At 39.5% G+C, this 68708-nt stretch overlaps 1 protein-coding gene across 1 annotated transcript; it reads right to left on the reverse strand.

Annotated features, from left to right (window-relative positions):
• Positions 1-1816: 1816 nt before the first annotated feature.
• Positions 1817-31587, reverse strand: MAP7D3 (MAP7 domain containing 3). Its single transcript, XM_054578093.1, has 19 exons — positions 31454-31587; positions 25764-25862; positions 25588-25671; positions 24348-24511; positions 21019-21133; positions 20360-20464; positions 17355-17447; positions 16166-16291; positions 12563-13209; positions 11896-11996; positions 11425-11633; positions 10112-10241; positions 8582-8717; positions 7548-7652; positions 6476-6529; positions 5132-5237; positions 3798-3996; positions 2594-2868; positions 1817-1986 (listed from the first exon to the last, which is right to left on the reverse strand). Exons 1-19 carry the CDS (start codon positions 31512-31514, stop codon positions 1979-1981), a joined length of 2817 nt encoding a protein of 938 aa, XP_054434068.1. The 5' UTR covers positions 31515-31587; the 3' UTR covers positions 1817-1978.
• Between the last annotated feature and the right edge of the window lie 37121 nt (positions 31588-68708).

The following is a 68708-nucleotide window of genomic DNA, read 5'->3' on the forward strand; positions in this document are numbered from 1 at the left end:
TAAGCAGGTCAGAACACTGATTGTGCCATGCACAGTGATTTCATGAAGAGCTAGGTATATAACAGTCCAATCACTGCCTGAGCACAACACTCAAACTTTAAAAGGCAAATGTGTTTTCCTCATCCATGGCAAGCACCAAAAATGAGGTTTGAAAGGGCGAGGGGAGGAGGACTGGGGAATGACTGTGGGTCTGGGGTTTCTTTGTAGGGTAATGAAAGTGTCCTGGAGCTAGATAGTGCTGATAGCTGCACAACACTCTGAATGTACTAAATGTCACTAAGTGGCGACTTATGTGAATTTCATCACAACAAAAAGAAAGGCACTTTAATCATTGGCCTCAAGTGTAAACCAGAACCATCACAGGGAAGAGTATCAAGCGTTGAAACAAGTGCAGGAAGATCAGAGTTTTAAAATTTGCATCTTAAAGTCCCACAAGCAGAACTCTGCCGAATCACCAACTAGCTATAGAGGAGGAGCACGAGAGGATTTGATTACTACTTATTGAACTTGCCCATTGCTTGGGTTCATGGTTTGGTTAACAACTGCTGTCACCAGTACATTTGGTGTTACTATAATGAAAACAAAACTTGGCTTTATATGCAAAGTTTATTTCACAGAGCACACATTTATATGGAGGTATAACAGTGTTTTAAGATGTGATACGCAGAAAAATAATCAGAAATAACGTTTTAGGATGATTGTCTCTGCCTTCTACGTAACAGGACTAGTGTATAAAAATACTTTTTAAATCTAAGGCACCAAGCTCTAATCTGTAACAAAGGTATAGTACTCTGAATACCAAAGAACTGAAGAATAAGAAGAATAATTACTTCCTTTTACTAATCCAAGACTGGTGACTGAAAAGGAACATGGGCCTGCTTTGAACTATTTGTGACTCACCAGAAAACTCACTAGCATTAGGACAACTAGTTTGCATTTAAGTTTTAGTCAATGGTTTCAGTCAGGATTCCATGCATTTTGAGAAACATATCCTGTACGTATGCATGCATGTGTGTGTACAAGTATGTGTGTGTGTGTGCCGAACTATCACAATGATTGAATACATGGCCCCTTGTACTCACTTGCAGCCAATGGCTAGAGAAAGGCAAGTGAATTTTGGTTCCATATCCCAAGCAAGAGTGTATACTGAAGGGCAGGACTGGAGGGCACAAACAGAAAAAGATTATACACAGTAAACATTAAGAGGAATTAAACAAACCCCACCAGACAACAACCAAATACTGCCTTATGTACACAATAAAAATAATATGTTTCTGTAGATAAAACTCAATATGTACTTCCAAAAAAAAATACTGACAAGAGCATAGAATATGCTTATTTTTCTAAGATCTTGCTGCCTAGGACTCCCAGCATCAGTGCTTGTGTGCTTAGCTGGCATAGTTATAAATACACATACATAAAGGTAAAATATGCTTTACTCTATTTCGCAACCTTTGGTGTTGGTATATTGGAATTAATCCAACAAAGCTCTTGTGAGCAATCTTGAGTCCCTCACATAACCCATTATGTTCACTACAAGATCAAACAGGAGTTTTTCACTGCTCAATTACTATAACTGTTAAACAGAATAAACATTATTTTAGGATTTCGAATATGTACTGACAGAAAATTATTCTTTCAGTAGAGATCCTTTTAGAAGTTCAAGAACAACTATTTATAAAAACACCTTTGATGTACACTCAAACATGTGTTAACAGGAAAATGCAAAACAGGAGACACAACGGAGACAAAACACTATTTACTCAGAACCCTTTCTTGTACTCAAGAGTCAAGATGACATGAGGGAGCATCTTCAGAGATCTGCTAAAATGACCTTTTGGTGTTTTCCTTATTTCCTTATTTGGGATGGTTATTTTCTTTGCCTGGTTCAAGGCAGAAGCGGAGGAATTTTGGGTGACGGGCCTGGAAGTTGAACCCCAGAGTGGAGGATAAATTCTCTCCCAGGCTTGCACGAGGTTTACATATCTGACCAGAGGGAAGAAGAAAAGATTAGAAGATGCTGGTCTCATATCAACTGGGCCGCGGACTTCCTTTGTTAGGGGTGGGCCAAGGACCCTCAACAGCCCCTTGGACATGCCGACACACTGGTGCTTTTAGAAAGGTTCTCCATATCCACAACCCCCAAATGAGCCCATGCTGCCTGTGAATTTCAAAGGGAGTTTCTCAAGGACAGAAAACCAAAGGCCTTCTGGTTTTAGGAACACAGGATGACAGGAAAATTCCACAGACATCACAAACCCTCTGCCCTAAATGATAATCTGCATGCTGTCAGGCACAGCCAGTGGATCAGAGGCTCAGAGGAATCGGAGGGATCTGGGGTGTGAAAGAACCTACTTTGTATTATCTGACAGAAAATGCAGATTATAAAAATTAGAATCAAGCCATTTATTCTCTAAAAACTAACTTGATGGAAACCTCTTTAACATCAGCTTATTAGCTTTTAAACCCACCCCTGCCTTCTCCCTCACCTCCAAAGTTACATGGCGCCAAGATGGCCCTGGAACAGCAGAAAGCAGAACTTTTCACGGTTACCTGCCTTGCAAACAAAAGTGAAGATGAGATAAAGCCTTACCTGATGAAGCAGAATCAGATTTGTTTCCGTTTTTGTCATCCAGAGGTATCTGGGGACTTTGCTGGGATGTTGTGGAACCTTTCAGATGGTGCTTTTGACTATCAGGAAGGGTATCAGACACAAGTGGCTCGGTCTCGCTGGTAATATCGAGTATTTCATCGCGTCTACATTCCTGTGACATTGAATGTAAATTTCTGGGTGGTTCCACAGTTTTGCTGGTTCCCCCAGCCTTTCCAGTTTTTGTTACTTGGTTGGTCATTCTTTTGGTGGATAGCCTGGAAGGAGATATTTTGGTTAGAATCCTAATCATCCCCAAATCAGAGCTCTGTCTTGAAGGAAGCTTCAAACTTAAAGTGACTTTTAAGAAATTAATGCCTTGGAAGTAAATGACCTTTCAGGATAAAATGGTAAGGCTGGAAGGGACCCTGGAGATCACAGAACACACTGGTTTTCAAATTGTGTCCTACAAAGCCCTAGGTTTCATGCATATGCTGAGGGACTCAGAGGAGTTAAGTGTGAAGGCTTCAGGAACCCCGTGCTTACATCAAGCTGACCCAGGACATGGCCAGTAAGGTGTAGTAAAGACTAATGTGGGTTTTCTAGCTCCAGTGCTCTTTCCACACCATCACTATGCCTCTTAGCAAAGTATTTCAATGGACCTTGTAGGTTAATGTCTTTCAGGTAATCACCCAAAGCACCTTTCTTTCTTAGAATCTGCCCCCACTCTTCAGACATAACCTCTGGCCATCAGTTTCCCCATAGGTAAAATGAGGTCATTAATACGGAACTCAGAGGTGCAATGAGAATTAAAATAGGTAATGTAAAATGCCTGGTAAAGTGGTTCCTAACTCATAGCAGTCACTCAATCAATGATGCCCTTCCCTGATTTTATGAGACATTAACCAGTGTGAACAAAAGTACAGTTTGGAGTCAGATATATCTGGGTGTGAATCTGGGCTCTTCCTTAGAAGAGCAGAATGTTGCATAAGTAAGGCCCATAATCTTTCCATGCCTCAGTTTCCTCATCTATAAAGATGGGGATGATAATCCTCACCTAGCAATACTGTTGTGGGTATTAGTTTGTTTCTGTAAGACAAGTGCTTGGTACAAACTAAGAGCTCAATCAATAATCTCATGTATCATTCTAAATATGTCGATCACAATGCCACCAACTTCATTCTGATAAGCTCGCTGAGTAACTCACCTGATACCCTTGGCCTTGGCCTTAGCCAAAGGGCGTTTCACCTTCTGTCTGAAGGTTTTCGTGTCACTTTTTAAAGATGTTTTTATGTTCGGATGGACTTTGTCAGAATTGATGTCTAAAAACAGCAGCCTGGGTGTGTTCTTCACATTTCTAAAATTTGCCTTGAGTTTTGTGGCCAAACTCAGGCCACTTACACAGGCTAGAAAGAAAGGAATAAGATCAAAACTGGAGCTTCAGCAACAAAGACAAGAAGAATGAAGGCTGTGATGCTGATGGGCTGGGAAGGGACGTCTCTGATGGCAGGAAGTGTCCTGGGCAGTACTCTGGAGAGGCAGGCCCAGCAGCCCCTGAGCTTCTCTACTTTCCATAACCATGGTCTACCTGTTTTCCGAAACACCTGTCCACCCTGCCCTCACAGCACAAAGGGGCCACCTTTAAGGAACTTTCCCTCTCTCCCTTGGCAGGAAAGAATGGCATGCCAGAGGACAGGACTGCACCAGATTTCTTACCCCTTCTCTTGATTACCCACCTAGCCAAGTTCTGTCTCTTATTTCAGTCTCACCTCCAGTGCTACCTCCTACCCCTTCCAGTGCCCTAAGGCAGACACTACACCTCTACCCTACTCCTACTGTTATGTTATTGCATTTTGGCGAAACTTCTTTTAATGTATCTACCTTGTGGCAGTTTCACTGCTTATGTGTCTTGCCTCCTTGCTGGCCATGGTTCCTCAAGGATGAGGGCCCTTTCTTCATCTCTGTATCCCTATACCTAGTAGAGGACCTGACTTTGGGATAAAGGGTAGACCAAGAGTGTTTTCTCAGATATCAATTATTGCTGCCATAAAGTGGTTCCTAACTCATATGCAAATCAATGATACATTTTACAGGGCACTCGTAATCACATGACTTTATTTTTTTTCAATGACGTAGAAAGTAGCATTCCACCTGTGGTCAATCATGGATAGGTCAGAAGGCCCTGAGCTATGAAATGCTAGTAAGCCTCACATTCAACTAAGAAAGAGCTGCCATCTACAGTCTTTCACAGCACAGCCTATAAAATATTAACAGTTGCAGAAGCAGCACCTAATAATGATTGAGAGTTCACTATGTGTCAGGCACTATTCTCTTACCATTACACAGATTACCTCACTGAAATCTCATGGCCACCCTAGGAGGACAATAGCTTCCCCTTTTTTCACACTGGAACACTGAGCACACACACAGACTAAGTAACTTGCCCACAGTCATATACACAGGTCAGAAGTTGAGGAGTCCCTGGATGAACCTGGGCAGTCTAGCTCTTAGTGACTAACAAAACTCAAAAGGCCTGCAAACCTGGTGGATGGAAGTCATCAAAATAATCCACATCATCACTTTCGGACTCATCCTCATCATCCGCCTCATGCTCCTCGTACATGTCACTGCGGGATGTTTGTGCAACCTATGATGAAAAAAGGAAATCAAGGTGACATCTAAATATTCAATCATCCTGACTTAGTTACTTCAAAGACGACAGATTTCAATTGGAAGGTTTTGTAAAATCTACTCTTTGGCCCCAAGAGTCTACAGGAAACAGGACAGATGGCTCTAGTTGTGTCTTTCAGCTAGGGAATGACACCCAAGAATGAAAGACTTCCCTGAGTGGCAGCCAAGGGACAAGAGCTTTGGGTTGGCATGCACTCTCTTCCCACTGAGTCCGAACTAAGGCAAGGTAGGGCCAATTCGTGAATTAAAAAAAAAGTTCTTGGCTTCTGCTTAAGGTAAACTTCTCAGGCCAATAAGCTAAATGATCTTTGAGATGGTGTCTCCCAGAATTTTTCAGAAGTGGTATTTCTATTCTAAATTTTCATGGTATGAATAATCATAACTGGGCAATTATAAACACGCACAAGATCAGTTTTGTAGCACAGAAGGTAAAGGGCAAATATTCTGGAGAAAAAAGGCCTTGAATGCATGTGATCCATCAAAAGATAGGAGGACACTGCGGCAAATACTTATGAGACAGACCCCCTAAAGCAGTAAGCATACAGGAAGAATCTCCTGAATTTAAGTTCATTCAAATGAATTTCTGTTCATCACAGGACATTATGAGAGGGTTAGGCAAACTAAAGCATACGGGCTGATACCTGCAATACATATATACAAAGGGTTCAAAACCAAAGCAGGTAAAAACTCCTACTGATCAGTCAAAAAGGCAGGCAACCCAATAGAAACACGGGCCAAGGACTTGAAAAGGCATTTCACAAAACCAGTCAATAAGAATATGAAAAGGCTGCCAATTCTGTTAGTCATCAAAAATATTGATAAATTCAACAATGTGAAAATGAAGACAGAGTTAAAGAAAGACAAAGCCATAAACTGAGAGAAGCTATCTGCAACACATATAATCAAGGAAGTAGTATAATCTAGAACATTTAACAGAACTTCAAATTAGTAAAAAAGAAAAAAAAAGATAAATCAGCTCCAAGTTCTGGGTAAAATACCTAAATAAGCATTTCAACACAAGAAAAAAAAAACATGAAAACTAACTAAAGATCTGAAAAACATGCTCAGCCTTTTTAATAATCAGGGAAATACAACGTGATACTTTGTTTTATTACCACCAGATTGGCAAAACTTAAAAAGAACATGAAGCAACAGGAAATTTTATACACTGCTGGTAGGAGCACGGAGAGTTACCTTTGAGGCATTGGAATTTGTCTTTCTCGTCCGCTTTATAATTTCCTCAATTCTCTAAAGAAAAACAAAATTTCAAACACGAAAACATTAAATACAAAACAGTGGTCCTGAAGTTGATTATTTCCATTTCCCAGAACTGGATCGTATCAGCAACTGCTCCAAAGCCACAGACTTAACAGACACAAGACCTTGGGCAGCAGTTGAGTTCCTTCTTCCAGTCTAGGTTTCAGTCATCTAGAAAATACCTTGAGCAGTGATTAACTGTACTTGTTATGGTTAACACAGAAACCCAAATGATTCCTCACTCTTTAATTTTTCAGACTTTGAAATTCATTACTTAATCATATTGTTGCGAAACAATTAGAATTTTTAAACATAATTTTAGTCTGAACAGACCATGTCTGAGGCTGATGTTAATGAAAAGAATGTACCTCAATGATGCAAAATGGTCAGAGCTTTTGTTACTAGAAAGAGCACACACATAGGAAAGATAAGCATTCTTTTCCCAGTGTACATTTCCCTTGTGAGAAATGGAGCTCTCTAGCCTCCTCAGGGTGACGGATCTGACAAGAGGCCTTGCAGCACCTCAGCCAGGACCGGGTCCCTTCCTTGCTCCCAGGTGAGGCACGATGAGTTACACAATGTGAGATCCTACCATACAAATCGCCTGCTCCTTGGCCTCTCAGAGAGATCTGTACTTTCTGCTTCTTCCCACTCAGCTGCTGCAACTTCTGGCCCAGGCTAGAAGAAAACCTAATTTCTACCAACTCCTACCATGACCTGAGTAAATGAGCAAAGGAGCTCTGTTCCCAGAGGTTTGCTATATTGAAGCATCGCTGTAATGGCCACCAATGGTCCTTGAGAGAGAGATATGGTCAATAAAAGGAGACCCTGCTGGGTAGGAGAAGTCGGGTCTTTGGATAAGAAAGAAGAGAGTAGAGTGGTAAAAACAAGCAGGGCCTGGCATATCACTTGTGATTTTCAAAAACATGTTTTGATATCATGTGTGTAACATTGTTTTAAACAAAGAGTCAAACCTCCAAACCAAAAAGAGAAAGAAGAGAATGATTACCTTCTTTCTTTCTAATCTTTCTTGTAAATTCCGTAACATAATTTTTTCCTGCTCCTTCTTGCGTTTGTCGGCCTCCTCCTGAACTTTTGCTTTGGTGTCCTCTTTCTAGGAAATTTGTATAAAAATTTTTTATCTCAACATATCTGAATGACATCAGACAACACTAGTTTTAAATTTTAAACAATAAAATTGTGATCCATCATAACAAGAATGTAATCTTTTGACTGAAAGTGTCCATGACATATATGGATGATCAGTTTTCAAAGGATTAGCTAAAATGTACAAAACTAGGGTACTATTATCTTGAGGATTTAGAAGGCACGTGCTGGTAGCCTCCAGGACCTCCAGGTTATCATTAACAGTTTCAAAGTATAGTGACAGGAGTCAAGTCTCACACTTCTCAAAAGCACCAAGAGGGTTTTTAAAGGTACCTTCTCCAGGAATGCAAATCACACAATCATTTATGTAACGTAACATTTTGATAAATGATACACTGAAGGTGGAATATAAATTAGGCTATTCAAACTGAGCTCAGTTTGGGGGAATTATTTACCTGGTGATCTGAATTTACATGGGTTAGACATTCTTATTGGTGAACCGATGCCTTTAAACTTTTAGAGGTATTTATAATTTCTATCTTTACCTGCTGGGTGGAAGTGGCGTGCAGTTTTGAGTTTCACCACAGAATGCAGGTTTGAGAAAATACACTTAGGATGTGTAATCTGTGTGAGTGGTTTGGACTCCCTGAAACCAAGCTGCAATATTTTTTACATAGTGAAACTAAAAAACTGCTAATCTGTAATTTGTTTTCTGCTTTTGTTTCCCTTGATAAACATTCTAGAATTTTTGCCAAGGGTGGCTGAGAGTGACTGACAGTGATGTAGGGTATTAGCTTGCTAGACTGTAATGTAAAAATGCAGCCACAGAAGGCAGCATCTGCTCATCTTTCTTGAAGAAACATATTTTTGATTTGGGTTTCAAATGAATTTCATAACCTAGTTCTCATCCCCTGATAAAGTACAAAATCAGCAAACCTGTAACAGCACTTTCTGCTTTTCTTGATCCTGACATCCCTTCTTCTTTTTTATTTTCTTTTGTCGTTGCCCACTGCCAAATTTTGAGAACACTTCTTGGCCTTCAACTTCTTTCTTTGCCACATCTATCTTTTTCCTAATGACACAGAATATTTAAATTACTCTTGGTATTTGTCTTGGTCTCTACCATACACAGCTTGCAGTAAGTGCAATTTATGTTTATATCAGATTCCCCACATTTTCTGTGTTGTTATTCCACAAGGTTTGCACAATTTCACCCTTTTTAAATGGGGGAAACTAGCCCTTGGGAGTAGAAGATTTCCACTGAGTGGTGGGCTACTTTGCATCTTAAAACACAAGAGAGACAGAGGAAAGAGAAGAGAGATTATCTCTCCTCCTTAACTGTTTTAGACACATGGGACTCTCTACTTACACATGCTCATACCCAATTATCACATGGGGGTGAGATAGGGGTAATTCAGAGGAAGGTCTGGTGGTGCACAGAAGAAAGCCCAGTCCACAAAGACCAGTATTTAGCGCTTTTAAAATGCTAAATCAGGTCTGTTCACATGAGGCAATGAATAATTGTCTTCAAATTATAGCTCTTTGCTATCCAGAATATCCCCTTCTCCTTTCTCCTGAGGCCAAATAAAGTATATGGGAAGCCTGTGATTATATTTACAAAACACTTAATATTTAAAAGCAACCTCAGGCCCTGGCTGGTGTGACTCAGTGGATTGAGTACCTGCCTGCGAACCAAAGGGTCACAGATTCGATTCCCAGTCAGGGCACATGCCTGCGTTGCGGGCCAGGTCCCCAGGTCCCCAGTAGGGGGCGCGTGAGAGGCAACCACACATTGATGTTTCTCTCCCTCTCTTTCTCCCTCCCATCCCCTCTCTAAAATAAATTTTAAAAAGCCAGCTAGTGGACAGAGGTTTACATTCCAAGGTCCTAACTAGAATGGGCCTCAAGGTGGAGGATCAAGAAAGCTTCATATTGAGTCAGAATGCACACAACTATACATGAGATTTGCTGCCCACAGGGAATCCTTCCAGCAGTGGCTGATGAGATTCAGGTATCCCAAAGGTCACTGGAAAGCACCTTTAGGAAAACACAGAAAAAGTATACTTTCCACGTTTACAAATTCTAAAATTACAAAAGATATTGAAACAAAAGACAGGAGCTGACACCAGTGAATGCCAACAGAAATGGTCTTGTGTGATTACTCAGGTACCACCACTGAGATCCGGGATCCTGCAGGATGTTTAGTTTCTTTATGCATCTCCATGGAACACCTTCAAGGGAAACAATGCATGAGGGTGAAAGGGGCCTGCCTATATCATTCATCTACACACCAGTGTCCTCTCTCTGCTTGACATGCTTCCCACACTTATTTCTGGTTCACATTGAAGAAAAAGTCAATCAGTCTCTTGAGAATTTGTAATACATCTAATTTGAGGGTAAGTTTTGACTTTCTAACTTTAGGCCCAGACAAAAGTGATAGCGTAGAAAAGATAATACTGTGCTGACCTTTGTTCCACTTCTTTTTGTAGTTTTTCTTCTTTTTCTCTCTGTTCACGAGCAAGATTTCGGTTTGCTGTCAAAATGTGTGTTGCCTCCTCAGCACTCAGAATCCCTTGTGTACTTTTGTTATCAGACTCTAGTTTAAATTAACATGAGAAGGGAACTTACTGCCTCTCAATCCAAAAAGTAGTGTAAGACAACCAAAAACATTAAAAACAAATATTAAAAACAAAGTATGTATACATGGTCTAAAATTTATAAAAAGTGATATATATGTAGCTATGTAACAGATTATGTTCAAAATCCCAACTCCCCAACAAAAGAAGTAGCATTTTTTTCTTTTTAATAAGTACTTGTTCTAAAATGAAATGATGTACTCTTCCCTCCTACTTTGGTTTAACTCTTTTAAGATACCTTACTAAATTGACCCTATGGGAAAAAGAGATTTATACTGAATACAGAGGAAAACAAACTAATATTCAGTCTAAATGAAGTGTACAAATCTTAAATACTTGACTAAACAAAAACACATCCAGCACACATTTTAAAATTTGTTCATCACTTTCACTAAATAATTACTGTTGAGCCAACCATTCATAATTGTTCATTACGATATCTGGTTGATCATAAAGTGGGTAACTGCAGATAGCCAAAGAAACCAAAAGTCGCCCTGGCTGGTGTGGCTCAGTGGATTGAATTCCGGCCTGTGAACCAATGGGTCACCGGTTTGATTCCCAGTCAGGGCACATGCCTGGGTTGTAGGCCTCGTCCCCCCAAGTAGAGGGCACATGAGATACAACCGCACATTGATGTTTCTCTCTCTTTCTCCCTCCCTTCCCCTCTCTCTGAAAAATAAATTTTTAAAAAAAATAAAATTAAGCAATATCCCTGCATATTAACACATGTGACAGGCAAAATATCAATATGATACTTTCAGGAACCCACATACTGCCCGTATGTGTTACAACTTAGGTAAAGCCACTGACCTATAGGTCTTGATGGAAACCTGTTCAGCCATTCCTAAAACCATGCTTTATCAGAGCTGGAAGGGACTGCAAGGATCACCTAGACAATGTGTTCATCCAACCAGTACTGTAAACATCAGTTCCAAAAACTGATTTTTCAAAAACAAATCACGGGTTAAGGGTAAACAAAGTCTGACAAGAAAAAGTAAGCAATGTGCCAGCGACTGGTTGAATTCTCTTTATCTAAAAGAAAGCAGGCTCCCTAAGTTGCCTGAATTGGAAAATAAAGTTGACCTTCCCCATATTTTAACATTTTCTACAATGCCAAAATATAAACTCAGTGAAAGAACTTACCTTCATAGGTCATGTGCTTTTGGCTCACAGCCTCAGAGCTGTCAGTGGTCTTAGACACTGCTTCTTTTTTCCTTCTGATGGTACCTAATACCTTTGGTGCATGTATGTCATGCTGAACAGGAATGGCTTTACAGGAAAGAGCAGGTTGTGCTGATTGCTTTGACACGACTGGTGAAAATGATGGTGGCTGATTCTTTTGGATTTGTCTACTGAGAAAAAATAGTTAATGGGGAAAATCTGATATGCTTTTGTAATTTATATGTGCCAATTAATTCTCACTGTATTATTTCATAAAATACGTTATGAGATCATAGTATTTTATAATAGACAAAGGAAACCCTTTGTCTATTAGAGGGTTTTTTCTTTATATTTACCTTACCATATATACTATATTATTTCAATTATGAAACATTGATGTAAAATTTATCCTGGTAAAACACTATCAGGAAAAACTGCGCATACGCTACTTACTTAGCACTGAAGGGATAGGGCGAACACCATTCGCTTGCAGAAGATGGCCATCTAGAAAATGGCGCCTGTGTCAATGCGCTCTTCCTGTTGGAGTTTGATTTCTGAAGAGATGAATACAATTAGATAAGAAATTATTAGCAATAACTTAATACAGCTGGCTTTTCAAGAGAAAAATATTCTGAATAATACACAATTGTAGCTCCTTAAAACTTCTGATTTTCCTTACATGCATAAGAATTAGCTACAGAGATATGTTATTACAGACTAACAACTCCTACTACACAATTCAAGCAGGCTATAGAAATAATTAATTTAACAGAAATTTTTTACTTGAAAACTTAATTCTATTTCTAAATCCTAAGTAAGGATTTGCAATATTTCTCCAAAAAATTTTCTTCAGAGTTTACAAGCACGGTTCATATAAACTCTTACATCTTCTCCTGTCTATTAAAAATTAGTATTTTAGCTTCGGGGGAAATGGGTACAAGGAATATCAAAAATTTAAATCATTAAAGTGAGTTATCATATTTTATTAATTTTATTGCTGAATGCTATCAATCATAAGTTGTTTATATTGGGAAACCTGACCTATCACATCATCTGTACAATAAAATAAACAGATTTTAATAGAAGATTAGTCTATAAACACCACCTGACAATAACAAACCTGTGGAGTGTCTCTCACTGTCACTTTGGAAGATGATTCCACGCTCACCTCAGGGCGTGACTCAGGGGTTACTTCCACACTTTCCTTGGCGGGCACTTCTATGATCTCCTCCAGGATTGTTTCTAAGCTTTCCTCAGGAATCGTGTCCATGCTAGCCTTGTGAAACACGTCCATGCTTGCCTCAGGTAACGGTTCCATGCTTACCTCCGGAGACGAGTCGAAGCTCACCTCAGAGGACGAATCCATGCTCACTTCAGGGGATGGATCGACGCTCACAAGGGACACATCCTCGCTCCCAACAGGTGATGTTTCTACACTCTCAGAGAGTGTATCCACACTCACTTCTGGGAATGCTTCCACACTCCCCTTGGGGGTTGCTTCCATACTTGCCCTGAATGGCACTTCCACACTTGCCTCAGGGGCCACTTCCACACTTGTCTCCGGAGACACTTCCAAGATCCCCTTTGGGGCTGCTTCCATACTTGCCTCAGGGGATGCTTCGCGGTTCACCTTGAGAGGTGTTTCTTCTTTCTCCTGTGGAGGTATTGCTGCTGTTGACTTGCAAAGCACTGCGGTATTCTTCAATTCGTCACTGCTAAGGCTAAGCAAGGGCATGTGTGTATACCGCATTACAGGGTTGTGGACACCTATGGGTGAATGAGGAGAAAGAATAAAATTTCAGTTAGAAATTTCACAACACAGAAATACAGCATGAAACAGTATAAGAATGGGAATAGAGAAGAGAGAGACTGTGTTTAGAAGAAAATGACAAGGGGTGCACACATCACTGAGGTGTTTAGCCAAATGAATCATATACACAGGACAGAAGCATGGCAAAAGTGGTACATTCATAAGCACCACCACTAACGGAATCAATGTGAAAGCAATAATCCATTACACATGAAAATAAGCTGCTTCTCCAAAGTTGATGTTTGCAATAGCCATTTCTATTTTAATCATGCTATAGTTCAGAATGATTTTCATAGAAAATTGCAAGATATTCTACACTTTCTAAAATTAGTCTTAAACAACTTCACCAGGGCCAGAGTACCTTTACAGGTGAGTATGTCAGACACTCTATACATGACTGTTTTGGAGTAGAATGTTAAAAAGAACATTTTCTTTCCCATACTAAAAATTGAATATATCCAACAACATGGATAGGTCTTGAGAGTATCATGCTAAGCAAAATAAATATGATGGAAAAGGACAAGAACCAGGTGATTTCACTCGTGAGATATAAAACAGAAAGCAATAAATGAACAAACAAGTAAATAAAACATCTCACTGACACAGACAACAGTATGGTAGTTACCAGAGGGGAAAGTGAGTAGGGGGAGGTTGAAGAGGGTAAAGGGAATCAAATATATGGTGATGGGGGAAGGCTAAACTGTGGGTGATGAGGACACAATGCACTGTACAGGTTATGTATTATAGAACTGTACACTTGAAAGTTATTAACCAATGTCATTCCAATAAATTTAATTTTTAAAAATTCTAACAAGATATTAATCAAAATGGTTTGGATCTCCAAGGCCTATTCCAGCTTTAACAATCTAAATATTTTTTGCCTAATAATGAACAAAAGTGATAATACTTGGTACCAATTCTGGGAACCAGGCAACTTCATAAACTGCTGGTGAGAATATGAATTTGCATAAGCTCCCTGGTGGGTTATTTTGGCAATAATATATCAAAAAGCACTTTAGAAAGTACATACTCTTTATTCCAGCAAATTTACTTCTAGGTTTATACTAAGGAAAAAATAAGACAAATAAATGAAAATGTAATTTACAAGGTTCCTGATAGCATTTTTATAATACTGAAATAACTGAAAATATAATGAAACTGTTCAACAAAAAATCTGGACTATACTAAGGCAGTCATTAAGAGTAATAATATGCAGCCCTGGCTGGTGTGGCTCAGTGGATTGAGCACCGGCCTGTAAACAAAAGGGTCGCTGGTTCAATTCTCAGTCAGGGCACATGCCTGGGTTGTCGGTGAGGTCCCCAGTGGGGGGCGCACAAGAGGCAACTGCACACTGATGTTTCTTTCCCTTTCTCCTCTGTTCCCCTAAAATCTTTTCTTTTCTTTTTTTTAAAGAGCAATAATGCATCCCTGGCTAGAGTGGCTCAGTGGATTGAGTGCCAGCCTGAGAACTAAAGGGTCGCTGGTTCAATTCCCAGTCAGGGCACATGCCTGGGTTGTGGGCCAGGTCCCCAGTAGGGGACACATAAGAGACAACCACACATTGGTGTTTCTCTCAATCTCTTTCTCCCTCCCTTCCTCTCTGTCTAAAAATAAATCAATAAATAAAAGAGTAATAATATGTAATTTTTTGGATGTAAAAATAACAGGTACTGAGTTTAAATAAAAGTAGTTTATAATCCTATTTTGTGAAAAAAACACATACACAAAGAAAAATATGTAGTTAAATATTTTTAAAATGTACTTGGTGGTGCCTTTCTTAAAACATGGTAAATTTTTCACATCATCTTTAAATATGAGTGGAAAATTTTTATATGATCTTATCAAATAATAAAAATAGAACAAATGATCAAAGATTTACTACTTACAAATAGGAAATTTGACTAAATTGAATGTTCTTTTTTAGTCTCTCACTTTTGATGGGGAAAACATTTTATTTACATATCTTCATATGTCTAACAGTCACATTATTTAACACTGACAGTTTGCTACAAAAATATAGTTTAATATATTTTATTATATTATAATAAGTATAATAACTAAATTTCCAGTAGCTATAGAAATTTAAGACAAAATGTTGAGTTTTTTTATGGGAGTGATACGTTAAACTGAAATGAAAGTAATTAGAAATATGTAATTGAAGGGAGACTGGCAAAAAGCAATCTGACATACATATAACTAGGCATAAACAAAGCCAGGGGTTCGAACCAGAAGAAAAGATGCACTACTAGAAAGTGAGAGCATTTTGATTTATTTTACCAATCAAGAATATTGAACAAAAAAGGGGGTGGGTTATATTCTGGAAATCTAAAAAAGTGGAGGAAAAAAAGAGGAAAATAAATGATGGGAATAATGTGTTAGAGCTCTCCATTACTGAGGACATCTAACTAACCACTATATGTAACCTATAAATGAGAAAATCCACATAACCTGAAGAATTGTTTTATTTCACTAACAATCTTTATGTTCTTAATAAAAAACTAGAGAGCAGCTCAATATTATTCTTCCATATTTTAACAAAGAAAAAGAAGGGTGGAGTATGAATCTTCCTTCCTTGATATTAAATTTTTCTCTACTTTTAAAATCCAGTACTTTTTACAGTACAGTGACACACTTAAGCACAGGTCAAAAAACCCACAAAGCTTTATAATTTAACAACCATCACCAAAATTACTTACCTCATCTTGTAAATTAATTATTGCCCAGATAACTACTCTACCATGCTAAAAATCATAAAATAAATACACAACATAAAGTGTTGGGTAAAATCATTCATTTGGAAACTACTGTCAAATTATTTTCATGCCTTACGGCAACAACAAAAGTGACACAACACAACCTACTTTTTAAAGGCAAATATTAACACTTTCCAGCTTTCTACCCTATGTCTGTTACCTGGAGTATCCTTTCCAGAGACTGACAATGAAGCAGCACTTTTGCTCCTTGCTATTGATGCTTTTGTTGGGGTGATCAGGCGCATGATTAAATCATTCTCCCAAATATCAGTGTACAGTTGCTGAACTAAATAATGAGAACAAACAAAAAAAGTTTCAATTTGAGGCCTCACAAATAAGTGCCAAGCAAAAAAAAAAAAAAAAAAAACAAAATGAACTGCTACATACAATTTACCCAGCCAAAAAGCAGAAGCAATGAGAAAAACACGTACATAATAGTGAACACTGCCACCTGACCAGACTGCACTGTCAGGAAAGAGAGTACCTGAATAGATGAGCAAAGGCCCCAGCATAACACGACACCACCAACAAAGGAATCTAGATAATATATTTAACAGAACCACACCCAACAGATGTAGTCTCTACAGAGCAACTTACATATGGAGAAAACAGTTGTAAATGACAAAACAATTTTGCTAACAATAATAGTAGTCAAGTCCATTGCCAAAAGCTCCAAGGGACTGACAGAATTCTTTGCTAAACATGAATCTCACTGTAAGTATCTTGCTCCAGTGATTTTTTTTTTTTGTGTGCTCATAAAGACCCCTGTGACAATGGCATTTGACCTGAATCAATGAAGTGAAGAGTCTTCAGTAGGTGAATGGTTTGGTATGAAACAAAAAGCAACCATCATGTTTGACAAGAAAAAGTTAGGGGGAAAGGTGTTAGACAGACACTACTTCAAGTAAAGAAGTAATAATTGTGAAATTTTACATGCAATAATCAGCAGGAAAAACATGCACAAAGGATGAATGTGGGGTAATGCTATAAAGCAAGAGAGCAAAGCGCTGAGGTTCACAATGTGGCCGGTGATTTAGAACTTCTAAATGCAAACTGATAAAATGTTTTAAGGGAATCAAGTCCTCCAGTACAAAACTCTCTTTTTCAACATCTGTCATCTAGTTTGCCAGCTTCATTAAAGACCCTTTGCTCAGAGGATGGCAGAATTATGTATTTCATTTAAAGATAAGCTCTTCTGGCTTCAGCCAAACAAGTATGGAACCAAAGTACATTTTTTAAAGAAGGGATATTTTGGCTTCCAATTTTAGTTCTCAAGCAACTGAATGTTGACATACGTATATCTCTTTTAAACCACTATTTAAGATTGGTACTTAGAAATAACTAACCACCTGATTTTCCTTCTACTTGTTCAGCTTCTGTAGGTGAATGTAGTTTGCTATATCTTCTATTCAAAGGTAAACATCCTTTCTTTCTGGCTTCTTCTGGAGATCGAAGGCAAAGGAATATTATTTTTTACAATCTGTTTAAGTATGTTATTTGGGTATTGAGCCACTACTTTTTTCAAACATTTTCTATCTTCTCTGTACTTGCTTATAAGTATTTAAGTTTCAAATATAGTATACAGATTCTACATTCCCAAACTTAAAACTAGTTTACTCTTTATCTAAAATGAAATAAAAATATTTAGAAATTGATAAAAATTAAAAAGGTTAATGTCTGATACTACCTAACAACATCAAAATTCCCAAATTAGGAATATACAACCTTTAACTGTGGACTTAATTCATGACATCTACTACTAAAGTAATTTATACTTTAGTTATAATTAATGTTTTTTAAGCAAAAATGATCATTAACATATGGTATGATAGATGTACAATTTTAGAAACTCAAACCATTCATAGGGAAAATAATCTTTTGTGCAGACACTTTTCTATTTCACTTGAAATATTCTGGTTCAGAAAACTGAGAAATGTTTGTTTAAAAAATAATTTCTCTTTTGGGGACCTGCAAATTAAAGTACACTATTGACAGTATAGCATCATTTGGAAATTCTTGAATTGATAATTAAGCATCATGAACCACAGAAGTTTAATTGATTTATTCAGGTGATTAAGTCATAAATCCTTTATCATCATACTGCAAGAAATGGCAAAATGATATAGACAGTTGTTATGAGGCAGCAATGAGCAGAAGCAGACTATTTTAATCAGCCAAGATTTAAAAACAGGGCTATCTAAAATACTACAGGTTAGATTATGATCTTCATTTGACTTTGAAATCTTCATCTCTCCGGATTCAACAGGTTACATTTCAATTTGAAGAGATGTTACAAAGGTAAGCCACTACCAATATTGATTTTATTTTCCCTGGAATGATTAATTATAACATTCATCATTTCAAGGTTAGCAATATACTGTACCTTCAACCAAGTTATTTCACAACGTATCTTCCACACATACCTTCTTGTATTAAAAACTAGTAAAGAAATCAGCCCTCATTGGTGTGGCTCAGTGGATTGAGTGCCAGCCTGCAAACCAAAGGGTCGCTGGTTCGATTCCCAGTCAGGGCACATGCCTGGGTTGTGGGCCAGGTCCCCAGTAGGGGGCGCCTGAGAGGCAACCACGCATTGATGTCTCTCTCCCTGTCTTTCTCTCTCCCTTCGCCTCTGTCTAAAAATAAATAAAATCTTTAAAAAATAGTAAAGACATCATTTAAAAATTTACTTGGAATTGCTCCTTCAGTGCAGTTTAAGTAATTATTATCTTCAAAGTCATCACCTGTCCCTTCTCTTTACATGTCTCATTAATACAGCAAGTAGATATATTAGAGAAAGCACATTAGTGTTTGCTCAGTATACTAAAAATGTAATGTCTCTGGAGGAAATATTTGCTAATATGTCAAAGCAATTAGAGAGTAAAACAGTCAATGCCTGTGAAACAAGATACATTAAAATGAAAGTATATAAACATAACATTGCAATGATTGTTATCTAATTTTTCTGAAGGATTGAGTTAGTGAAAAATAAATTTTACTATATGACAAGAAGGTGCTACAGAAAATCTCCCCACATTAATTTATGAATGGATCTGGGCTATACATAAAAGTGCTTTGGGAAAGCATATTGAGGGTAATGGTGATAAATGGATCAACTTTTGTGAGATCAATACAAGAGAAAATGTGATGCTCCCAAATTGACAAAAGCAGTCACAGCAAATTTTTGGAAACTGTAAGTGTCGTAAAAGTACAAATAACATAATATAAGTATGAACAAAACAAAAATCATTTTCAACATATTAAAACTATAATATTTAGACAAAATGGAAATCCTACAATTAATTATACTTTAAATCAGATTCAGAATCTTTCGCTGTGATGAAATTTTATAGCAATCAGCACTGTTCCAAAAACTGTCAAGGCACCTAATAATACAAAAAAACTTTTTTAATTCAAACTATAATTACACCTTGTCTTTTTTTCCAATTCATAAAGCAAAGAAGTGGTATTTCTCCTTTTTAATGGCTAAGTTTGAGGGAATGCTGTGGAATGTGTAGCATGTCTTTTTCCTGCCAAGATCACTTCTATTTCTATCTCCAGAAAGAAAAAGGATTTTTTTGATTGGTGGATATGAATTGTCTAATCCATTTTATTAGTGAAAGCACCATATGTTACAGCCAGAAATGGTCATTGACACACTCAGATAACGATTTTTAAAATAAGAAATACTAATTAAAAGGGCAAACACTAGAGGCAAAAGGTATTTGAGGTGTTTGATGTATTCATAGTAGGTGAATTCACTGGGGTCTTAAAACTATAAAACCAGGAAGGTAATTATACTTGCTTGTCAACCTTACAAAGTTGTTGTGAATAACAAATAGGTATGAAGCAGATCAATCTGTCCACTGCTATATATATGCTATTATTTTCCTTAAATGAGGAAATATTCATAAAACTTATTGAAAATCAAATGACTAGTTTAATTAGTCCTTAGGAAAAAAAAAGATTTCATTCGTAGGTTAGAAAGAATATGAATTAATTTTAAAATAAATTACTGTGCCACTTAATGGCCATGACTTTTGGTCAAAATGTTTCACTTTGGGCTGAGTCCAACAAACCCATCTGATATGATTAATACACAAAGCACAGAAAGAGGATTTATACTGATATTTATATTGGTATATTGAATATATATACATATATTGACATTTATATTGGTATAATGGTGAAAATATAAAATAATAATGACCATCTCTACTGTTAATCCATGTGGTGCTCTTCTGTAATAAATCTAAATGTGGATCAATCCAAAGAATAAGTGGTACTGTTAAAATACACAGAAAGAATTTATTTAATTGATGTGAAATTCAGTGCAATACATGAAGTAACTACTTACTCTTGGCAATAGAATTCTGAAGACTGGAAGATGACACAGTTTTTTGTTTGTGTGATCCACAAGTCTCCTGTTCGAGTTTTTCAGTAGATACAAAGCGTTTATTGACTGAGAAAAGATATAATTTTTAATGTACTCATATTTTGAGAAAGTATCATTAGCCGAAACAAAATGAGCTCATGATGTAGTTCATGATGGAGCCTTAATATGGATTAATTAGGTACACAATGTTTATTATCGGTCATTCCTTAAACACTATGTAAATTTAACTTAGGTTTTATGAAATTGTGTAGAATTATGTCCACATGTAGGAATATTTACAGTATATCAATAGAAAATGGTGCAGAATTAATTTATTTTAAAATTATGCATAGGAAAAAGTGTGTCAAGCTTATTCATTATTAATCATTTTATATTAATTACAAGTTTAACTGGTAAGGTTTTGCATATACTGGATAAAACAAAGTTATAAAATTTTTACCTGTTTCTTTTGCTATCTCACAACACAAATGAAATACTGTGCATGCCAGAGTACATAGCAGCATTTTCATTTAAGATACAAAACTCAAAACTGTGTCATAAATGCAACCTTACACTAACAGCCAATATTTAAATATAAGCATGAATGAACTTAAAATTTAAATGTTGCTTGCATTAATTACCCATTTTACTTTCAGAGTTCAGTGTCGTAGAGCCTTCCCATGACCATCTTTTTTGACGTTGTTCAATACGGTTGCTGCGCTCCAATGTACGAGAGACAACAGCTTTGAATTTCTCCTATTTAAAATAAACAAATAAAATTAAATAAATGCCAACAATTTTTACATATTCCTTTTAATGATTAGTATTAAGTGTGATCTGTGGATTATAAAACAACACCATCACCAAATTTTTGTATCAGGTAGAATTTTTTTTATATCAGGTAAAAGTTAAAAATAGAGACATGTCTCAGTTTATCAATCGTATCAGTACTTCTCTTGAATAACTAGGTTTTAATCTTTTGAATCTGAATTGAAGAACTGACTGTGCTTCACTCTGCTTATGTCATTACAAAATTTAGAACCAAGTTTGTAGTCTATTTCTATCAATTATACAAGAGTGAGGGGTCCAATTTTGTGTTTACTAATCATACCTTATGCTTTATTATTTTCCTACTTTAATTTTCCCCTCTGCTTGAATCCCTCAAACATTCATCACCTGGTTGTGGGATATATTTTTAAAAATATACCTGAAATTCTTTGTTAGAACGAAGCAGGAAAAAAAAATCTACACACACATGCAGATGTGAAATCTATGCCAGAGTCATCCACTGTACCCACATTTATGACATCTGAAATTCTGGTGTTAAATAACCCAGTGTTAGAAAAGATAATCAATGTATTTGTCTTGACCTCAAGTTCAATTTAAACTTATCAGGATAGCAGCTACACAAACGTCAGTGCCACACGGTGACAAAACAACTCTGCCGCCAGAAATGAAATGATTTTCTTCACTTAGATATTTTTCATCCCTGTGCTATAATATACCATGGGCTATACAAGCAAATTAACTTCAGGGCCAGCTTTTCTATTTTTCCCTGACAACCACTGTTTCTTAGCAACATCATCCTTACAATGTCCCCGCTGTCTGAGGAAGAAAAGGATAAACACACTAGGAAAATGGAGAATTGTCTGTACCTTTGAGGAGAGTAGCAATTGCAATTATTAAAATTTTTCAAAAAATTTACCTAAGGTCAATATTTTTAAATTACATTTCTAACAGAAAGTTGTCCTAATCTAAATTACTCAGAAACACAGAAAGTATAATGGACTAAAATCAGAGATTAATCTTATATTAGTAGAACATTACCAATTCCTAAGAATTCTATCCCACAATTTCCAAATGAACCTGTGCTCTCAGGTTCCTTCTTGCATCTGTGGCTCAGGTATACCGTATTTTGTTGTGTATAATGCACAACCACGTTTTTGGCCTGAACTCTCCAGAAAATATCTTTCATTTTAATTTTATAATTCCATTTTTTATTTTTATTTAGATACTTGTTTTTTGTATTACAAAGGAATTTTAGCGTTCATTTTTGAACAGGTTATGATACAAGAAATTTTATGTAACAAATAATCACAAAACACAAGAACAGATATAAGGTGCCGCAGTTACTACCCATGCATAATGTGCACCCTTATTTTCCCCTCAAAAATTTAGGCAAAAAAGTGCACATTTTACACGGCAAAATACGGTATCTCCCATGGCCCCTCCTCAGCAACACAGTTTGGGTTTTTTCCCCTGATCTACCTGGAGCCCATTTTATAGTGTCCCATTGTCCCTGTTCTGCTCTCCCACAGAAGCTGTCTGGGGTTGATTCTCTTTGGCTCTGTCTTTTTGTCTTCCTGCCTCTTTTCTCACCACGTCTCTGGTCTTTGAATTTTCCTGTATTCTCCTCTGTGTTCCTTCTCTCAGATCCCTGCTTCTCTAAGATGGTATTTTTTTCTCTCAGTCCCTGGGACCACCTTTCTCCTCCAGGGACCCTTCCCCACTCTGCACACAGTTTTGTTTTACTTTTCTTTGGTTCTCTATCTTTATTTAATTTTATATTCTCTTTCTCTCTCTCCCCCCTTTCTCTTCAACATAGATAAGTAAATTAATAACATGTTTCACAAAGGAAAACGAAGCGACAGAAATTCTGAGAGTCCATCAACTATTGAATTGTGAAAAAAGAGAGCACAAGCAACCACAGTAAAAAAGTTCAGAAAGACAGAGAAAGTGATAATGGATCATGAATGGGGAAGAAATGGAACAAGGGCAGTCCTAGAACAACATCCACAGATGGAGGTAGAAGCTTGTGGCGGGGGACGCAAGTGCAAGAGGCATGTACAAGAGCAGCTGTGTGCACAAGGAAGGCGGAAAAGAGGGCACCACAGAGAAGGCGGCTCACGGGAAAGAAATGGAACCAAAGAGAAAAAAGAGAAAAAGAAATGTAAAACTTAGAACAGAAAGATAAAAGGCCACATACTAAGGGAACAACAGGAAGAAAGTACAAAGATGAGGGAAAAAGAGACAAGCTGAAACAAAGAAAGAAAAGTGAGGCACCTACAACAGAGAACCAGAAGACAGACTAAAGCTTATTTAGGGACCCTTGAGAGTCACTGGGATGAAGAAAAGAGAATGCCAGCAAGAAAGAGAATGGTGTCACAGAGAATCTGCCAGATTCAGAAGAGTCTAATTTACTCAGAATAAAGTAGTGCAATGAACTACAGGAGAAAAATTTGGTGTCAGACATAATCATACAGAATGAGACAGGGAGCCAGATGTCCATGTATTAATAAAAGAAACTGAGTACAGAGGGACAGAAGGGAAAAAGAGAGGGCATCACAAAGGCAGTGACACATACTAAGAGCGTGCCAAAGACACTAACAAAGAGTCCAGAAAGGAAGAGAGCAGTCGGCCACAAAACAAAGAAAAAGAAGGGAACGTGAGGAACATGAGGGAGAGGGCAAGGGAGAAGGTGTGCACACACAAGAGGGAGTCAGGGAAATGTGTAAGGGAGCAGTGCTTGGAGTTGGATGAGACTCAGGATTGCAATCAGAGTTATAGTTGTGAGAAGTAAGCCTGTCAGATGGGGTCCTGTCAGGGAGAGCCAAATAGTGGGTCTGTGCATATTAGGAATCAGGTCAACACTGAAAACTTTTTGGTAGGAGAGAACTGCTCCGAGCAAACCCCAGGCCCCAGGCACCACATGTACCATGTCCTGAAGATGGAAAGGGGTCTCGCCCTGGATCCGCAAGGCTCCTTTTTACCTCAGCCAGTGGCTCTCAACGCCCAGAACCTGATTGTGACAGGAGCAAGAGCCTCCAATATTGAAGGGAGGAAAGGAAGAATTGGGATTTGTTCCCCTTCCACAGGATTAACCAGTAAAAGCAGAGAATGGCTTAAAAAAAAGTATTCCAGATGCAGGCAACAGTGTATCATCTAATTAACAGTCTAGGAAAATATGTACCCTTTCTTCCTGTAGTTTTTGCTTTCTTTTTTCTTCTGCAGATATTCTTCGCTGTTCATCTTTCTGTTTTTGTTCTCGCAGCTTTCGTTGTTTTTCTTCCATCTGTTTTTCATACTGGATCTTGGACTTTCTTTCTTTTTCAAGTAGTTGTAGTTCTTTAGTAGCTGAAATATTCCAAATACAAGGTGTAAGAGCCAAGAAAATATTTAAAGTTTTCCACATTACATACAGAGGAGAAAGTTAATTATCTCTCATTCTCTTTCTCAAAAATAACCTGCGCTAATAACTAAACATTTATTACATAAGTGAACAGAGATGCATTTTCACTGAGTGTACGAAATTAACTTACATGACTCGCATCCTGTCTGAACCAAAATTCCAAATTAAGAAGAAAAAGTTCCATCCATATGTTTCTGATTATTTGAGCTAAAATGAAATTCTACCAGATTAACATGGTATATACACTAAAATAAGAATGTTTTTTAAAAAACACATGACCAAAGTGTGTTTCTTCCCCTTCTACTAGGAAATTTCTTTCAAATGCCTCATCTATACAGACCATGTTAAGCGTGCAATTCCTTGGCTTAGTCACAAACCACATTTTGATGTTTTCCTATATTCAAATTTCCCCTAGCTTAAGCTCGGGCAGCATCTATACAGTTGTAAAACAGTCTCCGGCTTACAGCTAGGAAGAAACAGCTCCTCACCAAAACAAAGGTAATTGATATTCCATTTGAATAAAGTTGAGCACTAGTATTGTCGGGGCTGATTTACAGACTGGAGGAGAAAAATACAGTTGTAAAAGCATGCTCTTAAGGTATAGAAAAAATTATTCTTTTAGATCCGTTGATCTAAAGTAATAGTTGAGAAGCATAGCAATCAGTGATGAATACTATAGCCATGTAAGGATTCTTAGCAACTTTATTTACATGTTTAGTATGATTTTACTAAGTCTCACTCTGCTTATTTCTACAAATGTTGAAAAGATGTCTATACCTCAGTTTTCAGAAAATTAAAATTAACAGTAATTACTACTTCAAAAATTAAACAATTTACTCAAGTATTTTTATGGGCCTTCTTTATCTAATTTAGTATAAGCATTTAATCCAATATAATGCATACTATAAAAAGTGTCATCTACCATATAAACATATTAGAAAAAGTAAATAAAACCACACTGGAAATCGATAACAATATAAAATTCATTCATTTTGATTTCTTTAAAAAGTCTGAAATGTACCATCTTGCTGTCTTCTTTTTTCTTCTCTGCGCTCCTTCGCTAATTTTTGTCTTATGTCATTTTTAAGCACAGATCCATCTATTACTAAAAAAAAGAATATAGTTAGACATCAATAGGATATACAACTTTAATGATATGATGCTTTGACGTCTATCAAAGAATTCTAGAAATTATACCTGGTTTAAACGCTGATCTCGCATTTGAGGATTGGGATGAGGGCATGCTCAACTCATTCTGATTGCGTCTCTCTTGAGCAATGGCACGAGCGGCAGCAACTAAAATACAGGGATATAAAGAAAAGGGATTAGATACTAAGAATACAAACAGCTAATACAGGGGGCCTCAAAGCACAGTTTGTGTCTTTGATGATAAAAGACAGTATATCTTCCATAAGTCATGACGAGCTAAGCTGAGACAACAACAAAAATATACTGAGTTCATCATGTTCAACAACAATCTCACACAAAATTAAGTGTCTGCTGTGGATGTGACAGCATATCTGTGGACATAAAGAAAACTGTTAATGGGAGTAGCAGCACAAGTTTGTGGATGAGTAGAAGCTAATGATTAATAGCTTCCAAAAATGCGTAAGAGAAGAAATTATACCAAGTACAATACTTGAAAAACAGCTAGTAAGGAATTATAAGAAAATGTTTTGCCATAAACTGGGAACTTAAAAAACATTTGGAGTTCATGGATTTTAATTTGGAAGCAAAAGTGCCAACAGTGAGATCCTCAGAGATTGGGCCCAATAGTAAGGGGGCTTTCTACACTGTCTCCAGTCACCTAAACTGCTTTGAAAAAAATTAGCAGTTCCTTTCCCTCCCAGCCCCCACTCCCTGGGGACAGACCCAGGCCTTTGCAGTTGCTAAAAGCTCTATTCTGATGCACAATGAAGGTGGAGAACCACTCAAGGAATTTCCAATGAGATGGTATTATTCTAACATTAAACAACCACCACCCAAAAAAAAAAAAAAACCCAAAACCCAAGAACTCTTAGACAACAGTATGGTGATTACCAGAGAGAAAGGGGGTGAGGGGAGGTAGAAGAGGGTAAAGGAGGGATAAATGGTGATGGAAGGAAACTTGACTTGGGGTGGTGAACACACGATAAAAATATACAGATGATGTTAAATTATAAAAGAGAATTGTACACCTGAAACCTATGTAATTTTATTAATGTCACCTCTAAAAACAATAACATGTCAAGCAAACAAATATAAATTATACAAATTTACATGTCTTCTGTAAACAGAAAAGCAATAAACTCAGTAAGGGGGATGGGGGTGGCTGGAAACGATGAAGGGGAATAAAGTCAATAATAGCGATAAGTTTGCATAGTGACAGATTTAATGTGGTGATCACATTTTAAGATATAAAAATGCTGAATACTATTATAGTCTGAAACCAATATAATACTATATACCAGCTATTCTTAAATTTAAAAAGTAAAAAAAACTTCAATAGGGGTGAAATATAAGATAGGGGGAGCACAATTTGAGGGAAAGCAAGAAAACTAAAATTCTAGGGTGATACACATACTAGTCATTATAGAGGATTCCCTGAAACCTTTAATTCCATGTATGGATGTTTCTTAAATGCCCCACAACACTGGGCATCTTCAGGAAGGATCTGGAGAATAACAATGAAAATTCTCTTCTACCTCTGTATTAAAAAAGCACAAGAAATGCATACAATTCTGGTTTCTATGTATCAGTGAAAATATAACAGCTGAAGATGGGCAGTGAAAATAAGGGAATAGAGGTGCTGTCCTTGTACTCATAGAATGAATGGACTCAGAGATGTTTGTTGCCACTGAGGTATCTGGGAGTCATTTTACAGAGTAACCTTCAAAGTGACATCACAATGCTGCCATAGGGATCACCATTTCAAAAAGGGATTTTTTTTTTTACCCCAGAGACCTAGAAGGTCAGATAATACATGACCTAGCTAAATTGGAAGATTAGACTCTTCTCATCTTCCTTAATAATTCAACTACTGCCAATTATGTAGACCACAATTACCCTTTTAATTTGAGTACTACTGTATTAAGAAAAATTCTTAAATATAGTCTGTAAATTAAGCCCTCCTACATGCTCCCTTCCCCACTCACATTTCTATGTGAGCAGAGAGAAAACAACTTGTTTTTGCACATTTGATTTTCTTAGAAGTCCTAAGGAAAGTCCGTATTTTGGCCCAGTTTAGCTGACCAAAAAGACAATTTCTCTCAAAATGCACAATTTTACCAGATTCACAGATCTTATTAAACAGAAGTAACCTTAGAATTAGCTGTGTTGGGAATAATGAACTAAATCATGTAAGGTTCATGTGGTAACATAACATCAAATCTGATCTTTTTTAGATCTTTATATCCAAATTCCTACTGGCAAGAAATACATTCACTAAAAGGGCAGGCTCTAAAAATTATTTCAAATGTCCAGGCAATGGGACAAAGCCTTTATGTCTGGATTTACTCAACTCTGTGGAATGGCGGGATTTATTTACCATTCATTTTAAAAGTATTGCTAAAGTATAGGAAGCATACTACTGTATTTCTGTACTTCTTACACTAATTCTAAATCCCAAATTAAGGTTAAAAAGTTACGCCTGGCGATTAAATTTAAAAACGTATAGAGTTTATTACTAAAACTGATTTGTGAATCTTAATCTATTATTTCTTTTTGAATAAGCTCATTAAGTTCTTATAACAATTCTATAAAGTGTCGATTACTGTTTTTCCCATTTTTTTTACAGATGAGAAAACTGAAGCTAAACATAACTTTCCCAGATCACACAGGTAGTAATGGTGAAGCCAGAACTTGATTCAATTGCAGATTAAGAAGCAACTTTATGCCCCGTGCCCCAGCTGGCGTGGGACTGGTATGGCTTTGTGGATTGAGAGCCAGTCTGAGAACCAAAGCCAGTTCAATTCCTCGTCAGAGTACGTGCCTGGGTTACAGGCCAGGTCCTTGGGTGGGGACTACGTGCAAGACGCAACCAGTCGACATCAATGTTTCTCTCTCTCTCTTTCTCCCCCCTTCCCATCTCTCTAAAAATAAATAAAAATCAAATCTTTAAAAAAAAAGCAGCAACTGTACTTTAAAATATTACATAATTATCAAGGACCAAGGACCACACTTTACAAAACTCACGTTAACCTCTGTAAGACTTAGTTCATTATTCCCACCCCAGCCACTAAGATTACTTCTGGTTAGCCCTGGCTGGTGTGGCTCAGTGGATTGAGTGCCAGCCTGAGGACCAAAAGGGTTGCCGGTTTGATTCCCAGTCAGGGCACATGCCTGGGTTGCAGGCCAGGTCCCCAGTAGGGGCTCACAAGAGGCAACCACATACTGATGTTTCTCTCTCTTTCTCCCTTCCTTCCCCTGTCTAAAAATAAATAAAATATTTTTTAAAAGATTACTTCTTTTAAAAAAATCATAAAAAAAGAATTTAAGACCTAAATGTATAAAGTTGATTCAACAAGGAATAAATAAAATACATGGGTTTGGGCTTTAAATATACTTTGAAAAATACGGCAGTGGAAATATTTTAAAATTAAAGCATTTAGCATTTTTTTTTAAAGCAGGATAATACTGTGGCTAAGACAGGGCTACATTTTTTTAAAAAGTGTAAAAGACATTACAAGAAAAAAAATCATTCTCCTATGGGGGAAACTTACAATTAATCCTCCTATCTAGGCCAATATAAGCCTTAGAATGAAATGAACCAAAAATAGGCACCACTAGGATGCCAAAGTTAAAGAATGCTTAAAATTAATAGGATTTTAAAAAATGTCATTGAAAATTATGAAGCCCCTTTAGGACATAACACACTTTAGTTCATTACTGACTTCAATACAGTAGAAAATTGCTTCTCTCTCCTCGCCTTCTTCAACACATATAAATAATCACTTACATACATACATACATACATACATACACAATCTGAATCACTAGAGTTCTGCTCCACTAGGGCAAACTAGACGCAAAACAGGAAGAACCCTCCATGCCAACTAGTTAAGAACGGTAATAATCTTCTAAGGCTGCATACAAGCACAATCACCCCTAAATGCTTAATCCCATGAGATGTCAATGATATTCACCCCCATACTTATTCAGTAATTTTGTCAACCACAGATGTTGCTCTTGAACCCCGTTCAGAATTCAACATAAAATATGTAGCACTACCAGCTCATGACCTTTCTTCCCCAAGATCCTTTCTTCTGTATGCATCAGAAATATTAGATCACATAAAGTAGTACTTTTATTAGGTAGGTAGGGGCATAGATTGCAAAAACTGATTGAACAAGTTTTTTTTTATTGTTATAAAAGGGCTATCTATGGTTGTGCCAGAGAACAACCATTCTATGGTACAGATTAATAGATTTAGTGCTACTCACTGGTATTTGGACAACAGAATAGAAAGAACCAACTGCCAGAGTGGCAAAACATTTTACTATTTTCCTCCTTCAGGAAATGCTGACACCAGGAGGGCAGTTCTGATCTAGCAGGTGATGCTTTCAATTTCCAATCTACAATGGGTACCAAGGATGTCAACTACAGTTTTGGGTTAAGCATTTTTTTGTATGGCTTTTTAAGTTTTTAGTTTGAAATACTGTCAATTCAAGCAACTGCCCTAAACATTTTCAAATACTTTTCAACATTCAATATACAAATTCTTTGGGAAATTATCCAGAATACTGGTTAATTTATATCAATGATATAAACCAATGTCAGAGAGCCTTAGGTGTTCACAAGCAATAAACAGTCTGAATTTACTGCAAACTCTCTCTCTAGAGACAGAAATGAGTTTTTCTCCCGATGGAACGATAAAAGTATATTATGCTTCTGACGCAGTCTTTGCAGAGTTGATTCAAAGTGTTCTGAAGTAACATAAAACTTCCCAATAGTAACCAACCTAAATTAATTTTTCAACTGCAAATGAAAAAAACAATCCTAATGATTTTAATAAAATCAATATGATAGTTTTATTGAAGTTCATAGAGGAAACTAGTCTGAAAACTGGCAAAAAGCAACTTCCCACAAGCTAGGAATACTACGTCGCTCAGGTAGTGAAACAATCTCCTGGGCTAAGCAATGTAATGCCAAATTTGACAAAATTAACGATTTTGGGGAAAAACTTTTTGGCGATGGGGTTAGTTTAGGAGAAGCACTCAATCAGTTCAGCCTAGGGTCTGCAAGATGTCCTAGGGAAGGTTACATCTTGACGAAGTCGTGTGAATTAGGACCAATAGCTAACCAAGTCCCAACCTCTTCAACTGACCTTGACCAGGAAGATGCCAGGGGTAAGCTGTGGAAGAGAGGCAAGGACTGTGACCGTGGGAAAGAATCAGACCACAAACGCCCTGGGTGAAGGAAACTCCAATCACTGTTGCCTGGAAAGGCTACCCACCGCCGCGGAGGCGGTCCCGGCGTACCAGGTTCTGCAGGGCGCCCGCACATCCCAGGCAGACGCGAGTCCGTTGCAGCGGTTGCGGGGGCGCACGCCGCCCTCCGACAGCAGGCGGCACTCGGGACCATCCGCGGGGTCCGGGGTTCCAGGCCACCCCTTGCCCAGCAGCGCCCGTTAATTCCGTCACGCCTCTCGCATGGGTTTCAGCCGTTGGCGGCGCTGGCCGGCTGTCGCCCCTTGCGTCCCTGTCCCACCACAAGTCCCCGTCCCCGTCCCATCCCAGGGGGCTTCTGAGAGAGTGAGGAGAGGACCAGACGGACGAGGCGACTCCGGAATAAAGTTTTCTGGCGCCCACCGCACCGCTCCAGTGGTCTCCGGGGCCGCAGGAAACCCGCCTTCCACGTAGCCCGAGCCCACGCACCCTCCTCCCTGGGAGCCGCAGCCGTCCGCTCACCCATGCGTTCCCGCATCCCCCTTAGGGATGTGCAGCCATCGGAGGAGGCGCGCTCCGCCATCTTCCGAACGGTCGAGTCGTAAGCTAGTACTGGCGCTCCGGCCACAGTGCGCAGGCTCCTGCGCGGCTGCCGCTCTGGCCAGGACCCCGATGCCAGAGGGCGGGGCGGGGTGGGGTGGCCCCCGCCAACCCAGCCGGCCCCGCCCACCTGGGACCCGCGAAATGGGCAGCGCTGCTCTCCACCCATCACCTCGTGACCTGCTCGTCAGCGACCACCTAGTGTAAAGAAACTGTTTCCTAGGTTCCTCGCTCTCCCCGCCCCCCCCTTTGTTGGGGGCCAGCCAGTCATCACGCGGCTTGGCCATCTAAAATTCTTTTTCTCATCGCTTCTACCTGGCAACACAGTAACATTCCTTCTTCCCTTCACTCATTCGTTCATTTAGGGAGATTGTACTAAGAGCTTTCTGGGTGCGCTCGTATCACGAGTTTCCTAGTCTTTGAAACACTACACAAAGAAAGGCCCAAATTGGGGAAAGGAGCCCACGGAGAGGCTCCTCTGAGGTGTTAGGGAGCCAAACATGAACTGAGACTTTCTTAAATTATTGCAGAATAAATCATGACACTGTTAGGTCTCAAAGTTGCGCAAATTATCTTTTGGGTGCTTGTGGGTCTTTCAATTGAAGGAGAGGACTTGCATTAATCTCTCCAGACTTTGGAGGCCCTTGGAGTTTGCAAAATGTTTTTCCCACTCACAAGGAAACGCTTCAATGGCTGGATGTGCCTTTGAGGGGAAGACATAGTTCTCATGGGCGTTTGCCTGTGCAAAGTGGAGTCATCCCCTTTATTAGTGTGGTGTGGCACACGGTTGGTTGTAGGGAACAGTTTATCCACGGGTCCTAGGTATGGGGTAGTAGACCCCCAAGTGGGGCTGGTGACCACTTGTGGGATGAACACTTTGATGAGCCTACTGTGTCTCAGTATCACATGGGAGTTGTAAAATGAAAAAACCTAGTAACAGCAAACACTTACTGACTCTTACTATGTGCCAGGTACTGTTCTAACTGCATTACATTTATTAACTCATTTAATCCCCGTACAACCCTGTTAGGTAGGTACTGTTATCGCCTCCATTATGGACAAGAAAACTAAAGCAGGGAGACGTTAAATTATTTATCCACAGTCACAATTGTAAGTAACCCAACTGGAATTTGAACTCAAAACGACTGACCACAGTATCCATATGCTTAACTTTATGCTATACTGTTTCTTGAGATTTGAGATATACAGTACAAAATTAACAAATGATTAATATCCAGAATGCAGAAAGATCTAAAAACACATAAGAAAAAGACAGCCTCAAATAGTGAGCAAAAAGCATAAACAGAACTTTTACAAGGAAAAAACACAAAATGGTCAATTAACATAAGAAAAGATGCTCAAACTCTTCAGCAGTTGAGAGAATACAAAGGAAAACCACAAAGTAGCTTGTTAAACCTACAGATTTGGCAAAATTTTTTTAAAAAAAGACAATAAATAAGTGTTGGTGTGGCTGTAGATTAATACTAGCAGTAGGAGCTCTTTTTCATGGCACATTGGAGGTGGTGGGGTGCTTCAAGATGAAGCTGAGCATGTCTTTCCCAGACACTGGCTGCCAGAAACCCACTGAAGAAGGCGATGAACACTAACTTTGTACCTTTTACGAGAACCATATGGCCACAGAAGTTGCTGCTGATGCTCTGGGTGAAGAATGAAGGGTTATGTGGTTCAAATCAGTGGTGCACACGACAAAGATTCGCTGTGACTTAGGATGTCTTGACCCATGGCTGTATCCACCTGCTGCTGAGTAATGGGCATTCCTGTTATAGACTAATGAGAACTGGAGACAGAATGCACAAATCTGTTCGGGGTTGCACTCTGGGCCAATCTCAGCGTTCTAAACTTGGTCATTTGTTTTTTTTAAACAAAAAAGGGGGGAGAAAGATATTCCTGGTCTCACTGATACTACTGTGCTTTGTCGCCTGGGGCTGAAAAGATCTAGTGGAACCTGCAAACTTTTCAATCTCTCTAAAGATGATATCTTCCAATATGTTGTGAGAAAACCCTTAAACATTAAGGTAAGAAACCTAGGACCAAAGCACCCAAGATTCAGCATCTTGTTACTCCCCATGTTCCTCAACAAAAATGTTGGCATATTGCTCTAAAGCAGGGGTGTCCAACCTGTGGCTTGCAGGCCGCATGCCATCAAGGATGGCTGTGAATGTGGCCCAACACAAAATTGTAAATTTACTTAAAACATTATGAGAATTTTTTTTTTGTAATTACGTGTCGCAGTGTATTTAATGTGTGGTCCAAGATAACTCTTCTTCCAGTGTGATCCAGAGATGCCAAAAGGTTGGACACCCCTGCAACATACTAAGAAAAATAAGGAAGAGGCTGCAGAATACACTAAACTTTTGGCTAAGAGAATGAAGAAGACCAAAGAAAAACACCAGGAACAGATTGCTAAGAGACATAGGCTGTCGTCTCTGAGGGCTTCTACCTCTGTGAGCAGTCAAAAATGAGATTTTCTAAGAGTAACAAATAAATAAAAATAAACATAAAATCTAAAACAAATACTAATAAGGGTAAAAGTTTGGCAATTATAGCACCCAAAACCCTGCTGCTATGTATATACAGAGACCAATGCTTTGTCTGATGTACATTATGATAGCCATGTTTATTAATATGGCACACATGTGATTAGAGTGCCAGCAAAGCATATCTACTGTACACAGCTCTGATGAATTCAGCTCTGATGAATTTATCTGAAACTTCACAAACAGAAAATCTAGAAAAATGCAACATCACCTTTGGAGTTTCTTGCAAAAACGTTGAAAATTTTTAACCCATTGTTAGATGTTGAACCCATCCATTAATGAGCCAGCATTCATATAACTGTAGACTGTGACATTTTCTACAAAACACTTGACCTGGATGCTTTAAAATGCTAATGTCGTAAAAGATTAAAAACAGACATCAGGGAAGTGGTCTAGATCACAGGAAGAGAATAGGTGTAATACATGATCCTTGATTAGAACCTAGAATAAAACAGTCAGGGATATTATTATTGGGACAACTGGAAAAATTTGAATATAAACTACATTGAATGATCTTATTGTATCAAGGTCAAATTTCTCATGTGTGAAAATGATATTGTGGTCATCTAGGAAAATGTCCTTTTTCTTAAGAAGTAAGTGCTGCAGAATTTAGGGGTAAAGCATCATAATATCTGAAACACTGGCAAATAATGTATATTTAACAAAAATATTAAAAATTGGTGAATCTCGACGACTACAGAGATGTTAATTTTACTATTTCAACTCTTCTGAGGGTTTGAAATTTTTCAAAATAACAAGTTAGAGATTGTTTTTAATCTAGAAATTTTGTCATCAGCTTATTTATACAAACCACCACTTTGGTTTTTTTCCACTCAGCATAAATTTTAATTTTTAGATATTTTTCTATTTTTAAATTTATTTTTCAATTACAGTTACAAACCACCACTTTGAAAAATGAAATTTGATTTGGAATTACATATGGGGAGGCCCTCTCGATAGTCTTTTCAGTATTTAAAGCCTCTAAATGCCATAATCTTGTCCACGTGTTGGGGAACAGGGGCAATGAGAGGTCTACTGAAAAAACACATAGGCAGCATCTGCTGGGAGGTGGGTGTGGAATTAAAATGTGTTCTAAAGAGCTCACCGGATTGAGAAATCACTCTTGGTTTGGGTGATCAGAGAAGCCTTCATGGAAGAATTAGCACTTATTCTGGACCTGTGGCCCCAAAGAAAGCAATCTGTCCTTAGTTCTAGCCTGCAGTAGCTGAGTGAAAAATATGTGGCCAGATCTTCCCATTTTTCAAAATAAGCTGAAAATTTGGATTTTAATGCAAAATCTCTTATTTTTAAACTGATGATAACATTAAAAGTTATGTAAAAACACAATGCAGGGCAAATGAAATGATTAAATATCTAATCAGTGTCAAGTTTCTCAATTGTCTCATTTTTTTGCGTTGGAATAAAAATCCAAACAACCACCCCACATGACATTGATACGGTTTTTAAATGTCTTTTAATCTATAGATAAACTCTGCTTTCTTTCTAACATCACTGATAGATCACTGTGAAGTTTAGCAGTCGTTCATTCATTCTGTAGGTAAGTCATTCAATGAAACTTTTACTAAGCACTCAGTCTGTACCTGGCAGGTTAGAGAGAAAGAGACAGGGAAGGAGTCCTGTCCTCCATTGATTCTAAGTTAATGATTAGACATCAGGGCCCCACTAGACAGATGTTTCCTTAGGAGCTAAAGCAGCTCTCTAAGGACTCCCCATGAGACTGTCTGTACATTTCTCAGACAAATATTGGAACTGAAGGCTGTCAGCTCGGGGCAAGTAAGTCTGTACTGGAGCCAACTGACTCACAGCTGGAAAAGAACCCAGGCAGCTCCTTCCCCCTCCTCCTTTATTTGGAGACTATCTGTTCTTCAGTGAGCAAAACAGAACTGGAATCTTCACTTTCTTTTCCTACTTGGCTTTTTTTAAAAGAGTTTATTTATTTATTTTTTAGAGAGAGGAGAAGGGAGTGAGACAAAGAGGGAGAGAAACATCAGTGTGTGGTTGCCTCTCACACGCCCCTAAGTGGGGACCTGGCCTGCAACCCAGGCAGGTGCCCTGACTGGGAATCAAACTTGTGACCCTTTGGCTCACAGGCTGGGGCTCAATCTACTGAGCTACATGAGCCAGGGCCTAACTTGGCTTTTTTACCCCTTAAATCTGACACCAGCAGGAAAATGATTCAATAGGTCTAGGAACTTTTTTTTCTATTTGAGGTTTTTAAAAATTGAATTCACATGTAATAAACAGTTGGTGAACTTACCAAGTCTAACAAATCTGCATTTAAACTGCCACCACCTCAGCACTGTACTGAGTTTTAAGTATCACAGCCAGGAACTGGCTCTTCCTCTCCATTCTGAACTACCTGTCAGATCCATACATCAACCACACAGTGGAGACAGGCCTCTGTTTTTTTTGTTTTGTCTCTTATTTCTGACTTTTGCCTCACATCTTCTGCAGCTTGGCTGTGATACAGGGGAAAGTGTGATGTTTTATTCTAGCCTGATCTCTTGCCAAATCTACTCATATTCTCCTTTCTTTTTCCTAAATCTGCAATTTTCTTCTCTTCTGAGTTACAAACTTACCTACCTCAGGCTCTGCTCTTTTCTCACTTGGTTGATGGCAGCCTTCCCAGCTGTGGAATTCCCACTGCAGCACCATGCTCTCCACCTCACCCCCACACTCACCACCCCCAAGATCCTTCAGTGCTCCACTCTCCCTTTCCCCCTCCTTTTCCTTTTCTCATTTGCAAAGAGGACCAGGGTGACCTTGCTTTCTGTACCCTATCCTTTCAGGGAGTCCCTAGTCTTTCCTGGGGGGGGGGTTGTGGGGTGATTCCTGTGACCTGAGCTCCCCAGGGTAGGGGCAGTGCATTTCTGAGGAGTGGAATAAGAGGCCACCATCCCCAGTTGGTAGGGTATTTCCCCCCAACTTGTAAATTCAGACAAACCTCAGAGGAGAAGAGTGTGATGGCAGCTGTGGTGATCTGTGTGGAGCAGTGTGTGACTCTTGAACACTTATGGGTAGACAGTAAGAACTGTCATTTGTCCAGTGCCTACCCAATGGCAGGCACGGTGCTAAAGCTTTACATGGATTATTTAACATAATCCTCACCACAACTTTATAAGGGAGCCTCGATTATCACCTCATTTTAAAGATGTGGAAACAGGCACAGGGAGGTAAATTAACTTGCTACAGTTTAGCACAGATGGAAAGTGGCAGAGCCAGGAGCCATGATTCAAGTCCATACATATCTTGTACTCCTTCCACTGTGTTGCTGGATTTACCAGGTGCTGAGTCCTAGTTCACTCTTAATTACTAACCCATGTCTTCCTCTTCTTAATTGATCCAGTCTCCACACTCAGATTTCTGTGCCTTTTCAAAGTTGCACTTTCTATAATTGGTAAGGTCTTTCTACAACTACATCTCCTAACCCAAGGATCAGTATAGCTATCACTTAAGCCTTTAATAGAATTGACTCTATTCAACACAAAGGCATTGAAATGGGTATTTAATATATGTCTTGCAAAGGAGATGAATGTGACTTCTCTTAAGCAGCCTTCCTTCTAGAAAGGCTCAGCAGAGTCATTAAGTGCTGAGTACTTGGGACTGCCTTCAATATGCAAGTGTAAAGGAAAACGTCCCACAGCTATTGCACTGTTTATTCTGCAATTAATATTTATTGAATGAATGAAAGAGAGTAGTAAAAGCTTCCAAATTACTGAAGGAATAAGAAATAAAAATATTTTGAACGGCTACTGAGGTGTTGAAAAGGTCTAGACAAAATTGGTAAAGAGCAAGAAAATGTCCTCATTTTCCCCCCTTGACTTCAAATAAAGTAGAGCAAACATGAGCTGTGCCTTCTCGTTTTCTAAATACAGGCCTGTAACATACAGGAAGCTTAAGGGGGTGCCAAAAAGCATAAAATACCAAGGAATGCCCTTTAAAGACACTTTGGAATGTCTAACAGACCTAACAGTTTGTAAAATCCAGATGGGACAAAATGAGAAGCAGCATTGAAATGGTTTGTTAAAACACAGATTGCTGGGCCCCATTCCCAGAGTTTCTGATTCTCCAAGTGTGATTAGTTGTAAATCATATATCTCTAAGGAAATGTACTGAATAATGTCTAATTGATGTCAATTACAGCTGAGTACTTAATATCATACCATTTTGCTGATAATAAATATTAAAAATTCTAATACAGATGGAGTGTCTTGTACATCCTGATACTTAACATTTTTTTTTTTTTACTAAGAGCAGTCAGATGCTTTGCCCTATAGGGTTCATTGAAAGCCAAGGTATTGCCTAGGCTTTGCTGCCGAGGGTCATCAAAATGGAGGGAGAGTCATTACATACACTCAGGGAAGTTGGTGGCTGAGGGCATTTTTACAACAATTTCCTGCAACAGTATTTGACACAACACACTACAAACATGGCCCACACACCCCTCCACACACATGCACAGGACACTGCGCAAATCTACACCTACATTTTATTTTTTCAAAAAATTTTTATCTATTTACTTTTAGAGAGAGGGGCAGGGAGGGAGAAAGAAAGGGAGAGAAACATCGATGTGTGAGAGAAACACTGATCGGTTGTCTCTCTTATGTGCCCGGACTGATGGAGGACCGAACCTTCAACCCAGGCATGGGCCTTGACTGGGCATCAAACGTGCAACCCTTCACTTTGCAGAATGATGCCCAACTGACTGAGCCACGCTGGTCAGGGCTGCATCTACATTTTAAAAAGAGCTATTTAGATGAACAAGGATAAAGTACAGACATCTAGAACACACACAGGAAGTGAAATGCAGAAAAGACACCTCTCCTCCTGCCCCAGGGAGCTCTGGTTAGATTTAGGGCACATCACTGTCCCTTCACCCACTAAGCCTGTAGTTTATCATGCTGCAAACTTGGATGCCTTTGCAGCAGAGGGAATAGTGTTGCTTTGAATATTGAGCTAGATGTTTGAAAGTTCCATGAATGGAAGGAATCGCATCTATTTTATATATTACACTTCATTATTCAAGGTTTGAGACTACATGGTATTCTAAAAAAGTCTTAGGTCTTTGAGACTCTGAGACTCAAGCTGATACTGTTCTCAGTGATTAAAAAAAAAAATTCTGTCCTTACTTCGGCTCTTCTTGAGAATTTCCCTTTGCCAAACTCAATTGTCTGTCAATGAGCAATACAGGTGTGTAGTTGAAAAACTTCCAGGTGGCCCAGTTGGTTGTATTATCATCTTGTACATCAAGAGTTTGCGGGTTCTATCCCCGGTCAGGGCACCTAACTAGGTTGCAGGTTCTACCTGTAATTGGAGCACATACGGGAACCAATCCATCAATGTTTCTCTCTCACATGGCTGTTTCTCTCTCCCTAAAATCAATAAACATATTCTCAGGTGAGGATGTTTAAAAAGGCTCAAGAGTACAAAGAGTGCACACTCCTTGAGGCATGAGTCTATCAGAATGCACACATGGGCAGCCAAGAGCCAAAGATATTTTTGCTTATGGGTTCTCATCATCTTTACATGCATCTGTGGTGAAGGACTCAGAGACACAGAGCAAACTTCTAAGGATCAGGTTAGCTACACAGCCAGCCCCTCCAGGTGCCCCCCTCCCCAAGGAGAGTTTTCAGAGAAGACTCTTGGGGGTGTATGGGGAGAAGAGAAAAAGGGCATGATATCCCTGTGGCCAATGGGTAAATAGACTATATTTCTCTGTTCTCATGAGATACACATACCCTTGACTTTGCTTTTCTTTAGATTCTAGGTATTACTATTGACAGCAGAATGTGAGAGATAGGAAGAACCATGAAGGCTGATTAGTTTAGCCCTCTCATTTTCTCCTGAGACTCAGAGAGAGGTATTGTCTCAAGTTCCCACAGCTGGAACCCAGGTTTCCTGACACCCTATTGAATGCTCTTTCTTTTACACACATGTGAAAGGCTGTCCAAACAATGTTTTGGAGGAAGAAAAAGAAGGAAGAAATGCTGATCCAGTGCTGGGAACCATTAAGTGACCCAGCTGGAATTTGACCTATATCTTCCCAATGAAATGGAAATGAAGATGGAAGGGAATAGATGGAGATACCACTAAGTTGGGAAAAGGTGCACTTAAGAAATGTTTGACAAGTTATTTTTGTGAAGGGTCCAATGAATTGGCCCTGACCAGCTGTTCCAGCCTCATTTTACTCTACATCCTCCCAGGAACCCTTTTCTGCAGCAGCAAAATAGGCGAACACCCTGGCTCACAAGTGCCTCATGATCTTTACTCTCCCATACCCCACAGATGCATAATTCAAATTCAGAAGAAACTGACTGCAGAGTTCTGAAGCTTTCCAGGGGTATGAGGAGCCAGAGCAGAGAGTGTTGCTCGAAACAGTACCTGGCACCCTGTGCCACGGGATAACAGTGACAAAATAGAATTGCTATTTCAATCTGGGAGTAGGGGTGGGAGTACGGTAGATGGCCAAGTGCTAGCAGAGCTTGAGAGCCTTCATGGAAGAAATGGCTCTTAAAACCAGGCTTTTTAAATGGTTTCTATTTTTTGGATGATAAATTCTTTTATGTGTTATGCTCAGAACTCTGCACAGTGTTCTGTAGAAGGTTTGTGTTCAATATGTTTTTGTTGTTGATGATATTTATTATTATGCCTGGGAATAATTAATTCAACTGAAACATACCCAGAGGGAACTGTTCAGTCTTCTGAAACAAACCAGTTCTTTTCTCTCTTTGGGCGTAGGAGTGTGTTTGCCAAATTCTGGTACCTTCTGGATGTGTGTACACTAGGAAACCAGGGATGAGGCTGACTTTAGAAGGAAGGTGTGAGAAATAAAGCACTGATTTTAATTTTAGTTCTGTAGAAATATTTGGGAAGCTTGCTTGGTGATGTTTTCATGATTAAAAATGACCTGGTGCATGTGCTTGACAGGAACATGGGCCACAGCAGGCCTGACATATGCTTTTTCCCATCTCCATATGTTTCATTTACATCTTAATCCACAGCCTGGTGGGAAATAGCATGGTAAAATAGCACTTTGGGGACTGCTGTCAGTTGGTCTCATGCTATTTCCTTAGCCTACAGTATTCACACATCCTCCACCAGGAATCTGGCCCTGGGCCTGCGGACTTGCCATTGGGTTGACTGCAAAGGAAAGAAATTTCAAAACGAGAAGTGACTTGTTCAAATGTTAGTCAGGGATGTGTTAGGTCTGTTTACAGAAGGAGGAAATGACATTTGAAGAAAATTAGTTCTGGGAGAAATGCTGTCATTATATAAGCATTTGGAATTTAGTAACTGACTGCTTGTGAGAGTAACAGATTTGTTACCTTGTGAAGACCCCAATGTGCCCTTTCCCCATTGCAGTGTTGGAAAAGGAGCATGAGTTTGGAGCTCAGTACATTTGGATCTGGGTCCCAGTCCTGCCACTCAAGAGTATTCAACCCCCAAGCCTCACTTTTCTCATCTGTAAAATGAGGGTAATAACAGTAGCTTAAAACTGTTTTATTGATCATCGAATCAGTTGATATAAAGGATTGGGTATAGTGCTCAATATACAGTATGAGCTCAATAAAAAAGTTAGGGGTTATTACAGTATCTATTAGCTATTTTAGAGGCACCTACTATGTGCCAGACACTGAGTTACACTCTTTTGTCACATTGTCTCAGTTAGTCCTGATAATAATGTCATGAGGTCAGTAGATTTATCCCCTAAAATGCTTAACACTATTAACAATGATAAAATGCTAGCAGCTCAGATTGGAATAGATAATTCTGAACTTTCTACTTTGGCCTCTTCTCCCTCATTTCTTCCCTACACCTTCCCCCACTGAGTTTTGGTGGCCAAAAAGCTGGAGATGTTTCACCAGGTGACAGGAGAATAAAGGTAAGCCAAGAATACAAGCATTTGCAATCCAAATGCTGGAAGGAAGATTTGCTGTGAGAGATAAGAGAACAAGCTTTCATGCAAAGAATAATAATAGTGTGTAACTATTTAACAAAGAGGCTTGTTTTGGAGCAGTATGGGGGGTGGGCACCACAGGAGTCATTCACATATTGAAATCTTTTAAAACTAGAAATACTGGAGCTTCACAAAGTATCAGTACTCTTTTGTGTTTCTGCTCTCCTCTTCCTTCTCTGCTTCCCTCAGCTGCTACAGAGTAGGCCTGTTTCAGAATGGTCAAGGTAGGGTCTATTCCCTTGAGGTGTCGGCAAAGCATGTCCTGCAGGCACAGGCCCACCCAACCCCCACATCCGGCACATCTCCTGTGGGGAAGCCAGAAGGCAGGTGCAGATAAACAGATACATGCAGCCACTAGGAAATGCTTGCAATCCCCTCATTTGTTACAAATGGAAATAGTCTTACTGGAAGATAGATCTTGCAAGAAGAAAACACCTCTCTAAATAGTAAGGGGAAAGCTGAAGCCGCATCAAATGAGAACCTGAATCAGAAGACCACAGCCTCAGCAGTTTTACTGCAAACTGGGACACACGAGGGCCTTGGAGAACACCAGGTCTAGAAGGGGTTAACCTAGGTCATGTGGCCAAAGACACTGTTCTACCCACCTCTGGGGAACTGCTGCACTTAGGGAAATAGAGCCTCCTCCAAGACAATGACAAAGTTATTTTACTGCAAACTAAATTTAAGTTTTCCTTTGGACTAGGGGATGCCACAGTACAAAATTTTAACATTTTTCACTTAACACTATCTGTGCATAGTTCCAAATTCTGAGTATGTTTCCCCTTCCCTGCCCTCTCTGCCAACTTTCTGGGTGTGGTAAAAAGTATTTTCAGTCTGGTTTCCAAAATTCATGGAAATATGAATGACAGTAACATAATATTTTGAATTGTGTATTGTTTTAAAATAGGAAAGTTAGTTCTATTTTTCCCCAGTGGTTTTTTGCACCATACTTTTCAAAACAACATGTTGTGAAGGGACACTTCAGGGTAGGCATTCTGAGCAGGAGGTACCCAGAAGCACTGATACAGAAAATCTCAAATTGTTACTTATTTGATAATTCAAAGACCCTCAATTTTGAGAGCTAGAGATTTAAAATTTAGTCAGCAGTCTTCTTCATTTCACAAGGGATGCAATTAGACGGAGTGACTTGTCAAGGTCACACAGCTAGTACAATCCCAGAGGGGTATTTTTTTGAGTAGAAATTGACAAAACAATTAGGTGTCATGAGGATTAAATGAGATGACATCTGTATGGTGGCATGAGTACCAGCTAAATAGAACTAAATTAAAATATTCTATCCGGTACACAGTTTTCTTTCTTTTATATTTATGTCCACATATATTTAAGGTTTACAGAGTTGTGGTGTTTGTGTCTATACCACGTTGTATCTCCTTTTTTCATTTATCACATCCTGCTTACTTACCGTTTTCATGCCTAAATAACATTCTATCTGGTTGGTAGGCTCTACTTTTTTTAGACACTCTAACATTATTGAACTTTTGGGTTGTTTCCAGTTTTTTCTACCACTATAAATAGTGAGGCTTGGAACCACTTTACATAGCTTGCCACCCTCCCACCCCTTTTCTCCTTTTGGAGGTGTTTCTTTGGAATATGTTCCCAAAATATGGAATGAGACATAGAAGGAGCTTTCAAACCATATTGCTCTCCACAGAAATACCAGCAGTTTACCGTGTTTGTGTGCCACCAGTGATGGGAGACTATATCATGGTGGTGGCGGTGGTGGTGGTGGTGGGGAGAAGTGTTTTAACTCTTCTCTCTAGACAGAGGAAAGGAACTTGGGGATTCTTGGCTGAAACTTCCTTACTCACCCTCCCTCACCCTGCTTCTCTAGTCTTGGCAGTGTTAGTGATTTCCTGGCCTTTTTCTAACTTCCTCCTTCTGCTCAAAGTTTTGGAGCTGTCTTGAGCGTATGTTCACGATATAGTCTTTCCTATAAGTCAACTGGGCAACAGCTCGGCTAGCTGCCTGCTGAGCAACCTGGCACCAAGGAATAGGCAAGAGTCAAGGTAACTATGCTATTCACTCAGCTTTTATTGAATGCAGGTTCACTTTAAGTAGAATGTCAACACAGCTTCCTATCCTACTCACACTAACAATTTTTTTGTTCAAATACATTTGTTTCCACTTTCCCACCACCACTTTCCCCTGCCCTACCCATCCCCACCTCGCTCTCTCAATCCTTCTCCACTTTGGCTTTGTCTATGGGTTCCTTGACTTGACCCTTCTCCTTCTTTTCCCTGTTACCCCCCCAACCTTTCTTCCCTCTAGTAAATATCAGTTTGCTTTCCTCTTTCAATGTTGCTGGTTATAGTTTTCTTGCTTGTTTTGTTGATTACGTTCCACTTATAGGTGAGGTAACATGGTATTTATCTTTCACCACCTGGCTTATTTTGCTTAGTATAATGTTCTCCAGTTCCATCCATGCTGTTGGGAAGGGTAGGAGCTCCTTCTTTCTTTCTGCTGTGCAGTATTCCATTGTATAAATGCACCACAGTTTTGTGATCCATTCATTTTCTGATGGGCACCTAGGTTGCTTCCAGCACTTGGCTATTGTAAATTGTGCTGCTATGATCATTGGGGTGCATAGGTTGTTTAGAGTTGGTTTTTTTGGATTCTTAGGGTATAACCCCAGCAGTGGAATCACTGGGTCAAAAAGCCGTTCCATTTTTAGCTTTTTGAGGAAATCCCACACTGTTTTCCACAGTGTGCACCAGTCTGCATTCCCACCAACAGGGCACTAGGGTTCCCTTTCCTCCACAACCTCACCAGCACTTGTTGATTTGTTTACGATGGCCATTCTGACTGGTGTGAAGTGGTATCTCATTGTGGTTTTAATTTGCATTTCTCTGATGGTTAGTGATGCAGAGCATCTTTTCATGTGTCTCTGGGTCCTGTGTATGTCCTTCTTGAAGAAGTGTCTGTTCATGTCCTTTGCCCAACGAATCTGAGTCCCAGAGTCTCAGTGTGCACGTCTGGGAGACAGCATGGTGGGCAAAGGAGTGATCAGCATCTTGTAAGGAAGGCTCTCCAGAGCCAGGTGGGCAGCAGGGCCAATAAAGTCCTCAGTCCAGCAGGGCAGAGCCTCCGGCGGCCGATGCCAAGGAAGATCAGGGTGGCATGGAACAAAACTCTGGTGTGTGGAGGTCAGCTGTCTCAGCATTAGTCTGGAGCCTGCTTCGGTTATACCTTGAAAGTGTTGTACTCCACCTTTCTGGGTCTCTTGATAAATGTCTTGGCAATCTTGTTGCCAAGTGGGTAATTTTCCCAGGAGCCTATAGGTAGTACATGGCTTTACTTCTTGATACCCCTGATGGCAAGTGGGGAATTTTCCCAGGAGCCTATTTATGGGTGGTCCTGCTCTGCAGCCACGGCCTCCGATTACATGTGCAGATATCTTAGGTGTGTCTCCTTGACAGAGGTGTCTAATGTGACTTAGATCATTTTCTTCTTGAACCAAAGTGTCATGGCTGCTGGCAGCCATCTTGGTTGAAATGAGTGACTCCACCTTTTTTATATGATTTGTGCTATCTTGACCAGACCAATACCATTTTATTGGTCTTGTTCTCCATATTCCACCCCTTGATTCCCACAATGATAAAGAAAAAAGAGTTGTGGGAATCATTGAAAACATAATTTTAATGCTATCATAGATTTTAGCTAATTTTCATATCTTAACAATGAATATTAATACATAACATGTTTACATATTTTTGTGCATATAATATTGCTAAAGTTTCACCTGATATAGGATTAAAACTAATAAAGGAATTATAATAAGATTTAATTATGCAGCAGGCATTCCAAGGTGATTGTGGAGGCACCATTAAGATATTGGGCAAATTTTGTAACACAATTTTTTTCCTAATGTATTTTCAAATCTTGTCCAAGCTATAGTAATTTGCCTTGGTAAGTACACTGTGGATCCTTGTGCATTTACAAGTGCATTATCAAAAAAAGTTTAGTTTACATAGCTTACATAGGTTACATTTTTATCAAATACTTTTATATTAATGTAGTGACATTCAAAAATTGTAGTCAAAACACTAACATTTTCCTATTTTTCTGCATTTGACAGTATAGAAAAACTTAATAAAATACTAAATACACATAATTTCGATTACAAATAATTACCACCCTTTGACTTATTTAATGAGTGTTTCACTGCCAACACTATTGCTATGAGTTTAGCATGCTGTGCTGATTTAGACTCACTAGGTAGTCTCAGAGTCTCATGATTTCGGGACCTGAAAGCCATTGCTCTCCAGTTTAAGTGATCAAGGGGCTAGTTGTAAACCAGGAATTAGACAGAGAATCAGACCAGGAAGGAGTCCATCTCCCTGTGGGGGTATGAATTTGTTCCTCCTTCAGAATTATTTCTGGCAAGCCTGTCTCCACTTGGTGAATTTCCTCTGTAAGGAAACTTGGTTGTCCTTTAGCAGTCACATCCTTACCCTGGATGTAACACTTCCATGTCAGGACCTTCTGGCTAAGAGTTATTCTTGCAACTTCTTCAGAACCAATTTTTGTGCAGGCCAACATTGGTACCTGAGACAAAATGGTTATTGGGGTGTTAAGAGTGAGGGGCACAGTTGCTTTAAGTACTTCAAAAAGAAGCCATACAATTTTCCTACACGTTAACAAGATCTGTCTTATCCACCCTTTGGCAGCAGTTTCTCAGGGGGAGGATTGAATCTTTGTGGTGTAAATTTACCTATTGCACTTGGCATTACATGAGAATTTAGGTTGGTCGTTTAATTGTGACGATAATTTGAATATGTTCAATATGTCCTCAGCTGTTCTGGCCTGAGCCATAGCCTGCATATATCGCATCTTTAAGGCAGGCAGTGCTCCTCTAAGAATTGTTTTTTTCATGCTTGGTGCTGTTGGTACCTGTAAAGGTGTATTTATTTCTGCCCTGTCATAAACCACAGACAAAATTGCCAATCTTCTAGTGGTATCAATGGCCTATTTCAGATCTGTCCATTTCATGTGATCTCCATATGGGATCATGTCAGCTGTGGGGTGTGTTGCTCTCCATGCCCTTGCTATGCACCCCCACAGTGTGAGAATTTGTCTTCCTTTGTGTTAGCTCCTGTAGTGCTCTGTTAACTGCATTTTGTTCTGAAATGCCTGAAACTTGCCTCATTTCTGTTCCTATGAGTAAAATAGTATTGGTTTGTTTGTCCCAAATCATAGCTAGCCAGTCTACATCTGTCATGTCTTTTCACTGAAAATCTACTCTCATATTCTGCAATTCCCACCTGGTATATTCTCTGTCTTCCTCTGTGTATTGTGGCCTTCCTTGTCCTGATTATAATCTACTACTTACTTCCTTAAGACTATAGGTCTGGCAGCATATAAGTCACCCTATGGGTTGTCATATTCCGCTAGATCCTCTGGATGAGGATTTTTAAGTTTAAGGTCATCATCAAAAGTAACCTTAACATTGTCAGCTGACTTACTTTTCTGTATAATTCTGTGTACTAAACTCTTCTCTTTATGTCTATTGGCATCTACTTGGGACAATGTCTTCAGAAGCAGTTCCAGTACTTCTTTTTTATCGGTTCTATTAATGAGTGGTTCCAAATTTCTTGTAACAGTGAGGTCTATCCATACATTCTCAACGGTTTGTATGGGCAGTAGCTTATGAACTTGCGCCTCAGTCTCATACCAGGGATCATTCTTATGTCTAGAGAGGGATGTTCCAGACAGTTTTTGGTTTCCTCTTGAGTCAGACTTTTTTAAAGTTTCTGTCCCCAGTGTAACATATTCACAAAATTTTGGTAGTTACCTTATATAATTTTTTAGTGTATGCTAATTCAATCTTCCACCTTAACCAGCTATACTTGGACAAGTTTTTTTTAAATAGTTCAGCTTCCTTTCTTTCATCCTTATTATAGATGTTTTGTTGGCCATGCTTGCATTTGATCCTGCCGATTATGCCAAGTGTCTTGAGCATATGTTCACAAGATAGTCTTTCCTATAAGTCAGCTGGGCAACTGCTTGGCTACCTGCCTACCGAGCAACCTGGTACCAGGGAATGGTCAAGAGTCGTACAAGGTAACTATGCTATTCCCTCAGCTTTTATTGAATGCAGGTTCACTCAAAGTAGAACATCAACATATATTAGTATCCTACTCACACTCCAACAATCTAAGAGATATATAACACACACAGCAATCAATGTTGGATAACAAATCTGAGTCCCATTGTCTCAGTCTGCAGGTCTCGTAGACAGCACGATTGGCAAGGGAGTGATCAGCATCTTGCCAAGAAAAATCTCCAGAGTCAGGTGGGCAGCAGGGTAAGCGAAGTCCTCAGTCCAGCAGGGCAGAGCCTCTGGCAGCCAATGCCAAAGGACATCAAGGTGGCCTGGAACAAAACTCCAATGTGTGGGAATCAATATGGCAGAAGAGTGAGTTGAAGTCACACGGATCTCCTCTCAGGAAGAAGCTGGAATTACAACTAAATTGGGGAGAAATCACCTGGAACAAACAACTGAACAATAGAGAGAGAGGAGCCTTGTAACCTTGGAGACAGAAGAATCGACTTTAGCACAATCTAACTGGTAAGGAGTGCGGTACAGACCTGAGAAGGCGGGCTGGGTGCCCACGGGTGGCAGCACCAGGAGGATATTGAAACGGTGAGTTGGATCCCCCTGAGAAGAGCGGAGTCTAAAGCAAAAGTGGGGATCTCTAGCCCACAGCACCAGAGCTCAAAAAGTACACAGAAAACAGCCAACTGCGAAAAGCGGCAGGGTTGCTCTCTGCCAAAGACAGGTGGCTGGAGACGGAAAGAGCCTTCCAAAGGGCCAATGCAAAATTTGTATTTGCAGCTACTTACCCTGGTCTCTGGCAAAGGTGGGGGCAGAGTGGGCTAGAGACACCTCAGGAGAGACTGGGGAAGGAGGCTTTGGGGAGAGAACTGAGAGAGCAGCCAGTGGGATCTCAGTGTTGACTCATCCCCCATGCGGCATCAGCCATCTTGGTCAGGCAGAGACCACTCCCCCTGAGTGGCACCAGCGTCAAAGGACCCAATAACCTCGCCCCCAGGAGGGACTCCGCCCCTCTCTGAGCTCTCTAAGGCACCCTGCTGAGTGCAGAGTGAATAGATTAACAGTTGAAGGTGACAGCCACAAACAGTAGATTACTGGAAGTCTCAAACAGAATGCCTAAGGTCAGACAGGGATGACATCTGACATCATCAGAGGCAGATCCAGAAAGTAAAAACAGTGATCTCCAACCATAGAAGTTCACACCACAAAGTCAGGAAATCAAGACAGATCAACTTAAGAAGCAGAAACAAAAAAAAAAAATAGTCTCACAAATAATGGGAAGACAAAGAAAAACACCCCACTAGAAGAAAAAGGAGGAATCCCCAGAAATAGAACTGAATAAAATAGAGGCAAGTCAACTATCAGATATTGAGTTCCAAACAACAGTTCTAAGGAAGCTCAAGGAGCTCAGTGAGCTCAGAGAGAATTACCAAAAACTGCAGGGAAACTATGAGGAACTTACTGCAAACTATATCAGCATGAAAAAGGACATAGAAATTATCCTTAAGAAACAAGAGTAAATGAAGAATACAATTTCTGAATTGAAGAACACAGAAGAAGGAATCCAAAGCAGGCTAGATGAAGCTGAGGACTGAATCAGCGAGCTGGAGGTCAAGGTAGGAAAAAGCTCCCAGAAAGAGCAAGAAAATGAAAAAAGACTCAAAAAGAATGAAGAGGCATTAAGGGAAATGCAGGACAACCTGACGAAATAATATCCATATAATAGGGATACCAGAAGGAGAAGAGGATGAGGAAGGGATAGAGAACCTGTTTGAAAAAGTAATGATGGAAAACTTCCCTCATTGGAGGATAGAAAAAGTCACACAAGTCCAGGAAGCAGAGTTCCATTCAAGAGGAACTCAATGAGGCCCACTCCAAGACACATCATAGGTAAAATGCCAAATAGCAAAGACAAACAGAGAATCTTAAAGCAAGCAAGGGAGAAAGAGGTAGTAACATTTAAGGGAGCCCCTGTACGGCTAACATCTGACTTCTCAACAGAAACTCTGCAAGCCAGAAGGGTCTGGCAAGAAATATTCCAAGTATTGAAAAGCAAAGGCCTGCAACCAAGACTGCTCTACCCAGCAAGGCTCTCAGTTAAAATGGAAGGCGAAATAAGGAGTTTCCCAGACAAAAGAAGGCTAAAAGAATACACCTCCACCAAACCAGCATTGCAAAATATGCTAAAGGCACTGCTTTAAGATGAAGAAAAAGTTTCTATGAATACCCACTTCCTTTCAGAGTTACCAATACTTGATATTACCAATATGTTTAATGCTCATTAATCTGATTGTGACAGTGATGTTATTTTAATTGTTCCTTTACTATTTGTTGAAGCTAAACCTGTTTTAGCGTATTTCTTGCCTATTTCTATTTTTTTTTAAAGAAGTTTTACATTACTTTTTGGTATTCTTTATCCATTTATTGATTAAAGGTTTGTAGAACTTTCTTCTCTTAAAAAAAACCTATTAACCATGTTTTAGATGTGTTGCAAATACTTTTCTATTCTATTCCTTGTCCTTTAACATTTTTATATGTATATTACTATATAGTTAAATGTTTAATATAGTCATAATGTCAATATTTATAGCTTCTGGGGTTGTATATTTTACTTCAGGTCATGAAAAATATTAGTTCTATTTTCTCCTAAAACTCCTTAGATTCTACATATTGATTTTTAACTCACCTGAATATTTCTTGTATAATGTGTGATATAGGGCTCTATATTTGTTTTATTTCAAGTAATAGTGGTCCACACACCTTATTTGTTGAATAGGCTTTATTTTACCCATTGATTTGAAATATCAACTTAATCATATTGTTAGATAGATATATATGTTTGTCTCTAGAATGCTCATTATATTTCATTGATCTACTTGATTATTTCTGTGCTGGTGTCATGTTGGTTTAATTGCTGAGACTTTATAATGGTTTTAAATTTTTTAAATATTTTATAATTAACTTTGACATTAAAAAAATAAAATCAATCTGCATTTAAGAAAGAAAGAAAGAGAGGGAAATGAAACTCCTACCTTTTGTGACAACATGGATGGAACTGGAGAATATTAAGCTAAGTGAAATAAGCCAGTTGATGAAAGACAAACACCATATGATCTCCCCCATGAGTGGACTCTATTCAACATAATAAACTAATGAACATAATAAACCACAGGCATAGAAATATGGAACAGACGGAAAGTGACCAGAGGGGATGGGGAAAGAGGACAATGGTGGAAAGAAGGGGAAGGGATTAGACGAAGAACATGTATGAATGACCCATGGACATGGACAACAGAGCAGAAATAGACTATGGGAGTGGGGGGTGAGGGTGGGATGGGTGGAGGTGGGTAAAGGGGGAAAAATTGAGACAATTGAAATAGAATAAACATGATTTATAAATTAAAACAAAACAAAAACAAAAACAAAAAACTCCGGTCTGTGGTCAGCTGTCTCAGCAGTGGTCTGAAACCTGTCTCAGTTACAGCTTGAAAGTGGTATACTCCACCCTTCTGGGTCTCTTGATAGGGTCTTGGCACCTCTGAGGCCAAGTGGGTAATTTCCCCGGGAACCTATCAATGGGTGGTCCAGCTCTGCAGATATTGGCTCTTCTGACTACGTGTGCAAATATCTTAGGCATGACTTCTTCCAAGATATGTTTGCTCTAACTTAGATAGTTTACTTCTTGAAGCAAAGTGTCATGGCTGATGGCAGCCATCCTGGCTGACAAGAGTGATTCCACTTTGTTTTATATACTTTGTGCCATCTTCACCAGACCGATGCCATTTTATTGGTCCTGCTCTTCCTAGGAGGAGAAGTGACCATGCTAATATAATGAACAGTTTCTGTATCAGTATGAGGTAAAAGCTAACAAAAGAAACACATGGAAGTGTGACTATCCTAAGTGTTTCACCAAATAAAATGTTGGGGATGTACTTCTATGTCTCCATAATGGGAAAAGATGATTTTGGTTTTAAAGATCAGCTGATGGTAAAAGTTAGCCATGTCAGAAAGGAAAGTCTAGTTGTGTATCTGTATATCCACGTGCTTGAATTCGAACATTTGGTCCACTGGACTTGGGATCCCTGTTATGACTTCTGTCACTTAAGAAATGTCAATTATTTAATAACAGTAAGTCATATTTTAGAGTGCTAAAGGCCGTTGCTTTATTTCACTTAAAGTTGGCATTCAATATTATTTTTTATTAGTGTCAGGTGCACAGCATAGTGGTTAAACATATACATAATTTACAAAATGATCCCCTTGATAAGTCTAATATCCACCTTGCATTAAGGCCCTTTGTTTCCATGCATCATCTCATTTAATCCTCACAGAAACCCTTTAAGTGGGCACTATTTTCATCCCCATTTTACAGACAAAGAAAAGGAGACTTCAAAATTATTTAACTTGCCCAGAGCCACACAGCTAGGCAGTACCAGGGCTATGATATGAATTCAGGTCTTTTTGATTCAAAGGCCTTTGTGCTTGAACTGTCCTACCTTCCTTACTCTCATTTATGAAATGGTGACTTATCTTCCACATTATTGTATCAAGGATCACATGAGATAAATATTCCAAACTGTGGCCTGGCCTTAAGCTTTCTGGAGAGACTTAGTAGTATATATCCTACAAACAATTTCTGAGAACTGGGTCACCAATTATACTTATGCTATGATATTTGCAAATGAAGTCTCCCACATAATAGAGATATAAGAAGAAAGGGGAAAGATGAGACTCACCCATGCTGATGTTGGTGTTCCTGTTGGTCTTACGCATGTTTCCAGAGAAGTCAGATGAACTGGACTTGGGATGGTGTGCAGAAGATATGCCTTTTGGGTAAGCCCAACACTTCTACCTCAGGTGTTACTGTTGTGGGTGAGTGACCAAGCTGCAGATATTAACTGAAGGAGCCACTGTCTCTCACTTCTTCTCCCAAGGGAGAAACCTAAAGTTAGACACAGTTTACCTCAATACCCAAATCAGATTGTGTTAGGAGACTATTAGCATTGAAAGAAACCTTAGATATCTTCTCATTAGACACTGACCCTTCCCATTTCTTATTTCCTGAATATAGCTTTATTGTTTTTACTAAATGCATGCACTTTACTGTATGGGGAAAAAAAAGAAAAGAAGGAAAACCATACATAGTATGTTATATCAGATTCTGTCATGGGAAAATGTGGAATAAAATGCCCTCAGGCATAACTGTGTTTGATGTACCTGCCCATCTGTGACATGCTTCCCTGAGTGTGACATGCCTCCATGTCCCTTAATTCATGGTCTCTAATTCTAGGAAAACCCTTTCAGGTATTATTACGAACATATTACAGGTGAGGGACTCAAGTCCCAGAGAGGTAATGAAACTATTGAGCATATTCACCTTCCAAAAGAAGGCAAGGGGAAATGATTGGGCTTGAGTGTTGAGACTTGAGTTCTGGTTTCCATTCTGTCACTAGCTATGTGTATGATCTTGGGTAAGTCACTTCAGTTTTGTTTAATTCTCTACAGATTAAAAGATCATACTCAGTTATTGCTGTAGTTCTTTCCTGGCTTTATGTTCCATGCCTTATCCTGAAGTTTGTACCATTATTTGTGATAACTTGTAATTTGAATGAAACCTATTCAGTTTTTCATGAAAATAAAAATAAGAGGTATAGAGGTGCTCACAAATGAAACATATAGGCGATAGAGATGATCATAGAAATGACTATAGAAAGGACACTTTCTATTTGGCAAAGCTAAGTTTTGCTGCCACCTAGTGAGGAAAAGGATCATGGCTTTTGTCTTTCTGTAGAGGCCAAAGGAAAAACTATCAGAAACCATCCCCTTGACCAGATAATTTATGGGATTTCACAGACATGTTAAATCTTATAGTGTTTTAGCAAGGCAATCTATTTCCCTTTGACTAAAATGAGTTTTGGAAAAGTGTTTCTCTGGACAGAATTATTAAGTAGATGTGACCCATCTTTGGCCTCCTCCAAATGTGTATATACTTTGTCATTTCCCATAGTGTATATACTGTGTCCCTCTCCCTGCAGGGATCCCAGAACCTTTAGAAGGTCTGAGAAGGAAGGAACCGTTCTTAGAGAATGTCTAGGGCAACCTATATCAAAGTACAGAGAAAAAGTGTTTTGACCAAGATCATGCAAGTAGTTAATATGGACAGGAGTGACAGTAGATTGGCCCCAGAACTCTGTAAGGTGGTATGATAAAATCTACTGTATTTTGGTATGTATAATGAGCACTGTTTTGCCCAAATTTTTGAGGGAAAAATAAGGATGTGCATTATACCTGGGTAGTACTAATTCTGTACCTGTACAGATGTTTTTAATTCTTTTATTTATGCTTATGTATTCAAAGTGTAACTCTAGAGAGCAGTAATGATCTGTATACAAAATAGTACCCTGGAATATGATAATTGTTTTTGTTTCTAAATATAAATAAATAAATAAACAATTGAAGTAAAAAATCAAAACGAAAGATTTTTTTCCTGAAAGTTTGGGCCAAAAACGTGGGTGTGCGTTATACATGAAAGTGCATTATATACGACAAAATACTCAGAATGGATGAGATTAGATATTTGCAAAATCACCTTCAGAAGTGAATAGAGCTCCTGAGCATGGAGTAAGATTGGGAAACTTAATCAATGGTATTTACATATTTAAAGAAACCTTAGTCTTTCCGGTGGGGAGGAATGGCTGGCTGGTCTGGTTTGAAAAGTGGAGGAACTGATGTTATGGGGAGATTTGAGCACTAGAAGGCGCTCCGTGTTGGGATGAAGAAAAGGCTGGCTCATTGGGACTCTTCAGAGGCTCCCAGCTAGGAAATTTTAATCTTCCTGAGAGACATTCCTACCCTTGGCATCCAGGGCTCTCAGTGCACCAGGTGTAACTTCACTTTTCCTTTGCCAGCAGGAAAGAATATCAGAAGTGAGAGTGAAAGCAAAGGTTATTGTGGGATAACTTGCATCTGCCAGAACGTATTTTTTAAAAATTAAAAGCTTTTATTATTATAATAAATCTCTTGCAACAAAAGTACAGCTTGTAGTTGAGGTGATCCACTTGTAATGGTTTTTGCACAGTCAACAACTTTAATCATAGTAGTAATAATAATAATGGCTGACATCAAAAAGGGCATCCATTGAGTCAGGGGCTTTGCATTCTCTGATTTACATCTGACAAAAGCTCAATGAGGTAATAATTATTATGATCCTCATTTTACAGCTGAGTTAGCTGAGGCTTAGAGATCAGTTTACCCAGAGTCCCACAGCTCCCTCTGACTATGTCAGCCCTTAATCACTACCCTGTACCACCTCCTGAGAGGTTGGCCTCTTAGATTCGCTAATATAAGGGAGCAGGAGGTGCACGTCTATAGCCTGGCTAGTGGACAGGTACATGTCTTTCTATAGGAAAGGATTCCCACCTCACCACCAGAGACGCCATTGTGAATGGATACGGAGGCATTCTAGTAATACAACCTCTCTCAGGGAACTGATTCATCAGCTTGGTAGGCTAGTTGCCTGTAGGGGGAGAGATTACCTTGAGGAAAACATTTTCCTTAATTTACAACAACTTGTTTGCTGAGTGGAGGTGGAGGGGAAGACACACTGTAGGAAAATAGGTTACTAATTAAGGGGAAGATTTTTTGATTATCTATTGTTTCAGCTTATGAGAACAATTACTTCTCTCTATTAACAAGAAGAATTAAGAACTGACTATGTAGTTAAGTGATTCAAACCTTCTTCTCTCATACACAAAATTCACTTTAGTTATAAACAAGCAATGAACTTTTTTCCAGTGTTTGTTGCCTATGATCCCCTCTTTCTCCCACCAAATTATCAATTAGATGAAGAATTTCCTTAAACAAGAATCTATCTATTTATCTATCTATCTAATCTAGCATTTATAACATATATATCTGTGTAATGTGAACAATATATACACAATAGTAATTTTACTTTTGTCCCAGCTCTCCCCACTTTTGACTTTTTTGGGGGGTTCCTGAGCCTAAGAATACATGGTAAGGCTTATGTCTCATTTTGTGCTGTCTCTCTATTTCTTAAGGCAGAGAATGATAAACAAGGGCATTTAGAAAATGTGAACAGGAAATAGTTGAACATAAATTGAGAAGAATGCTTTTAAAAAAGAGGAAGTGAGTCAGGGACTAAAAGAAGCTTTGTGTTCAGAGGGTCATCAAGAAAGAAGAGGCCTATTAAAAAAGAGAGAGCCCTGGCTGTTGTGGCTCAGTAGATTGAGTACTAGCCTGCAAACCAAAGGGTCTCCAGTTCAATTCCCAGTCAGGGCTCATGCCCTGGTTGCAGGCCAGGTCCCCAGTAGGGGGCACGCAAGAGGCAACCAACACATTGATGCTTCTCTCTCTCTCTCCATCTCTTTCCCTCTCTCTAAAAATAAGTAAATAAAATCTTTTTTAAAATAGCCCTAGCTGGTGTGGCTCAGTGGATTGAGCGCTGGCCTGTGAACCAAAGGGTCTCTGGTTCAATTCCCAGTCAGGGCACATGCTTGGATTGCAGGCCAGGTCCCCAGAAGGGGATGCACGACATGCAACCACACATTGATGTTTCTCTCCCTCTCTTTCTCCCTTTCTAAAAATAAATTAATTAATTAAGTTAAAAAATAAATTTGAAAATGAGAGAATTTTCAGCTGTGTACCAAAATAAGGCCAAGACGCAAGTAGACCACAAGTAACGCTCCAGGGGTTGGGATTGCATTTTATATCATTAAATCCCTACAGGTTGTCTGGCCTTATTTTAGCAAGTTTTAAATACTCAGTATTCAGTGAGTGAAACGGACTTTGTAATCAGGTTCCAGGTTTCAAGAATCAAGTTGCTTTTTTGTTGAACAGCAAAAGAAATGAGAAACTATGGAGGCTTTATTTTAGAGTGTGGAGATGCTGAAAAGATAGTTAGTGTTCTCCTCTCTTTCTATATGAATCAACTATAATAACGCAGCCAGCTGCACATATGTGCAGTTCTTTAGTGACTTGGTACAGCTGCCTTCTAATCTAGCTGTCTACAATTCTGTATGATTCCCTGAAACATTTTTTAAAATCCTCAACTGAGGATATGTTTTTATTGATTTTAGAGACAGGAGGAGGGGGGAGAGAGGAGGAGGGAGAGAGAGAGAGACAAACCTATGTGAGAGAGAAACATCGATCGGGTTGTCTCTCATACACGACACAAATGGGGATCAAACCCACAACCTTTTGGTGTGCGAGACGATGCTCCAACCAAGTGAGCCATCCAGCCATGGCTGCTAAACAGTTTTTTATGAGAAAAAAATCTCTCTCTCTCTCTTGCATATGCACACATGTGTGTATATGTATGTGTGTGCTTAAGCCAGAAAAGCTGGTACTGAAAATTTTAGAATCAGGGCAATTCTTACTACCAGAAGTCTGTGAGAAATTCCCTCAGACACCCCATTGTCTCCCTAGCTCCCTCTCCATGCCTGTATTAAGTTTGTGACTGCTACTGAAAATCCTGATAAGGGAGGTAAGATTTTGTCTCTCAATGTCCTCTGCTGAAATCATGTATTTGGGAAGAAGTGGGAAGAAACCACCTGGAGGTGCAGTCACTGTGGAAAGCAGTGTGGCATTTCCTCAAAAAGCTGAAAATGGAACTGCCTTTTGATCCAGTGATTCCCCTGCTGGGACTATACCCTAAGAACACCAAAACGCTAATACAAAAGAACCTATGCACCCCAATATTCATAGCAGCACAATTTACAATAGCCAAGTGTTGAAAGCAACCTAAATGCCCATCAGTAGATGATTGGATCAAAAAGTGATGGTACATATACACAATGGAATACTACGCAGCAGAAAGAAAAAAAGAACTACTAAACTTCGTGACAGCATGGATGGAACTGGAGAGCATTATGCTAAGCGAAATAAGCCAGGGGGCGAAAGACAAATACCATGTGATCTCACCTATAAGCGGAACCTAACCAACAATACAAAGATGCAAGGAAAATAAGACCAGCAACACTGAAAGGAAAAGAAATCAACAGAGACAAGAGGGAAGGAGGGAGGGTGGGCGGGGGAAAGGAAGGGAAGGGGAAAGTCAAGGAACATACAGCAAGGACTCATGGACAAAACCAAAGGGGAAGAGCTGAGGAAGGGATGGAGGGAGGGGGCAAGGGAAAGTGGTGGAGGGGAAGCAGAGACAAATGTATCTGAAAAAATAAATTAAAATAAAATTTAAAAAAAAGAAACCACCTGGAAACTTCAAAGGGAGCAGCTACTATGTGTCGTGCATAATGCTGGCAAAGACATATGAAAAGATGGCTCAACCTCCTACTCATTAGGGAAATGTTAATGAAAGCCACAGTGAGATGCCACTGCATACTGACCAGGATCATAAAACAAAAGCAAAGCAAAACCAAAACTGTTGCTCTGAAATAGTAGCAAAGATGCAGAGTATTTAGACCTGTGGTATATTCCTGGTGAGATGAGAACTCCTCAAGGAAAGTAGGATAAAATGTGTACTGATTTGGTTTCTTGTCTAGAAAGAAGTTTTTCTTGTTGGGTGCTAAATTATTGTTATAAGAAGGCCCTGACAGGGGCAGTAGCTAAAGCCACTAGTGACCATATGTTAGATGGTGACTAATTCACTCCAGAGTAAAATGGAGAACCCTGGAGAAAGACTAACTTCATGATCTCAGCTCAAAACCTGGTTCAAAGACGGGGGCTTATTTGACATTCTTTCTATTAAAATTGCATGCTTCTGGAAACCTACTTTCCACGATTGAGAGAATATACATCTCCTTTAAATTTTTAAAGAAATTTATTACTTCTCTAGATCCTTCTTAATAGAAAGGAGTTTGGAGAGAGGGAGAGAGAGAGACAGACAGAGAGACACTTGGTGACTATGTGGTGTAACTCCTTTTGCAGATGGTCCCACTGAGGCCCAGAGGAGAGGAGAGAGGTGTTGCTTAAGGTTACACAGTGATGGAGTCAGGACTAGATCCTGGGCCTCCAGGTGCTGGGTCTCTTCAGAGCTCTTCATAATGACTGTGTCATGCTGTCTTTTAGTCCTCTAGTTTGTATATAGATTAAATGTGTTTCAAATTAGTCCCAGCAACCTGAGCTTCCCAGGATTGGCGACACCTGGAGAACATCAACTGATAAGGGGATGCATGTGCTCACAGGATTTACTGTACCTTTCACAATCAATACTGATTACTTCACTTTGTTAATGGCTGGCGTCTGCTTGCAGCAAGAGTAGGGCACTTCCCCTGTTCTGTCATTTTCCTGACAATTATGAATTACAGTCCAGGTTACTCTTTTATCTTCATCTGACTCAAATCACTCTCCTGGCTTGGGAGCTTTAGGCAGCTTATCTCATGTTTGCCTGACTACCTGCCTATTTTGTTAATGTAGGAAAGTAAACTTATGCTCTCTGCCTTTTACCTCTGGAGAGGACCTGTGGGACGTAATGGGAAATAGAGAGCATCCAAATAATCTGAATAGATATACCTTGTGTTACACAGGGCAACTAAATCAAGCTGCAGAGTAATCTAAAGTGATGATAACTACGTAATAAGCAAGAGTCCATGCTATTATATGCCAAAATTGCTCATGTGGAGGTCATTTTCTTTGGACTAGAAAATAACCAATGATTGTACAATTAATGGGATTGCCATCTGGTTCATTTTATTCCAGTTAGTTTGGCTGAATACCATCGATGAGAAAACAATCCAGCTGACTGTAGTCACTTCTAATTGTTCTGACAGAAGTGATTTGGGACTTTTTCACTCATGGAAACAGACTTTTTTTTTTCCCCATGGCTTTGATATTTAGGAATTTAGATCCCTTTCCCTGGATACATGATTCAGAAGTCCCATTCTTTTTCTTACATAAAACACACATCTGCCTGAAGGCTGAAAGTTTATAATATATAACATGTTACTTGTATGATTAAATCACTAAACACTCTGATTATTATCTTCCTCTTCACCCCAAGTCCTGAAACATCTCAAGGGTGACTTTAATATCTATATTGTTTACCACCAAGAATACTCTATGCTGCCCTAGCTGGTGTGGCTCAGTGGATTGAGCGTTGGCCTGCGAAGCAAGGGGTCATGGGTTAGATTCCCAGTGTAGGGCACATGCCTGGGTTGCAGGCCAGGTCCCCAGCAGGGGGAATGTGAGAAGCAACCATACATTGATGTTTCTCTCCCTCTCTTTCTCCCTTCTTTCTAAAAATAAATAAATCTTTTAAAAAATGAATAAAACCTTAAAAAAATACTCTATGCTTTCTAGTAACTCCCAGTACTTACAAGGGCCTGTTCAAATGAGGGGCCCTGAAGTTTACCCAAAGCTTCATGAGCATTTATCTATCTATCTATCTATCTATATCTTCATCCAAGGACATGCTTATTGACCTTAGAGATAGGGTAAGGGAGGGAGAGAAACATTGATTGGTTGCCTCTCATATGCACCCTGACTGGGGACTGAACCCGCAACCTAGGCATGTGCCCTGACCAGGAATCAAATTTGTGACCTTTTGGTTTATGGGACAATGCTCCAACCAACTGAGCTATACTGACTAGGGCCTTCATTAGCTTCTTTGACTTTATGGTAAAATTCCTGTATAGAGCACCTATCTTAGTGTTGAGTTTTTAAATCATTAACATGTCTATATTATTGATGTTTTCCTCCCCTAGTAGACTAAGTTCTATGAGAACAGGGACTATGTCTAATTTTGCTTATTATTAAATCTTTAGCATTTAGTGTGGTTCCTGGACTAGAACAAGCACTCAGTAAACACTTCTTTGCTTAACACAGTGCCTGATGGGATTCAGTGCTGGGCTGAGCAAAGTAGTAAAGAGAGTAAAGGTAAGCCCTACCCTTTTGAAACTTTCTGTAGGCAGAATGCCAACCTCCAAACAGCTGATGTAAACAAAGATGTCTGGGCATATTTATGAGAGTCAGTGAATAAGAGAGGAAGCAAATAGCATGCTTAGGCTGGCCTAGGATGACCTAGACTGGAAAGTCAGAAATGTTAGTATGAGTGGAGCTGGACCCGTCACACTTTAGTGCCAATCATTATCCTTCTAAGCCTCATGAGGGGTGGGCACGAAGCTGTGCATAATAGCAAATAGAAGGGAAAAGGTGCAAGGAATCAGAAAGCAGTCAGTGAGCATCATTAGGATGAGCTAGTAATGATCATAATAACTGCCATTTACCCTGTTTCAGGCCCTGTGCTCAATACTTTCCCATATATTTTCTCATATCTTTCTCACAGTATGTCTGTGAGAGAGATATTATCTCCATTTTATGCTGTGGAAACAGGAACTCAAGTTGGTACAGAATTTGGCAGTATTCCCTCTGAAGTTCAAGGCACTCTAACTCTGGTCTTTCTGACTTCAGATTCAGAACTCCCTTTTAACCACTATACTATTAGCTAAAATAAGAGTCTAGAAACATGCAGAGTTTCCTGTGAGTAGGGGCCAAAGTGTGTACTGTGTACAAAGTGTGTAGCTTACAGTGTGTACTTTGGTCAGTTGCAAGAGAAGTAGCCAGGAGAGATCTCTTGCCCATTGGTCAGGGGCCCTGAGGGAGCAAGATTTGGCTTGAGTTATGACTAGGGCTGGAAGCAGGACATCACCATGGAGGGACAAGACCAATGATAATTAAAGGGAAGTATCCAGCACCTAGGAGAGCTCCAGGTTTGCTATTCAGTGGAGCACAGCTGGATTTGGCAATGCTATTGGTTCTCTCATTTGCCTAAAGAGCTTCCCCAGTCAAGCAATCTATTCAGAGATGTGACTGGACAGCACATACTGCTGATGCAGGCAGCTCACAAGTGGCAGCTGTGTGTTAAGGAGATCAAACATGGGACAGAATTCTAAGGTGTAGCCCAGCTAAGCTGAACACAGACCTTGCCCTGAATTCTTGAGCAGTGGAAGCAGCAGTGACCGCTGTGGGAACAAGAAGCCCTGTTCACCTTGGCAATGAGTTATAGGTACATGATCATTGCGAGGGAACCAGTAACATCTGCTTTTCCTGGCCCTTACTTAACTTGTTCTAGTTAAGTAGTCTTTCCATGTTCTCACTCTGTAACTACTGTAGATGATGCAAAAGAGGAGAGAGAGATAGAGACAGAAAAAGTGAGAGAGAATTAATTTACCACTGGGTGAAATAAAAATGCACTGAAGTGTAATGGAATTTCATTAACTTTGGAAATGATGAATGCTGTCCAAATGATTCTTACTAATGCATAATTCATAGCTGAAAATAGAGCTAAACTCTCCTAAAAAGCACATCCATTTATGTCCCCAAATTAATTTAGTGTTATTCAGTATGGTTGACAGGATAAAAGATCTACTATGAAACGTAATCATCTATTAAGATTGGGAACCTATGAGTCTTTTTAGTTTAGTAGATCATGGTAGGTGATAACAAGTGGCATCTTGAGAGGCAGACACCCACAGTTCTCATTCTCATAATTTGAATTTCCCCGAAGACGTCATTTCAGACATAACCACAGAGAAGTTAGGATGAGCTCTGAGATCTCCATAGCAACCATGGCCCAATTCATAAATATACCCCCAAAGCAAATTAAAATTAGTTTCAAAAGATTCAAATGCGGTCAGGAAAAGGCCCATACATTTTCTGACAGGCAATGTTTTTACATTATATGTTTATATAGTATGTAAATTTTACAGATCATATATATTTATAGACATTTATGCATAAAGATGTAAAAATTACTTTCCCATTTAGTGTAATACTGTCTATTCTTTTCCACAAACTCTATGAGAGAAATTTATCCCTTAATGTCTCAAGACATAATAATCTCTTCGTTTAAACCTGCTTATGCTTTTTGTATACTCAGGAGAGTGCTAATGGGGGAGAGACCTTTTCACCTTTAGATTTAGCATGAACCCCTACTGTGGTTGGCAGAGAGAGACTGTTATTAAGTAGAAGGGTAGCTATTGGCCAGGTTCCACATATATAACTTCAGGAGACAGTCAACTCCTCACAATGGAGGCATCATGACTCTTTTGCCCATGGGTTTTTCCAGTCAATTAGAGAATGTTTTGGTCAGACACGTAAATAGTAAAGTCAAGGATGACTTCTGGAATACTTTGAACTCCTTCCCCAGGATGTACTGCACTGTGTGGAGGTGGAGGTGTCATATGGGAACAATACTTTCCTTTTTTTTATTTTTATTTTTTAAAGATTTATTTATTTATTTATTTTTAGAGAGGGGAAGGGAGGGAGAGAGGGAGAGAAATATCAATGTGTGGTTGCCTCTTGTGTGCCCCCTACTGGGGACCTGGCCTGCAACCCAGGCATGTGCCCTGAGTGGGAATCAAACCGGTGACCCTTTGGTTCACAGGCTGACATTCAATCCACTGAGCCAGAGTAGCCAGGGTGGGGAACAGTACTTTTCAATGCCACCCCTATTTTGTCTTAATGGTGAGACCTTATGATTTGGGTTACTAGGGTGGTAAATAAGTACATTAACTTCCGATACTGTGAATGTGATTAAGTAGGAGAAAGCCATTGACCAGCTCCCACCAACAGGAAACCTTAGTTTGCCAAGCCATGAATGTTTCATAATGGAAGCATTGTGGCTCATCCTTTTTCCCTCACCAAACCCCCATGTGTTCTGGAGCCACTCATAGGGCACCTTGTGCTCACATATGAATAGTGATATCAGATATGTCTCTTGCCTCCTCTGTTTCTTCCCCTAGAGCAGGGTGCAATGTGCAAATATTGAAGTGATAGGGAGCACTATCTTCTAAGGCCGTCCTATTCCTCTTAACTTCTGTATCTAATGATATGTGTGCTGAGGTGGGAATAAAGCACACTGGCTTCTCAGACTGCAAGCATGCTTAAACAGGAGGCAGCCATTGGTCAGTTTTCACCAATAAGAAACCTTAGGTTGCCAGGCCATCAACACCTCACCATGGAGGCATCATGGCACCTCTCTCCTTCCTCTCCTGCCCTCTCCCACCAATGGGTCCCTTAGCCACTTAGCACCTTGTGGTAGCATGTGAATAGTGATGTCAGGAATGACTTCTTTATTTTTCTGTTCCTTTCCCTAAGGCAGGGTGGCAGTGTGCAAATATGGAAGTGATAGGGATGAGCGTTATCTTCTAGGGACATCCTTGTTCCTCTTAACCCTATGATACAGGTACTGAGGTGGACAAGAAGAACATTGGTTGTTGATACAGAGGATATGATTAACTAGGAGGTAGCCATTGATCAGCTTCCATCAATGGGAGAGCTCAGTTTTCCAGACAATTAATGCCTCACAATGGAAGCATCATGGCTCATCTCTCCTTTGCTCTCTCCTTTTAGCCTCCCCCTCATGGGTTCTGGAGCCACTCAGAGACCACCTTGTACTGATACGTGAATAAGGATGCCAGGGATGGCTAATGCTACCCTCTCAAGTCTTTTTCCTAGGACAAGGTCTGGAGAGTAAAATTAGATGTGTCATGGGGGGATATTTGCTTCCAAGGCCACCCCTATTGCTCCTAATTGCCTGAATATCAAATTGGAATTGAGCACATTGGCTGCTGATATAAAGTCCTTGATTAAGTAAAAGGTAGCCAGTGGCCATCTCCCAGCAGGGGGAGATTTTAGTTTTTCTGGTCACCAGTGCCTCACAAGGGAGGCACCGTAGCTTCTCCCTCCCATGGGATCTGTCAGGTACTTAGGGAGCATCTTGCACTGACACGTGATTAGTGATATCAGGGAATGTATCTCTCCCTCTGAACAGCTTCTTTTGGCAGGAATGCAAATACAGAACACTGTTATTAACTAGGAGGTCCCTGAAGTCTCTTTTGATCCCATTTCTTCCCCCTTGTTCCCTTGTATTCCCACTCAATCTCCCTGGTGCTATTTTGTGATGTCATCGACTTCTTACATCACAGTAACTAGGTAACCTTTGTTAAAGGAACTTGTTTCTTTCATTCCTATACCTAGAGATATATGTGCAGTCACACAGAGTCACAATTACTTTATCCAACATATTTTCTGAGGCCTGTATCTAAGTTTTCCACACTCTACAACTTTTGAAACATGCTGAGTAATTTGCAAATGAGTCCCCTTCTGCTCTTAAGCAGACCTTCAGGACCCTGTAGGATTCGTTGCTTGTTACCCATCAGTCTCACCCATTTCCCTAGGCTCCTTCCCATCATCTCTGCTCTAGGTACTTTAGCCAGGCCTAGTGTAGGTATTAATGCTCACTCTTGGCCTGAAATGTGTGTTACCTAATCTCTAGTCACGCCAATGCCACTTATTTTTCAAAGTTCAGGTCTATTATCTCCTTTGAAGTCTTCTACCCTTAGTTTAATGTTCCCCCTTTGATGCTAATTTGAATTGAGACCCAGTGTCAGAACTGGATCTTTACCTTGCTCCTGGACTATGTTACCAACTTAGTACCTTTATCCCTTTGCTCTCTATTTCTTGCTTTATTTAACATTTGTTTAGATTTTTATATTGAATTAATCCTTGTATATGCTCTACAATTCCATTTGGAGCAAATAAAACAAACAAACAAACAAACAAACAAACAAATAGTCTCTCTCAAAGAGTTTCACCTCTAAGTCCTGGCTTGGTAATCACTCTGCTACTTGTTCTACCTACCCTATCTATTTCACCTCCCATTACCTTGTTCTTCTTCCACTTTTGGCCAAGGCTGCTTCTTCTGATGGGACTTGATTGATGTCAAGCATAAGCGGTCATCTGGTGGATGGATGAATGTTGGTAATTCCTTGGATAGGAGCCTTGCCACGAAGGAGGGGTTCTGATGTCTTCATCTAGGCTCTTCTCCAGTGTCTGAACTGTCCCAGGGAGAAAGTCTGTATTTAGAGCCAGCCCCACCCAAATTGTGTGTTAATCAACCTATTATGACCTCACCTGAATTATGACATCAGTGGACCAGGACTAGGTTATGCATTAATATATTTAAATGATTGACTACTTTTTAATGTAAAAGAAGCAATTTTGCGTATAAGTACAAAGACTCATACAATAACTGTTTACCACAAAATTTTTCCCAGGATTCTAGAGTCATAAGCCCACTTTCCCTTTTATTCCTAAGGAGTCTGTACAGGCACTAGAATACTGCCTTAGTTACATGGGAATCATCAGAGGCCTATTCTTTATTTCAGTCTTTCATTAGACCTAATAGCCAAGACCTATCCCCCTTGTTTAAGAGCTATAACATTAGTAGCAAAGCATGTAAAAACTTCAGTTAGTTTAGTTTTAACTTAATCGTTGTCCATGTGGTAAAACCTCTTGTATTTAAAGAACAATGCTCACCACTTTTTAGTTTATTACCTACCTCCTATAAAGGGTTTTCCTTCAAACATCAATGTCCATTGCTCTAACATTCTAAACCCAGGCTCTCTCCTTTGCCTGAAAAAAGAACTCCATAACTGCTTACCGCTTAAAAAAATTCATACATGCATAGACCTTTTAGAGACTACCTTGAGTAATGTTATTTAAGTGTGTTTCTTAATTGTTCATACATAAAATGTAAAACCAAAAATTGACAAACAGGATATGTTATCACAGACTTAATTTAGTCTTAAAATATAAAATTCTCACAGAAATTAAATAGTATAGATGGGCCATGGTTGGTGTGGCTCAGTGGGTTGAGTGCTGGCCTGTGAATCAAAGGGTTGCAGGTTTGATTCCCAGTTGGGGCACATGCCTGCGTTGCAGGTCCGGTCCCAAGTTGGAGACATGAGAGAGGCAACTGATCGATGTGTGAACATTGACATTTCTCTGCCTCCTTCCTCCTTTCCCTTCTCTCTAAAAAAAATAAATAAAATTTAAAAAATAGTATAGATGGCTTAATTATTTGTTCTTGCCTAGACTTAGCAACTGACAGGAAATAGAAGAATAAATATTTATGTTGATAATAAATACACAGTTTTAGGTTAATATGACTTCAAAATGCTTTGAAGCACAGAGGTTTTCTGACCTCAACTGAAACACTTATGAAATGGACAAACTGAAGAACTTTTTAGATTCCGTTAACTTAAAGAAATATTGCTATAAGAAAGGTGGGGCATCATTCAAAAAACAAAGACCCAGAATCTCATGATAAAACATTAGCTGACCACTATACTAAACAAGCAGCTTTCCCCCTGTTGGGAAACGCCCAGCCTAGTTTCAGGAGCTGTAACCCTGCCAACAGGCTGGAGGGCTCCAAGGCTGGAAATAATCAGGAGGCCTTGGAGAAACAGGCTCCTGAGGCGACTTGACTTGTTCCCCCCGGCAGGGGCTATGCCTTGGGATGGTCCCAGCAAGGACGGGTAAGACCCCTCTGGGGAGGGGCAATCTAAGACAGGCATCAACCGATATAGGCAGCAGATAAGATATTGGGGGACACGAAGAAGAGGCAAAAAGTCCCCCACACCTCTTGGCTTGGATTGGACACAGCCGGAGTCCTCATTGCAGCCGAGAAGCAGTCTCCTTATCTCTTGGTGGTTCCTCCCCCTGCCTGGCTCAGGCTTGAAACAGTGCAGGAAAAACAGCCCTAAATCAGATCTAGTGGGTCCTGGGGTAATCAGATCTAAAAGTAAATTCTTTTTTTTTTAATTTTTTTAAATTAATTTATTTACTTTTTAAATACATTTGTCTCTGCCTTCCCCCCACCTCTTTCCCTTGCCCCATCCCACCTTCCCTCCCTCAGCTCTTCCCCTTTGGTTTTGTCCATGAGTTCTTGCTATATGTTCCTTGACTTTCCCCTTCCCTTCCCTTTCCCTGCCCCCCCCTTCCCTCTTGTCTCTGTTGATTTCTTTTCCTTTCAGTGTTGCTGGTCATATTTTCCTTGCTTCTTTGCATTGTTAGTTAGGTTCTGCTTATAGGTGAGATCATATGGTATTTGTCTTTCGCCCCCTGGCTTATTTCGCTTAGCATGATGCTCTCCAGTTCCATCCATGCTGTCGCAAAGTTTAGTACTTCTTTTTTTCTTTCTGCTGCGTAGTATTCCATTGTGTATATGTACCATAATTTTTTTTGATCCAGTCATCTACTGATGGGCATTTAGGTTGCTTCCAACACTTGGCTATTGTAAACTGTGCTGCTATGAACATTGGGGTGCATAGGTTCTTTTGTATTGGCATTTTGGTGTTCTCAGGGTATAGTCCCAGCAGGGGAATCCCTGGATCAAAAGGCAGTTCCATTTTCAGCTTTCTGAGGAAATTCCACACTGCTTTCCATAGTGGCTGCACCAGTCTGCATTCCCACCAACAGTGGACTAGGGTTCCCTTTTCTCCACAGCCTCGCCAGCACCTGTTGTTTGTGGATCTGTTTATGATGGCCATTCTGACCGGTGTGAGGTGGTACCTCATGGTGGTTTTGATCTGCATTTCTCTGATGGCTAGTGATGCAGAGCATCCTTTCAAATGTCTCTGGGCCCTCTGTATCTCCTCCTTAGAAAAGCATCTGCCCAGGTCCTTTGCCCATTTTTTGATTGGATCGTTTGTCTTCTTGGAGTAAAGTCGAGTGAGTTCTTTGTATATCTTGGAGATCAAACCTCTATCTGATGTATCATTAGCAAATATATTTTCCCAAATG

Source organism: Pteronotus mesoamericanus, unplaced genomic scaffold (genome assembly GCF_021234165.1).
Source record: "Pteronotus mesoamericanus isolate MK-2021 breed Mesoamerican mustached bat unplaced genomic scaffold, CSHL_Meso_final contig_49, whole genome shotgun sequence".
NCBI lineage: Eukaryota > Metazoa > Chordata > Mammalia > Chiroptera > Mormoopidae > Pteronotus > Pteronotus mesoamericanus.

What these genes read in the sequence shown, in the direction of transcription:
- MAP7D3 (XM_054578093.1), bottom strand. Translation starts at nt 31,514, where the DNA reads ATGGCGGAGCGCGCCTCCTCCGATGGCTGCACATCCCTAAGGGGGATG. An exon ending in AAAGATTAGAAAGAAAGAAG is followed by an intron (nt 6,530 to 7,547) that starts GTAATCATTCTC and finishes GTTTTTCTTTAG; the next exon opens with AGAATTGAGGAAATTATAAA. An exon ending in CAAATTCCAATGCCTCAAAG is followed by an intron (nt 5,238 to 6,475) that starts GTAACTCTCCGT and finishes TTTTCATCATAG; the next exon opens with GTTGCACAAACATCCCGCAG.